General features: G+C 40.0%; 1 long non-coding RNA gene across 1 annotated transcript; it reads right to left on the reverse strand.

The window, feature by feature from the left end:
- Positions 1–27119: 27119 nt before the first annotated feature.
- On the reverse strand, positions 27120–46388 carry LOC143391017 (uncharacterized). The gene is made up of 3 exons (XR_013090264.2): positions 46304–46388; positions 31123–31207; positions 27120–30100 (listed from the first exon to the last, which is right to left on the reverse strand). It is a non-coding gene; the product is annotated as an uncharacterized LOC143391017 (long non-coding RNA).
- Between the last annotated feature and the right edge of the window lie 25701 nt (positions 46389–72089).

Genomic DNA, 72089 nt, shown 5'->3' on the forward strand with positions numbered 1-72089 from the left:
AGCAAGACATGTTTGTCTACAAGAAACCCACATTATATTATATGTACAATGACAAAGATACTAACACAAACAGGATACAAAAAAAAACACCATGTAAAAAAGTAATCTGTATGACATAACCATATTTATGTGGGTTTGTCTCTGTATCCTCTATTCTGTACCATTGGTCTACAAGTCTATTTTGGTGCCAATACAATGCCATTTTTATACTAAAGCTCTGTAGTATAGTTTAAGGTCTGGTATTGTGATGCCTCCTGCTTCATTTTTTTTTTTTTTTTTTTTTTTGCTAACAATTGCTTTAGCTCTTCAATTGCTTTTTTTTATATCTATGAAGAGTGTCATTGGGATTTTAATAGAAATTGCATTAAATCTCTATAACGTTTTTGGTAGCATGGCCATTTTGACAATATTAATTTTGTCTATCCAGGAGCATGGGAGATCTTTCCATCTTCTGAGGTTTTCTTCAATTTCTTTCTTTAGTGATCTGTAGTTTTCATTGTAGAGGTCTTTTACCTCTTTTGTTAGATTGATTCCCAGGTTGTTGTTGTTGTTGTTGTTTGAGACTATTGTGAATTAGTTTTCCTAATTTCTCTTTCAATGGATTCATCATTGATGTATAGGAATGTGTTTGATTTATGATTGTTGATTTTTATATCCTGATACTTTGCTGAATTCATCTATTAGTTCTAGAAGTTTTCTGGTGGAAGTTTTTGGATCTTTTAGATATAGAATTATGTCATCAGCAAATAGTGATAGTCTGAGTTCTTCTTTACCTATTTATATCCCTTTAATTTCTTTCTTTTGTCTAATTGCTCTGGCTAGAGTTTCAAGGATGATGTTGAATAGAAGCAGTGGAAAGGGACATCCTTGTCTTGTTCCAGTTTTTAGTGGGGATGCTTTCAATTTTTCTCCATTTAGAATAATGATATCCTTGGGTTTAGCGTATATAGTTTTTACAGTGTTGAGGTATTTCCCTTCTATCCATGGTTTTTCTAGTGTTTGTGCCAAAAACATTCACTGGAGAAAATATAGCCTATTCAACAAATGGTGCTGGCAAAACTGGAAATCCATATGTAGCAAAATGAAATTAAACCCTGTACAAAAATCAATTCAAAGTGGATCAAAGACTTAGGCAGTAGAACAGAGACCCTGCACCTCATAGAAGAATAAATAGGCCCAAATCTTTACCACATTAGACTAGGATCTGACTTCCTTAACAAGACTCCTAAAGTGAAAGAAGTAAAATCAAGAATTAATAAATGGGATTGATTCAAATTGGAAAGATTTTTCTCAGCAAAGGAAACAATTAATAAAGTGTTGAGAGAGCCTACAGATTGGAAGAAAATCTTCACCACATGCATCTCTGATAAAGCATTAATCTTTAGGATATATAAAGAATTCAAAAAACTTAATACCAAAAAACAAACAAACAAACAAACCAAATAACCCAATCAATAAATGGGCTAAGAAACTGAACAGACACTTCACAGAAGAAGAAATACAATTAATTAACAAATATATGAAAAAGTGTTCAACATGTGTAGCAATTAGAGAAATGCAAACAAAACTACTCTTCTCACTCCTGTCAGAATGGCAATCATCCAGAATACAGGCAACAATAAATATTGGCGAGGATGTGGGGAAAAAAGTACACTCATACATTGCTGGTGGGACTGCAAATTGGTGCGACCACTATGGAAAGCAGTATGAAGATTCCTCAGAAAATTGGGAATGGAACCACCATTTGATCCAGCTATCCACTCCTTGGTTTATACCCAGAGGATTTAAAATCAGCATACTATAGTGACACAGCCACATCAATGTTTATAGAAGCTCAATTCATAATAGCTAGACTATGGAACCAACCTAGGTATCCCTCAATAGATGAATGGATAAAGAAAATGTGGTATATATACTCAATGGAATATTAATCAGGTTTAAACAAGAGTAAAAGTATAGCATTTGCCAATAAATGGTTGGAGTTGGAGAATATTATGCTAAGCAAAATAAACCAATCCCACAAAACCAAAGGCTGAATATTTTCTCTAATATTCAGATACTAATTCACCAATAAGTCAGGAGGCACTAGAGAAGAATAGCATTACCTTAGATTAGGTAGAGGGAGGTTATGGGAGGGAAGTGGAGGAGATGTGGGCATAGTAAAGATAGTAGAATGAAACAGACATGTATGTATATGTGACTACATGACCAATATGATTATGCAACATGTACACTTGGAAAAATGATATATCTATGATATATCAAAGTGCATAAATTCATTTTACTGTCATGTATAACTAATTAAAGCAAATTTTAAAAATTTTTAAAGTAATTTGTAAAAGAAATCTGAAACATCTATGACTGATACCAATATAAACTATATAACAAGAAATATTATCTAGAATAAAGAGAGACATTTCATAATTACAAAGAGGCCAATTCATCATGAGGGCATAAGAATCCTAAAAATACCTATACCTAATAATATCCAACAGCGTCAAAATAAATGAAACAAAAAATAATAAAACCAAAATGAGAAATAGAGAAGTCTAAACTAATAATTAGAAATTTTCATATCTTTTTATCAGTAATTACTTACAAGTGGAGAGCACATTTGAATAAAAGTATCAAACAGCTGACCTAATTAACATTATGGAATATTCCACCCAAAAAAACAGAATACAAATACACACACAATATACATAAAGAAATATTATATTCTGAGTCATGAAACAAGTCTTAATAAACTTACAGGACTTTAAATCATACAAAGTATGTTCTTTGGTCATGACAGAATTAAAAGAGAAATCAATAACAGAAAGATTTCTGGAAAAATCCCTAAGTTAAAATGAGTCCAAACTCAATCACAAGAGAAGTTATATGATAGTTTGAACCAAAGTGAAAATAAAAACATATTAAAATGGATGGGATACAGTGATATCAGTATTTGGAGTCAAATTCATAAGTTAAAATATTTATATTTGAAAGAAAAGGAAAGTCTCAAATAAGTGATCTTTTTCCAATTTGCTAAAAAAGAAATAGCAAATTAAACACACAGCTTATATATAAATTATACCTCAGTAAGTCTAGTTCTAAAATGGTCTTATTCTGTGATCATTTTGGTGTATAGCTTGCTTCAATTCATCCTTTTTTGTTGCTTTTCTTCATGTCATAGATTTCATCAAAAATGATATTCTAAGTTCTCTGTGTGATAGAGCAGACAAGGGTCAAACAAGAATTTTATTCTCCTGATACCTTGAGCCTTGTTTTGGAAGAAGATGGCAATGGACAAGAGAATACATAAAGAATTTCTGAGTCTTGTGATATGAATAATAGCAATGAATGACCCTGTGTTAAGCCCTTGCAAATATGTTGATCTCATGTAATACCAAGACTATGGAAAAATCTTTGGGAGTTTGATGATTTAATTTATGATCACAATAAACTGCCATTTAGACATCCACCTCCTACAGAACTGTTAGATTTGGTTTATATTTCTGTAATATGTGATTATTTTTATCATATAAAAAAAAGTCATGAAAAAGCCTCTCATAATTCATGGTTTTATGAGATCAACTAGCTTTAATGAATTATGAGATCAAGCAGAATCAATTTAGAAAATAGAAATATATTTAGAGAAGTACAAAACAGGTTGAAAATTATGACAATCTATTATTCCCCAAAAAAACTCAAACTCAGACTCTGTGGGCTATCACAAATGGGAAAGTAAAAGGGTGCTGGGAGACTAGAGGTGTGAAAAGGAAAGGCAAGAGATTATTGTTCCCCTGTCCAGGAATCATTACTGCTCATGCCTCTCAAGCTAATGAATATATCTCCCTGCACTCATTTAGGTTCATCTCTGGCAAAAACATTTGTACCATGAAGCCCAGTGGCTCTTTCTTTGCTTTTGTTTTGGGCTCTGCTGCCTGGTTTCAACAGTAATCCCCCGAGAGAACAGGTGAGTGCCCACCCCAGCATTAGTAAATCTGATGAATTAGTAAATGTCATCAGATTAATATAAAGGAATTATTTGTGTACTGATGAACTAATCAGAAAATGTCACCATCAGGGTCCTTTCCCTAAATTAAAGCTAGGTTTAACAATTATTTTTTCAAAGGTCCATTCTAAATTATGGGGCTGTAATTCCATCTTGAAGGCTATTTGTGGGTCATGCTTCACTTCTTGTGGTTTATGACTTCAACCCAGGCCCTCAATGGAATTATAACCCAACAGTCACAGAGACTGCTATTTTTCATCTGTTTATTTTACAACCAAGCAGAAAGTATATTTTGATTTTATGCTCATAGAGAACACAAGGAGATGAAGGAAGAGGAGGAGGTGATGGAATAGTTCAACCAAAACTAAAGCTATGGCCGTCCAACTGTAAGGACTTCAGATAAAAACTCAATATCAAACAATATTCCAGACATGCTATTGCCATGTCAGCAAACATCTGGGAGCATCTTCTACTTGAAATGAAGTGCTCAAATGATCTTCTCTCAGCTGGACGCTACTGCAGTAGAACTCAGATTGTGGAAAGGGAAGAAGGGGAAGCCATCACTCTCTTCCTTCCCTTCTTTTGTCCACTGCATACTGATAACAAGCTCTCTTGTAGGAGTCTGCAAACAGCTGGATCAGAGATCAGGCAGGGTCACTGCATGCACAGGCAGGTCACGTGGTTTCATCTGCGGGTCCCTGCAGTGTGCTGGGCGGGACATTGCTTGATCTCTCCATGCTGTCACCAGGCTCTGCAGTACAGTTGGCGCTGGTCCTTGGCAAACATACTAATTTGATGCATAATTAATATAACAGTGATTCAAGGCACAAAGGCTTCTGGGACTAATTAGTGACCTGAATCTCTATGGTAGCCTGCATTCCATTCTTATCAGTACCGGGAAGAGCTGCAGTCTTAGAAATAATCAGTCTCCCACTTATTATTGTGACACAGCCAAGAGGCAAAGATCATCTTTCCATCCAGTGTGCAAAAATTCCATCAGTGTGTAATCACTTCCCACAGGGACTGAACTTCCCCTGGAAGAGTCTCACTGAATTAGTCCCTCATGAACTTCTTACATTTCCATATGGGCCTGGGGAGATCTCAATGCAGGTGAAGAAATAAAGATAGTCAGCAAGGGCTCACTGAGCATCTACAGAATGGAAAGCATTGTTCCAAGTGTTTGGAGCTGGTTTGAAGGAAAATAAAAGCCTCAACTTTCTTTTCAAAGACCTTGCAATAATGAAACACTTGGTGACGGGAATGAATGACTTGTGTACTGCCATTTCTAATACAATCTCCCTGGGTGTCTGTGGATGCAGAACTCTGAATGCCCCAGGCATCTAACAGAGGACCTGCTTAAAATCCAGATGAGCTTACCCCAGGAACTCACAATGCAGCATTTTATTGGGTGGTACCATCTGACTTCCTGTTTCTTTTCATCCACCTCAGTAACCATCATATTTCCATCTCACTAGGTCATACCTTGTATAATCTAAACAAAGATCAGCAAACTAGGATAGTGGTACCAGTAGTGCTCAATATTTCATTAATTCAGGTATGTCTTATCCATGGATATTTTTACCCTACAATGGCTGAGCTGAATAGTTGTGACAAAAAATGACCTTTTAAGATATTTACTATTCAGCCCTTTGTGCAAAAAGTTTGTTGATCTCTGGTCTATACCATCAAAACCTATCCAATAGGAGGGTAACCTTAGCTCCAGTCTTAGTTTGTTAGAATTCTCTGGAACAATGGGCCATTGGCCAGAACATGATCAAGCCTCTGCTCATGATGGCCTAATGATTAAGTGTCTATGTATTTCTCTCCATATGGGCTCCTTCATAGTTTTCAAACTTTCATTTATTTAATAAACAACTTATATGGTACTTACTCTTATGACAGATCCTATTCTAAACACCATTTGTTCAGATGCACCTCAATTTACAATGAGGCTATGTCCCAATAAACCCGTTGTAAACTGAAACTATCATAAGTATTTAATACACCATAGCTTAGGCAAGCTTCCCTTAAATATGCTCTTGTATTAGCCTATAGCTGTGCAAAATCACCTAACACACAAGCTATTTTATAATTAAATGTTGAAAGTGTTATGCACAAATGCAGGTGGGCATTTTGTAGACATGATAGGATGTGAAAACACAAACACACTCTCCAAAAATGCTGGTGACGTGGCATACTGTAAAGGTTGGCTTGTTTCCCCTCTTGACTGCATGACTGACAGGGAACTGTAGCTTTCTGTCACTGCCCAGCATTGCAAGAGGGTATCACTCTACATATTGCTATCTGGGGGAAAAATCAAAATTCAGTGTTAGAGTCTGTAAACAAGTCAGGATGGCACCTGGCATTTTGCCAGAGAAATGTTAGAGTCTGTAAACAAGTCTTGATGGCGCCTGGCAAAAATGCCAGAGGGAGTGGTTTGTGAAGTAAGGCCATCAAGCCATTAAGTGTGGAGATTCCTTATTGGTTGACTGCTGTATCTAGTTTATGCTAATTAAGATAAGCTGTGTGGAATGTATAAATACTGCTTCTGTCCTACAATAAACAGCTCCCTCTCCTGCTGTACCAACATACACAAGTTGTTCGTCACCCCTCTGGTTATTTTGCCCAGCCAGCCGGGCTGCGGCAGATGGTGGCCCGTTACGGGGAGCCTCGGGACACTCGGGGGTAAGTGACAAAAAAAAGCTGCCCGTCCATAGATAGGACGGGAGCAATCTGCTCGTCCCTAGGCAGATAGGGCGAAAGGAAAAATGGCCATTTAAAGAAAATGGAGAAGATTGATACAGTATGTTTGTGTCTTGTTTTGTCTCAGTGTATTGTATCATCTTTGTGACGAAAATATGGAAGGGGTGTTAAGTAAATTAATAAGGGAAGAAGGCACCCCAGTGGAACCAAGAATAGTTAGGGCATGTGTTGATGGAAGCCCAGGAACTCTAGTCAGAAAGAAGAAAGTTCAGAAGAAGAAGGATTATCAGGAAAAAAGTTGCAACAAAAGGCTATTACTGAATACTTTTCGTTACCAGAGGGTGCGTGAATCGGAATCGGAGCAGCGGCCGCCACATGCGGGAGCCTGTCATGGCACACCAAGGGCTTTCCAAGGGGCGCAGCCGGCTCTTCCCCGCCCCCCTGCCCAGGGAAGCGGGACGCCACTGCGAGAGCCCAAATCTAGACCTGACCTGGAGGCACAGTCTCTTGCAGGCTCTTGCTCCCTGTGCCCGGAAGCAGTTTGAGTCTGGGACTCTCCCCAGGGCCATCTGGGGCTGCCCGGGACACTGCAGGCGGAAGATGGCCCACATCCCTGAAGTTTAATGTTTCCAAGACCAATAACTACAATGGTTCTCCCACACCTGGAAGCTAATGAGTAATGAGCACTATTAAGGCTTATTTCAAATGTAAAAAAAACCTTGAGATAATATACTAAATTCTTAGTGGAATGCTACAGGATTTTCTTTAGCATCATTGCTGGAGTTCCTGCCTTCATCCCAGTGCCGGTGAAAACGAGGGTGGAAGAATTTCCAGTGTTGCTGAAAACTGGTCGAGACTTCGGCTGAGGAACGGAGGAGACTTCGAATCAAGCTAGCTTCCTGCAGAACTTACCTGGACTGTGATTTAAGCTAGCTGCCTGCAGAACTTACCTGGACTGTGATTTACTTGGACTGTGAGTTAATCTATTGAGACACTGCTTTACCTGGACTGAGACAACAAACTGTAATCTACAACAAATTGTAACTTGGTATCTTTGCTAACGGTGTCATTGCTGGTATAATTTTTCCAAGGGCTTCTTGCATGGAGCCATCAACTGGCTTGGTATTGTGGCATTTTGTATCCTCCTTTTCTGTTTGTAGCAGATTATTTATGGTGTTTCTGTAAAAACCACTATGGTTGTTATTTAAATTAAACAAAAGGGGGAAATAAACAAGTCAGGATGGCACCTGGCATTTTGCCAGAGAAATGTTAGAATCTGTAAACAAGTCTGGATGGCACCTGGCAAAATGCCAGAGGGAGTGGTTTGTGAAGTAACACCAGCGAGCCATTAAGTGTGGAGATTCCTTATTGGTTGACTGCTATATCTATTTTATGTTAATTAGATAAGCTGTGTGGAATGAATAAATACTGTTCCTGTCCTACAATAATGGCTCCCTCTCCTGCTGTATCAATCTATATAAGTTGTTCGTCACCCCCGGTTATTTTGCTGCAGCCGGACTGTGGCAATTCAGAATCTGGAGTCCAGTGTGTACCAAATATGTATTGCTTTCATACCATCATAAAGGCAAAAAAAAAGTCATAAATCATCTCATTGTAGCTTTGGAACTTCCTGTAATTAAACTTACTCATTTTGTCCTTACGATCACTCCACTAGGTTCTACTATCACATGTACTTCAAAGAGTAGGAAACTAAGGCATAGATAGGTTAAGTACGTTTCAGGGTTCTTAACTGTTAAGTGAAAGCCAGGATGTGAACCAAGCACCCCAGCCTTCGGTCTTTGTTCTTTCCTAGTTATATTAATGTAAACTTTTCTACACAGTATGCCTGAGAATACAAGGCTGTCACCTTATGAGCTATTGTCACCTGGGAAATTCTCTTACAGTTTCTAATTTAGATACAAGTGAATGTTACATTCAACTCCATAATAAGTATTATTTTATTGCAAAAGAGTTCCAAATTTCTTATTGTAAAGATGCGCTAACTTTTGGCATACACACACACACACACACACATATATACATATATCATATATACATATTTATGAGTATGTATATTGCACACATGGATAAAGGTTATTAGCCCAGAGACTAATGTACAGCATGAAGACTATAGTTAATAATAATATTTTGCATACCTGAAATTTGCCAAAAGAGCCAATCCTAAATATTCTCATCACACACACACACACACACACAAAAGGTAACAGACATGTTAATTGCTTTACTGTTGTAACATTTAACAATGCATACATATATCAAAATATCACATTGTACACCTTGAATATATACAACTTTTGTCAATTATTCCACAATGAAGCTGAGTACAGGGAGAAAATAGGCCGTCAGCCAAGGAAGCCTCAAGTTTCTACATTGGGATAATCAAGGTCCTTTAAAAATTCTGTACTCATCTCTCTGGAGCAGCCCAGGGCAAGCCTGATCCTTGCCTTCATCACAACTCTTCCGCCTTCATCACAACTCTTCCAATGTGCTAGAACAGCACCATCATGTCTCTTCTCACCCCTCTTACCCAGCAGAAAGCCAGTTTTAAGATCATTCCTCCTAGGATGAGCTCTCACATTCTCCTGTACACCTGGGTTCAAAGAGATGCCTGAGCCAGGTGTGGTAACTCACACCTATAATCCCAGCAGCTCAGCTAAGGCGAGAGGATCACAATTCAAAGCCAGCTTCAGCAACTTAACAAGGCTCTAAGCAACTTAGCAAGACCCTGTCTCAAAAGAAAAATAAAAAAGATTGGGATGTGGCTCAGTGGTTAAGCACTCCTGGATTCCATCCCTAGTACAAAACAAAACAAAACAAAAAAACAAAAAAACCCACAAGATACCCAGAAGTACTTACAGCATGTCAGTGTTAGGGAACAGCCAGATGTGAATGGTGGGAACATGAGGTTAAGGAAATAATTCTATAAAATGGGTTCACTGTGCTGACCCCCACAAGCTTTCTTTTCCAAGAAGCAATTTGCCTGCCACCTCTGCCTTGCCTCAGGGGACAGGATATGTCACATTCCTCAGCAAACTACCTGTTCACTGCAGGAAAACTGCAGTCCAAAATAATGTTGATAAAAGGAACCCAAGTTACCCTGAAGGAGGAGACTTTCATGACCAGATCCTGAAACTCTGGAAGGTAAGGATAGCTCCTCCTAACCATAAAATCTGTAAGAAAGCATGGCTAAGAATCCAGTTAGAACCAGTCAGCATGGGCCAAGGTGACTCAGAGTGGCCATGATAGTGGGGACTTGAAAGTCTGATGTCACCCTACTGTCAGTCAAAGGTCAAAAAGTGGACCTGGGTGGGACTCTCTAGAAACTTCACTGGGATCCCCAATAAAACTGGAGTTCAGGAGACACATTGACCTCTCCTGAGAAGAGGACCACTCTCTCCCTCGAGGGTGTCCCATTTCCCTTTTTCCTATCCCTTCAATAAACTCATTCCTGTTATTCTGAGCAACATGTCTAAAATCTTCCTGAGCTGACCGCAAGAATCAGGGTTTGCCTCAGTTTCTCTGAGGACCCTAGCTCTGTGACATCAGTCTGGGAATGTCCACAGGGATTTTAGTGAGAAGCATTCCTTTCTCAATCTGGGTGACTGTATATTCCTAAGATGAATGAAACAATAGTACTCACCTAGTGGCCCTTTGAGAATCTTACCAGGTTCCTGTTAAATGGTGGCATCTAACCCTCCTTTCCTTGAAACTAGGTGTCCAGTGCCTCAGCTATAACTAGCAGAACATTGAGGAAAAGGCATGGTATGGCTTCAAAGGTTAGGCCCCAAAGGAATGCTACTTCCACCTTGAGAGTTGAGACCCTGTGCTACCATGAAGAGAGTCTGACTGCCATGGGGTCCCCATAAGTGTGAGGAAGCACAAACCAGCCCATGCAGAAAGATGGCACTGAGGGGACTCCAGGCTACATGCAACGCAAAGAAGTGCTTGGGCAGTCCCCACCTGCTCCAGCCACTCCTATGTTCCAGTGTCAACCACCATCTGATTACAGGCGTAACAGGACCCCATGCAAAAATCACCAAGTCTTTCCCTAATCTCTGACCTGCAAAACCCACAACAGATAGTCAGATGGTTGTTCCTGTTTTTAGCCACTAAATATTGGGATAATTTGTTATATAGCAATAGTTAACCATGACGGGTCTTAGCACTGATCCTTAATCTGAAGAGGTGATCTCTGACCCCATGAGATCTGGGGGGATTTCTAACCCCAGAGATCTGAAGGAAAGGTCAGAGAAAGATTCTTTCTTGAGATCAAAGTTTGAGACTGAAAACAAAGTCAATATGATAGCTTTATACTTAAAAATATATACTTTAGTGTTTTTCAATATTATCCCAATAATATTTTTTTTATTAGAGATACATACTGTTATGGATTGATTTGTTAACCCCAGAGGTGACTGTATCAGAGGATAAGGTCTTTAGAGGAGACCAAGGGTAAATGAGGTCATAAGAGTGGGGCTCTAATTTAGTAGAACTATGGCCTTATAAAATGAGGAGGATTCTCTGTCTTCATGCTCTCTCTCCTCCCTGCTTCTCCCCCCCACACACCTCTTTCCACCGTGTTACAGAGCCAGGAGGTGGAGAGTTCTCAAATAATAAAAGGTAGACATCAATTTAGGATATGGTGAGAGGTTGTCATCCACAAGCCAAGAGTCTTCACCAAAACTGATTTGGGACTTCAGCCTCCAAAACTGTAAGAAATAAATTTGGTTGTTTAAGCCACCCAGGTTATGATATTTTCTTATAGCAAACCAAGCTAATGTCTATTTATTGACATATATTAAATATATACATATACACATATGTAACAATAAAAATAGTTTGTATCTTAATGAATTAATTGTAAGCATGCCCATTTTCTTTTCCAAAAATCATGAAAGACAAAAGATTATACCAATATGTGTCAAATGAACAATTTAGGTTTTTCCTATATATTTGCAGTAATACTTTGAGGAAAGCAATTGCTTTATCCTATCAATCATGGTATCATAATTAAAGTCAATGTAAATGTAATCACAGAAGATCAGATAGGAACTTAGGTTTCATCCAGTTTAATCTAAAGATCAAGGCCTCTTTTATATCCTTCTCCAAGTTGGCATGGGAATATATCCAGCCTGCATCTTTATGTACTACATCAAATTGAAATGTCCAGCATATTACTTTCTTTTGGTATCAGTATGGGTGCACAGAAATGGACATTCTCATGCTTCTTTTTTATAAATTGATACAACCTTTTCAGAAGGGGATTTTATTATGATGCTCAATAGTATTTAAAAAGTTTGTGCTCCTAAATCTCTGCTTAAGCAATAACCTAAAACACAGAGAAAATTTTCTATGTTACCATATTGCCAGTGACAATATTTGTCATATGGAAAAACTGGAAAAACCAAAAATGTTCAAGGGTAGGAAAATGGTCCAATGAATTATTATTATTCATGAATTATTGTTCTATTGCATCTTTTGCATGGTATAGATGTATAAATAAAGATTTAAAGAAAACATATAAATACATACATTTGTGAAATGAACAAAATACTAACAAACTCTAGAACATTCAGTTAACTCTGGGTACATGTTTTTACTTGACAAAGAAACAACCCAAACTCAGTTGGGAAAATTCAGTCACTAGAGAGTCATGTGGTCATGAAGTCATAAAATCTGGAAGCTTCTATCAGTCACCTATTTAATTATTACATGACTCAAATGGTTAAAGAAATCTGCCTTCTTATAACCTCCCTCCACTCTCACCAGGTCTGGCAAATGAGGTGACCAGAACAAAAACGTCAAAAACTATATTGCAATGTGTAAGATATTATGATGTTAGCAGTTCTCAAATAATAAAAGGCAGACATCATGTCCCAATCACTGATGTATTACAGATAAACCAGATTATTTTTGAGTTATGTTTTCATTTTGGCATTTCAGGAGGGAGTTCTGTTTGTTTTTCTCTGAACCTGCCTTCTTCATCTGGAATATACTTCTGTGGTTTAGCATTGGAAACACTGTCCAGTATTTCTCACTACTTGAATCTAAAATATCCTTACTCATAATTGATGTCAAATGATTGTTTTCTCCCTTCTCATGGTGTGTTTCTGGATTTTGTTTTCCACTGCTGACTGATATTTTTCCTTGAGTTATGACAGGTGGAAACCAAACACATATTGCCAAGTGAAGTGTGTTCAGCATCAGCCAGGGGTGGGGGTGGGAAAGGCTTGTTCTTTGGGATGCCGACTATGTCATGGGATTATTATCAGAGTGATTCACATATATTTATGTGGAAGCTGGAGCTGAAGAGAATCAGAAGGGATGGGATGTGAGGCTGCTTGTTCATTGCCTTGCTTCCTGGGGACTGTGGGCTTGGTCTGTTTTGCTGTCCGGGGTGTTTTGGGGGCATGACTCAATGTGGGTGTACACTTTGGATACTGGAGCTCAGGCTATTATTCTGCATCGACTTTTAAAGCTATATGTTAAAAATTTCCTGGTCATTAATTTTTGTGAGTATAAATAGGGTGCAACATAAAGGAATCCATTTAGGGTAGGATAATTACTTGATACAATATAAGGCTTGGTTTAGTGACAGTTCATGTCAAAAACGTTTGAAAGTTTTAGTTGACTAAACTTTAAGGAAAAATTTGAAGGTAATGGTTTTCTTCTTTATCTTGATAAGAGGATGGATTACACAGGTATATGAATTCTCAAAATTGAGAATTAAGACTGAAATTTCATTTTATCTCAAATAATGAAATCTAGTTAATATACATGTTGAAGCAGACAGAATTATGCTTATATATTTAATTACATTGAAATTTGTCAAAAATAAGACAGATTGATCATGGGTGGAGATCTGAATACACATATCTGGATCAAGAACATGTACACTAAAATATTAGCAGTATAATAAAATTGATAGTTTCCTGCAGTGATGTGTCCCAGTTTGCTCACATGGGCTTTGGAAGCTGATTCTGCACAGATATTTTCAAAATCACATTGACAGCTTGAAATTGTTGATGGTGGAAACATCCACAGCAAAGAAATTAGCAAATGATACAAATCAGAATTTGTATTCTTTCTCCCCGAGCCCCTGGAACATCAAATTACCAACACACCACTGGGTCTGTGGGCTGTTCTTTGTAAACTTCTTTCAACTTTCCTGTGTGTTTGCAAATTTTGCATAACAAAATCCTGGCAAAGGAGAATGACTTAGTATGCTTTCATTGATGAAAACATAAATCAATAGTCAATGTTTAGACTTGGCTTCCAGCTTGGATTTAGTAGATATCCTCAAAGATTTCCTCCCACTACAATTGGTGGAGAACAATGTATCACAAAATTGTGCTTTTAAAAAGTATGTGGAGAGTTCTAGTGAGGAAAAGGACTAGAAGAATAGAATGCATATTCCCTAGAGAAAGAGCACACACAAAGCAAATAAGGGTGCAGGGTGTTTTTGTCCCTAGGGGCATTTGCTGAGGCCCTCCCTGTCTGAGGAGTAGGCTTCCCTTCCCATAAGTAGAAAAGAAAGGAAACCTGAGGTTTGCACATTCTTGCATGCTAGTATCCCAGAGCGGTCCCTGATGCATGGCTGGCTCTCTTCATGGGACAGTTTTTGCATTTGGGGTTACACAGGACACTGGGAGGCTGAATTGACATGAAAGAGTAACATCTCCCATAGCCTCAGAGTTCCTAGAAGCCAAAGTCCACCCTAGAGGGAAGGACTTACCACCAACTCAACAGGGTCCCCAGCAGAACACTTGGCAGATTTTATTTAGATCAAGTGATACAGAGGCTAAAGAATTCAATTTCCAGAGCAGAGATGACAGACACAATAGGACCTTGGTCCAAAGCCCAGAGGCTGGGCCGAAAAGGAGCTGGTCCAAGAGGGCAGAGTCAATCTACCTCTACTATAGTTGAATATTGAATATTCCCCTCAAAGGCTCATGTGCTGAAGGCCAGCCTGTGGCACTGCTGGGAGATGGTGGGACCTTTAGAAAGAGGGGTCTAGTGGAAGGAATTAGGTTATTGGGGACATGAACTTGAAAGGGAAACTAGAATCTGGGCCCTTCTCTTCTTCTCTCTCTCTGTCTTTCTCATTTTTGTTTTTATTTTTTCTTCCTGGTCTCTTTGGGGTGAACAGGCCTTCTCTTTCACATCTCTTGCCCTGATGTACTATGCTGCCACAGGCCCAAAACAACAGAGTCAAGCAACCCTGGAAACTGAAACTGTGAGCCAAAATAACCTTTCTTCCTTTTCATTATCTCAGTTATTTTGTCACAGCAACAGAAATCCAGATAACATACCCGGATCTTCCATTCTTTAGGAGCCAAAGTCCAAGTCCTATTATAGAAGGTCAATAAGAACCAGGTCTCACCCCAGAGACAGTTGAAAACCAAGTGAATTAAGTCCAACTGCAACTCCAGCTGTGGCCTTGTTTACTTTCTCATGGCATCTTAGTGACCAACTTCTAGTACCATCAGCCTATCTGGGGAAAGGACAAACTCTTTCTGGGGATAAGAACACCAACCTCAGTCTGTGTGGTTCTTTTACACATAAAGTTTGGCAAGCCACTGTAAGTAAGGAGATGTAATAGGGATAGGGAAATGTGGCAAATAAGTGAGAGGAATAAAACATGATAAGGCAGAGCCACAAAATGTCCAGGAGTTAGAATAAGCAATGAAAGACTTTGAAAATAACTACTAAAAAGATTTGAGAGAAAACAGGAAAAAAAAGATGGAAAGGTGAAAATTTTCAACAGATGATTGAAAATCAGTGAAAGAAAAAAAATAGAAATTCTAGAACTGTCATATCTCAAAGCAAGAACTTGCTGGATATGAGAGTAGGTTAGATATAACAGAGCAAGTTACTGAGTTTGAAGGTGTGTGTGTGTGTGTGTGTGTGTGTGCGCGCGCGCGTGCACAAACAGAAGACAGATGATCAGAGTAGAGAAGACACACACAACACAGGTATAGAGTCTAACAAATGTAACTGGTATCTTAAGGAGGCAAGGAAATAGAGAATGAAAAGGAGTCATGAAAGTCCTTGAAGGTACCAGAGAGAGAAGCATTATACTTGGAGATGCTCCTATGGGCTTCGTGTTCATTCCATTATTGATTATGATCTTGAGAAAAAAAATCTTTTATCTCCTATGATCTTTCTCTTTTTTTGGCTATAAAACTGAACTAGCAATACTAATTTCTCAGAACTGTCATAGACATTCATCTATATCTGATGAAACCATATAAGTTGAAAATTTTCAAATTATCATTCTTATCTTCATTATTGTCTGTTCATCATGTTACTCTAATAGGCCAGTTAACAATTTTCACCACTAGCACCCACCAGGCTGAAATTATCAATTGGTAAAGATGAAAATTAAATTTCCATTTAGGTTGTATCTCCTCTTTATTCTAAAAGTTTTCTGTATTTTTTTTTTTTTTTTTTGCTTAAGTCCTTGTATTTTCCCCATTTCTGTAATAGTGCCTATTCCAGAGATCACTGAAATAGTCAAGTTAAAGGCAGGACAAAGTCTTTCTCTTCTAAGATTATTAAAGTTCTAGGGAGGAGAAAAAACACAAGAGACAGAGTGGGAAGTATGCCTCTAAATTGCGTTAGGGAGGGTTAATGCCTTTAAATTCTTGAATTATTTCATCTCCAGTCTCATAAGAACTGAGTGAAAATACAGAATTAGATCAGGAAGGGTGGACCCATAAGACTGACCAAATAACATGTAATTGTGAGCATATACGTATATTTATAGGCATACATATTTTAAGAGTGCTAATGGAACACAAGTCTGGGAAGCATGATTTCTAATGGAAGATTTGTTACCATAGAAACCAAACCTTCCAGTTTGCTGATTCTGAGCTATCCTATAGAATTCTACACAAGTCTCCAAGTCAGCTTTTACTGTTTTGTCATATTTGTTATTGCTTTTACCAAAAAAAAAAAAAAAAAGAAGAAGAAGAAGAAGAAGAGAGTAAGACATGAATGAAGGGTAGAAATTGAGTAAGTGGGAATCAGAAAAGAAAAGGATGGGGGTGGGAATGAAAGCAGCAGTATATTAGTCTGCTTGGGTTCCTGTAACAAAATATCACAGACTGGGTGGCTTGAACAATAGAAATTTATTCCTTCAGAGTTCTGGAAGCTGGAAGTCTGAGATGAGGATACCATCAGGTCTGGTTTTTCCTGAAGCCTCCTTTAGAGGCTTGCTGTCCTCACATGGCCTTCCTCTGTGCAGGGGCATTCCTGATGCTTCTTCCTCTTCTAAATACCCTGTCATGTTGGATTAGGGTCCTACTATTATGATTTTATTTAACATTATTTAACCTCTTTATTACAAAGCCTATTTAAAGATCCTGTCTCTGAATACTGTCACATTGGGAGTTAGAGCTTCAACATATAATTTTTGAGAGGGTACAATTCAGTCTGAAATAAGCAAAGAGAAATAGTCTTGAATATTAGTTAAGGCAAATGCTTTCCCATGTCTTTCCCAGTACCACATTGCCCAACTCTGAAAAATAGAAAACTACAGACCTTTCTTCCATTTATTGCGCATCGAGGGGACTATCTTTGTTAGCTTTGCCAGGTTAGGTGCACGGGCTTGGGGTCCTGAGTCTTTCTTTTCATCACCTTTCTCGTGATTTGCTCTCTGTCCTTCCCTAATATCCTATCATCACAAAAATTGAGGCTTATGGTTATTCTGGAGATGTCTCCAAAGTCAAACTATGCAACTTTGGGTGACCCAATTGCTGGAAGGGAGCCACCAGACACCTCTTGGGACATCAAGTTCCTGCAGGGGTGGGATGCTTAGTGTCTCTGGCTGGATTCCCTCTCCAGAACAAACCTCACCCATTCCTCCTGGTGTACTTGAAATAGTACCTTCACCCAAGTGAATCCAGCAAGTGCTTATCACAGATGAGGCTGTGGATACTGGAATGAAAACATCTTAGATACTGTTCTCAGGGAACTCACAGTCCAGTAAGGAAGATAAACGCAAGATGGAAACAAGGAGTAGCACTAGTGAAAACTCAGAGGTAATAGAATCAGAGAACACCTCACGGAGAATCAACCTTTGTGCAAGACATTGAATAACAAACAGGAAATTGGAGAAAAGATAAAGTGTGGAGTGGAGGGGAGGAGGTGTCAAGGAGGCAAGTTATTTCACTCAAACGAAACACATGAGCAAAGTCATGGAAGCATAGATATAATTGCAATTTTCAAAGATAAATGAGAGCTCTGCCACCATTAAAGCAGAGGTTCTCAAGCTTTTCTACATTGAGATTAACAGGAAGGCTGGTTAACATACAGGTGGTTGGGCTCCACCCTAGATTTCCCAATTCCAGAGGTCTGGAGTGGGACCCAAGAAGTTGCACCAAGCTCCCGGGTGACGCTGATGTTGTCGATCTAAGGACCACACTTTGATTAAAAATAGTGAGGGGTGTAGTGACAGATCAAGCCAGAGCAATGAAGGGTGATGTCATTGTGCCCTGACAGTTTGAAGGGTAATTATAAGGTGGAGGGAAAGTTTGACAGCTGCAGATGTGACCGGGGGCAAGTTCTGAGGCTGTTCTAATTGTGCAGCTGAGAAGAATGAGGACCTCTCATAAATAGGAAATTAAAGACGGAAGTGACATTCCAGCCGCAGACTAAGTTCTCTCGATGAGAAGTCGAACATGAAAGAAGGTGAAGATCACTTTATGGTTTCTTCTTAGGAAACTGAGTGTATTTTGAAACAGTCCAGAAAAAAGATGCCGAGGAAAACTATCAGGAGAGAAACTGCGGTTCTGGTCCTTGAGATGGGCTTCGGTTACCCAGGGAACAAGTGTGTGGTAATGAGCAGTTGGTCACTGGACAAGTTGGGTTGGAGTTCCTCAGAGACGTGAGGCTAAAGATAAAGTTGTGTATGAAAAGAAACTAAAGCTGAAAACAGAACCTGATGACAACCAAGAAAGGTAAGGAGGTCCATTGACGTATCCTGGATGAAGAGAGAGGTGAGATGGGGTCGAGAAAGAAGGCTTTCTATGAAGCCCAGAAGATACTTGGGAGAGGAGAAGGTTACCCAAGAAGAGGTCTCAAAACAGTTTTGTTTGATAACTGATGATTTGGATTTTTCTGTTTATTTATTCTTCCAAAAACATTTGTTGAGTGCCAAAAATATACCCTGTCTTAGTCCACTCTGTGTTAATATAACAAAATATCTGAGGTTGAATACTTATAAAGAGGTGTGGTTGTTTCTAGTTCCAGAGGCTGAAAAGTCTAAGAACATGGCCCTGGCATAAAGCGAGGACCTTCTTGTTGCATCCTAACACGGTAGCAGGTGTTATATGATAACACAGAGCAAGGGTAACAGCTTGGGTCTTTCTTCCTCTTCCCATAAAACCACTGTTTTAATCAGCCCTTTTGCTGCTGCGACCAAAACACCTGACAAGAACAATTAGAGGAGCAAATGTTTATTTTGGACCTCTTGGTTTCAAATGTCTCCAGACAGTCAGACACTCAGTCCATAGATAGCCAAATTCATTCTTCAGGGCTTGAGGTGAGGCGGAACATCATGGCAGAAGAATGTAGTGGAGGGAAGTGGCTCAAGACATCACACCAGGAGGCAGAGAGCAAGAGTGCTCCATTCATCAAGGACAAAATATATACCCCAAATAATGCCCTCAGGGACCCTCCTCCTCCAGCTACACCCTACCTGCCTTCAGTTACCATTTAGTCCATCCCTATCAGGGGATTAAATTGCTGATCGGGTTAAAGCTCTCAGAACCCAGTCATTTCTCCTATAAACCTTACACTGTCTCACACATGAGCTTTTTGGAGACACCACACATCCAAACCTTAATAACTACTAATGTCAATATGGGAGGCCCATATTGATGACCTCATCCAATCCTAATGACTTTCCAAAGATCCTACCTCCAAATAGCATTAATATATGAACTTGGGGATTAATTTTTCAAACTATGAACATTCAGGGGACACATTCAAACCATAGTATTCACTAGGCCAGACACTGAAGGCAGAGCAGTGATCAAAGCTGAAATGGCCTCTACTTCCACAGAGTTTGCAGGGTGGTCTTAGAGCTGAGGACTGGACTAGTAAAGAGTCATTATAGCTGGGAATGAAATGAACAAGGTGTCATGGGGGAGGAATAATAGGAGAGGAGGTTATGTTGCAGAAATGGCATGTAACTGAAGCTTGACAGAGGAGGTAGACAAAAGGAGGCAGAGTCAGGTAATCATGCACATATCCTACCAGGGGACAGGAACAGGGACAGGGAAAGCAGTTTGAGTCGAGGCTGGTAAGACAGGCAGTAAAGGCAGGGGCCTTGACTTAAAACATTGTTAGAACTCCTCTAATGTAGAAATGTGTGCCACGGGCTACTCAAGACCGTCCACCTTGCTGCTTTACACAAACTTGTTTTTGAACAAAACTGAAATTTGAAATGGAAAATTCACCTCTTTCACTAAATTTGGCTCTGAATTACTATTGGATTTCTATAGCATTCCAAACTATCCCTGAAGGACTAAGGCTTGCTATGATTGAAGAGAGAGAGAGAGAGAGAGAGAGAGAGAGAGAGAGCGAGCACTTGTGTGTGTATGTGTACGTATGTGTATACATATATGTATGTGTGTGTATGAGGTGTATATATCTCCATTCCTGCCTGGGGCTCAGAAAGTAATTTCCAAGGAGAATTTCTAAAGCTGTTTTGAGCATTATATAGCCCCTTGAGATGATGGATTTGTTCCAAACACATAACAGAATTCTATACATCCTAATGAAAGTTCACAGCAGTAACACCACTCTTTGTCCACCGCCTACATGCCTTGCACTTCTGGGGTCTACAGGGCACATCAAGGAGTAGAAGGCCTGAGCTTTTGCTCTCATTATGCTCACAGTCTCACTGCAAAATTGGTCCTGCCAGAGGGAAAAAATTGGCAGTCCCTCCATTCTATGATTAAAATCTTTCCGCATATGGGTTCACAATCTTACCTGGAAGGGTGAGTAATAGTAAGATTCTTGGGAGCTCAACAGACCAGGGTTCAAGTCTCATCCTTCCCTTGCCAGTAGTATGACCTTGGGCTAATGGCTTAAAGGCTGCGTCTCTTTTCTGTGATGAGGATAATAATACCTACTTCATAAGGCTGCTATGAAGATTGAACGTATATGAGGCACTTAGTATTTTACCCAGAACAAAGGTTGAGTTTTCATTACTATCCCAACAGAGCGAACTGAGACTGTATAAAGTGCACCAGATGGGCTGCAGACTCTGGGGAAGTTGGTTAGGCTCCTCCAGCTCCCTGCCAGCCGGAGGAAGAATGGGGCTGCTACACCTTCCAAACCACCCGCTGCCTCCACTCTACAGGGCTCTGCCAGATGTGGGATGACTCCCATCTCCCCAGTGATCTGCTACCTCATAGACACTGCATTTCTATACCATTTTACAAGGCAATTATGCAGCTGCAGGCTGCTCAAGGCCAGTAAATTGCTAGAATTGTAGAATTTGACTCTTGCTACTTTCCTGACAAGCCACAGGTTTTTACTGCTTCACCTCAACTTGGCTGTCCCCTCAGACCTTTTCACACCCCAGGAGTGTCAGGATTTAAGGTCAGCTCCTAGGGCTTCAAGAGCCACCTTTGTTTTCCTTCCATCCCACCTGGCAGCTTTGCAGGACCGGAATGGGTAATGTTTCAGGAAACCCCTGAGGAGGCAGCCTCCAGGTTCCCATGGATACATTAAAAGAGGTAAAAGAAAGTGCCAAGTTGGTTCGGTCACTGCAGCCCAGTCAGGGGTGGAAAGAAGCTATGCCTTGCTGTACAAGTGTTTCCATTCAGCATGAGTCACCAGCTCACAAGTTGGCAACTTGGACCCTGGAACAACTTGGCAAATGGAAAACTAAAGGGATTGTTCATGCTGTGTATTTGTATCCCCACTACCATGCCTTAAATACCACCTCCCTCCACCACCCAGCCCAGCTTACTCAGGAATCTAACTGCAGGGCAGGTATGGGACTCCTAGTGGGCATCCATAAAGGATATGCTTCTCTGCTGAGCTAGGTCTGATGGCTGGAGCCCAAGCACCAAAGCTCTCATACCTCCTGAGCCCCAGGATAGGGGTGGGTACCTGGGTGAGGGTGGAAAACTACCTAATTTCAGAGGAAGAGATGGTACAATGTCCATGCTCAAAGAAGTCCAATCATGACTGTCACACAAATAATACAGTCCCAGGTGGCTTATCAACAGGATATATTCTGAGAAATGCATTGTTAGGTAATTTCATTGTTGCACAAATATCACATAGAGTGTACTTGTACCAACCCAGCTGGTATAGCCTGCTATCTACCTAGATTTTAAGGCACATACCATTGTGTTTGGTCCATCATTGACATTGTTATGCAGTGCATGACTGTATAAAGTTAGCACTGAGAAAGAACACCCAGGCATCTCTTGCCCACAGCCAAGTTTTGAGTAATTTCTTTCCAGCATGCTCCAAAGTGTTCTTGGTTCAAGGCTTCTCTTGTCCCTTTGCCCAGTCCAGATCTCTGCTCCACCCAGACCATTTGAGGTAGCCCTTTTTTTTCTTCTGTATATTCAAACTGGGCAAGTAGCTAATTCAGCAACTCCTTTTGGCCCCGTCTCTTTCATTCCATGGAGTGGCCATGTGGCGAGAACCTCAAGATGCTCCAGTGTCAGCTTGTGGATCACAATGTTGTATTACTGATAAGTGGCAGAAGGGCTCTCCACCAGGAGCTTATTTCATTTGCTTGGATTGTAAGTCCCACCTATCAAGGCTTTCGAGGTCATGGCTGAGTGTGGGGCATGGGCAGGGAGAGAAAGCCTGAATCATAAAAGTGGCCATCAAAAACCACAATGAAACTCATCCAACTGAACACTTGAGATAGATATATTTTCATTTTAGGCTATTTATTGTGCATTAATCTAAACTATTTAAAATTAATCTAGGAAAGGAAAGAATCACGTGGATGTTCACTCCTCTAACATGTGCAGCCCCTGTGCATATATTGTGAGCTTCAACTCATAAGTAGTGTACAGTGTTGTGTACAATAGGCATGGTCCCTGCTTTTCTGAAGCTTATGCTGAGTGACTGTAGAATAATACTCATATATTTATGTTTCATACTTTTCAAAGGGTTTCCATGTAAGAAGCCCTTGGTCCCCCAAACCCTTTTGGCTGTATGTGCAACCTGTTCCTAACCCATTCTCTCCACCCCCATCCTGCCTTGCTGGCCCCAGCTCTTGTCATGTCTTGCCTGCATAAATAGCCCCTAAATGCTGTTTCTGCCCAGGTTCTCAGTTCACTCTTCTCACCCATACAAACAGGTGCTTTTAGAAATGTGAATCAAATAAAATCTTCCTATGGTTTAAAACTCCTTTCCATCACCTGCCTGTCCCTCTATAATCCAGCCCTTGCTTTCTTCTCTACCCTCAACCCTCCTGGGTTCCTGGGATAAGACTAAATGCACTTCTGACTCAGGGCCTTTGCACATGCTGTTTCCTGTCCCACTTCTCTCAAGAGGCTCCTGTTATGCTTCACATCTCACATCAGAGTGTGATGCCTTCACTTACCACTCCCAAAGCACTGGAACTTTGAAAACACAGAAATAGAATTGAATGAGTTTAGAATTTGATAGTAAATTCTATAACATTTAGCTCCCATCTCTCCGGTTAGAGGAGACCTGGCACATAATTGGCACTGAATATTTTTAGACTAAATCATACCACATGCAAATTAGGAGTTGATACATTTTGGGGTGTAAGAGCCCAGAGTTTCCTGCTCAGGCAGGGTGGGGCTGACAAAGAAGCCTGGGGAAGTCAAGGAATTTCATAGCCCCTGCCTGATGTACACACTAGCCTTACAGGGATCTCTTGAAAAACTGAAGGTCATTTCTTCCCAGTTATTGGCTGGGTTTGGTGGGAATGATTTGTTTCTAGTCCATTGCTCTCTTCCCAAGCTTCTCCCCATAAAGCTCCCTGAATGTAGATTCAGGAATTTATCATCGTAACATTTTTTTTGTCTGTTTCTAACCTATAATTCCTCATTTATAAAAAAAAAATGTGGGGGCTCTGGAATAGATCTCTAAATTCCCTTTAGAGCCAATATTTCATGGTTTCAAGTGAAAATATGTTCCACCTGGAATCACGGTGCATTCAGGTCAAGCTTTTAAAAAATACAATTCAGACTTCACTGGAACATCTAGAGGAGGTTACAGAGGCTCCTTCACAGTGGGTGTCCCAGGTAATGAGGCGCTCACTCACCTGGCCTGGCGGGTATGAAACAGCATGAGAAGATTACGAGCCCATATCCTGGTCTCTCCAGGGCTTGGCCGGCAGGTTCCTCGTGTTTTGATTTTTCTCTCCCTGGAACATCTCCACTCTGAGCAGAGATACTATTAAAGAAAGTTTTAAGTTGAACAATGAGAAACATTCTCCACATGAGTTTTTAAAGTCCACGTGTACAACTGGTGGTTCTAACATGTGGAGTCACCGGGGGTGCCTGTTAAAAGTGTGATCACTGGCTTCCTTCCAGAGCTTTGACTTGGTGGATCTGGAGGCACCTTCGACTCTGTATTGACAAAGCTCTCAGGTGATTCAGGTTCAGATTTTTTTAGCAGAAAATTACACACATCTGAGGTGAAGGGGGCTCACACTCTTCAGGGACCTGGGTTTAGACAAGCTCGGGGGCTCCCTGCTGCCCCAGGCTTCTCACGGCTGGGAGATACAAGGAGCATCTGAGCAGCCTCTTCACAATGTCTGCCTTCATCTACCAAGACTAAAGATCCTGTCTGCACCATGCCAAACAATTGTGCCGTTAGAGAGGACAAGGCCACTCCAATCCAGCCACACATAGTATACCTAATTTCTGTTACAACTAATTCTTTATTTTTAAATCAGTGAACACACAAGTAGATTTTCTTAAGGCTATCAAAGTTCCAGAAAATTAAAGGTGAGTTTTTTTCTGCTCCTTTTACCCTTGTTGGATTAACTGAAGGAACTTAAACTTGATAAAAGGATGTTTTCCTGGTGTTCTACTCCTACTGTCTAGAGGAGATGGCAGAAATTTCAAGCCACTTTTAATAAGTCTTTTACCCACTTCTACATACAATCCTACAAAACCAAAACTCCAAGTGCATTTGTTTTCAAAGTTGGAGAACTTGACACATATGTGAAGAATCACTAGAGTCGCATCTCCCAACAGCAGCCCCTCTCCTTCTCACCATCCAAGTAACCATCAACCTGCAGAAAACCCTCTTCCCCCAAGGGAAGGGGGCAGAGGGTGTAACAGAATTCACACAGCCTCATTCACAATAGAGCCAAGAAATTAAACCACCTGCAACCACAGCTGGGGGCACTCTCATCCCTCTACCATGAGAACACACCCCAACCCCAACCCAGCCATTTTCCAGAGCTCACTCTCCTGACGGGACCCATCGGAGCTCTCACAGAATATCAGGAAGGTGGGCATCTACAGAAGAGACTGTGGAGGAGAGAATCAAAGGCTCAGGACATGCTTCAGCATGGCTCTTAATTCAAGGAGCAAAGTTCTTAGACACTTGGCCCAGACAGCTTGGGAGACTCAAAAAAGCAAAGTTCAACAAGAGTGATGATGTTTATAAATCACCCAGATGTCAGCACTGTGGCAAAAGAAGCACCTACCCAAACTGCAGGACCAAGATCATGAGCATCTTCCACTTCCGGGAGAAAGCAAGCTGCTGAGATGGTCAGTGGTTAGTGATAGATGAGGGAGAATTTCCAAAGCCAGCAAGCTCTGGTCCCCAGGGGTATTACTAGAGCAATAAAGGCAACTGCTTTGTTAGATCTCAAAGAAGAGGCTACCAAATTTCTTTAATTTTAGCAGAAGCACTATTAGCAATGTGATTTTTAAATTTACTTTCAGAGTTCCAGAAGTCCTTGCTATACATCAGTGGGCCAAAATAACTAGATTCCTAGGGTCAGAAGGGACCCTATAGATGTGGGAACACAGGAGGAGGTGACACAAAGAGAAATATGTGATGGCAAACAGGAGGTGTAAACCCCATGGAAAGTTGACACTCCTACTCAGCCCCGCTGCTGACTTTTGACCATGAAAAAAATCAGTTCAATTTTGCCAAAGCTAATGATTTTTCAATATAAGCCCTCAATTCAGACTTTTATGTGAAATTTCCCAACTTTAAGATGTTGGCAACACTTCACTGTTACTTAAACACTAAACAGGCCAAACAAAATCCGTGGGGGTCAGGGGTTGCTGATTTGGCCTTGAGATTCTAGTTCATGATTTCTGATATGTATCAATCATTGTTATTGTTCAGATATGGAATGTATCCCCAAAAGCTCAGGTGTTAGGCAATGCAGCATTGTTCAGAGGTGAAATGATTGCATTGTGAATGTTATAGTCTTATCAGTGAATTAATCCATAAATGGATTAATGATTAATTATTTGACAGGCATATTGGATGGTAACTGTAGGCAGGTGGAGCACGGCTGGAGAAGGTGAGTGGGTCACTGAGGTCATGGCCTTAGAGGCTCATCTGTCTCTGGCCCCTCCCTCTCTCTCTCTCTCTCTCTCTCTCTCTCTCTCTCTCTCTCTCTCTCACTGCTTCCCCACTACCATGAGTTAAGCAGCTTTTCTTCTCTATGCCCTCTGCCATGATGTTTCTGCCTTGGAGCCAACCAAACCATGCATCAAAATAGATCTTTCCTAACTGGGAATGGAACCACCATTTGACCCAGCTATCCCTCTCCTCAGTCTATACCCAAAGGACTTAAAAACAGCATACTACAGGGACCCAGCCACATCAGAGTTTATAGATGTTTGTAGCAGCACAATTCACAATAACTATACTGTGGAAACAAACTAGATGCCCTTCAGTAGATGAATGGATTTTTAAAAATGTGGCATATATACACAATGGAATATTACTCAGCAATAAAAGGGAATAAAATCATGGCATTCGCAGGTAAATGGATAGAGTTGGAGAAGATAATGCTAAGTGAAGTTAGCCAATCCCAAAAAACCAAATGCCAAATGTTTTCTCTGATATAAGGTGACTTCCTCATAGTGGGGTAGGGAGGGGAGCATGGGAGGAATAGACGAACTCTAGATAGGGCAGAGGGATGAGAAGGGAAGAGAGGGGGCAGGGGGTTAGCAAGGATGGTGGAATGTGGTGGACATCATTGTCCAAAGTACATGTATGAAGAAGACACGAATTGGTGTGAACATACTTTATATACAGAGATGAAAAACTGTTCTCTATATGTGTAATATGAATTGTAATGCATTCCACTGTCGTTTATTTTTTAAAAATCAATTTTAAAAGAAAAATAAAAAACCTTTTCTTCTCTAAGTTAAGCAGCTTTTTGTTTTTGTCAGGTATTTTGGTCACAGTGACTCAAATCTGAATAGCAAAATTATCATAACTTAATAGCAATAGCTGATATTAATGGAGTGCTTCACATGTGTTACTTTTATTCTATACAGTTGAGGAAATTAGGTTTATAGGGGACAGGTAACTGCTGTAAGTTTGCATAGCTATGTAAGTGGGCAAGCCAGTATTCAAATCCAGGTTTCACTGATGCAAGTGCTCTTATTCGTTGATGATACTGAAATTTTAAACAATTGTTGCCCTTAAACACATTTATTTGGAGAGTTATCACAATGGCATTGATAACCAGTATTTGAATTACTTAGTATTTAAGGGAGGACAAGATCAGACTTCCAAAAGAGGAGCTACCACTTTACCCAAGGAGAACAGCAAGGAGATAATAATGAGAATATTCTTCCATTCTCCACAGTGCAAAACTCCCTTACTACCCAAAGGGTGGTCAGTGGATCAGCAGCATTGGCACTGTCTGGGAGTTCCTTAGAAAGGCAGAACCTCACTAACCCCTGAACCTCCTGAACTTGAGAAGCCTTCAGATGCCCTCACTGACTTGTTCTCCAGTCTGACACTTCCAGCTCCTACCATCTTCCCCATCACCCGGCCAACTGTCTAAATACTAAGGATTCCTCTTCAATTTCTTTTTGGCCTCTTTCTGGGCATTGTATAGTCAATTGGGTTCCATCAACCCAACCCACAGGAAGGGATCCTTCCCTATAACCACAGCTATGCACATTAGCCCCAGCTACTAGACCCATGGTGGGCCCTTGAAAATGTAAGAAACATCAGAACCACACTTGCCAAGTTTCCCAAGTCTTCTTGTGCTATAGGGATAAAGGTGGCACTTGCCCCCCAAAAGTGTATTCTACAGGCAGAATACATCGGTTGTAGGCTCATTGATTCTAAAAATTGGTTGCCAACTGGTAAAAGAAGACAGGGATTCCTGGTAGTGTGGGGGCCTCAGTGCCTATCATGGTGGGATCACTCACAAAGTGCTGTGGGCACAGGCATAAGTCCAGATCTGGGGGTGCTCATCCACCTTGCTCTGATGGCTGCTGGAATATCACCCTGGATTTCTAATCTCTTGCTCTTACATCTCCCTGCAGCTCTGTTCCATGGCACAGGGGTCTTTTTCAGAAAAATGAGACAAACTCCTGTCCTAGGCTCTTCCACCACCTTTGCTAAATTTCTCCCCTTCCCTAGGTGCTGGGACATTGTGGGAAGAGAAGTATCGTGGCAGTGCATGGTCAGTGGGTTCACATGCCTGCTATGTCAATGTCCCTGTCCCTCACAGGTAAACTCTCCCTGCCCCCCAGGCAACCCAAATTCTTTAAGCATGTATGTCATCTCTAAGTCCCTTCCACAGCCCTCACCTGCCTCTCAGAGACCATAATCACTCAAGGAAAAATCAAGTCAAAGTTCCCAGCGCCCTCCTCCTCCCCACAGACCCTGGCCAGGCGTGCACACGTGCAGTCGGAAAGCCTCTCCTGGCTCTGACCCACCACAGCGGCTTTCCATTCCAGTGAAACTGTGATGTTGCCATGGAAACAACCAGTGAGGTGTTTCTCTGGCTGAGTCCCAGGCTGAGGACCCGCGGCCCACACTGCACACATATTCACTGCTCGTGTGCCAGGAGCCCCCTGCCACCCTCACCAGCCCACAGCAGCCCCTGTTCCTCAGGGGGGTTGTTCACAGCAGGGTGAGTGTTGGTGTGCGTGTGTCTGTGCATGTTTGATTGTTTTCTCTTCACTTTTGCCCAGCCCCTCCCAGCACACAAAAGGCACATTCTTGAAAAAAGAAAAAAATGTATTTTTTTCTGCATTCCAGCTGCCTGAGCTAAGCGGAGGAATGAATGGTTTGGGAAAAATCTCACACAGGAATAAATTTACAAGGGACAGCTGAGCGGATAAATTCAGTCCCCAAAGAGGGGCATTACGAGGCCTTTTGGCAGGAGGCTTGGCCCTTGTGCAAAGCTGTCTAAAAAGAAAAACAGAGCAAGAGAGGGAAGCTTTCAAACCCACCCAAAAATAAACCTTTCAGAGATCCTTTTAACTCCCTCTAGTTACCAGCATTTTAAGACAGGAGGAGGCCCATTAACAAAAGCAAATAAATCCTTGCTAGGTAGACAGGCTGGGCCTCAGAGTCTACCTGGGATGCTCTTCTCTTGCTAAGGTGGATGGCTCAAACTTATCTAAGTTTTCTGATTTGGCCAACTGTCCACACACTACATGACAAAAATGGTGCTCATCCTTGTTGAAATTTGGCAAACAACTAGCGATGTGTTCTTCGGAAACCCTCCTCAGTTAAGAGTGGACTCAACAGAATAGTGAGTCTAGCAGAAAGAGGCCAGGAGCTGGATCCACCTCTGCTGGCAGGTATTAGGAAGGTAGTGCAAAAAGAAGAGACAAGTGTGCCTGGGAGGTGGGTGTGACTGCCACCATTGCATGAGGCTGCTGGCTCTAGACATGCAGTGTTGGTTACTTTGATTTCCCATGGTTGCTTTCTACAAAGAATAAGGTTAGGCCTGAGTAATTTTTTGGACACTCCCTCTTCAAAGGGGTATTGAACACTTGTTTCCTCTCTCCTGCTTCTTTACCACTTCCTTGACTCACAACCATTAGTGGTTGGTTGCTACAATTAGGAAAATCCCTTTGGTTACTTTGAGGTCTGAAAACTCAATCAACCCATATCCTCTCTCTTCCCTCTGTAAATCAAGTCTTAGAATTTTTATGGCTGGAAATGACCCTTCTGGTCCTCATGGTAGCTTTTCCCAGGCTCTTTCACCTCCAGAAGAGCCTGAGACTCTCAGCCCAGCCAGGCAGGCTCCTTTGGGAAAGCCAAGCTGTCCATGGTCGGTCACCAAACATGTTCACATCTCAGGCCACGAGCTGTTCTGAGCTTATCAAGTTGACTGTTGCTCTTACTTCTGAAGTCATGATGGGTCAAAGAGCATTCAGCATACAGCTCAGTCCTAAACTAGAGACATAGAAAGATACATATGAGATGATAGTCTCTGCCCACAGCAAGCTTAGATTCTGTTGATTAGATAAAAATGACCAGTTACTGAGTACTTGCTTAGTTCCAGTCCCCAAACTTTTCACCAATTCATTAAGATGAGTACTTAAATACATGGACAGAATCTGACAAATGTGCCAAGAGGCTCCTGGATCTACTAATACTCAGTAGAGCTCCTCGGGTATTAACTTCTTGGAGCCTCTGTTTTTTCATCTGTAAAGTAGATAATATCTACCTTGCAAAAATGCTGTGAAAATCCAATGAAACCATGAAAAACTCTTAACTCAACGATTGAGCACAGTCTGCAGATCCTGCTGCATTCAGGACTATGTGTCTGAAGGGAGTATCTCTCTCTCCAGCTCCTTCTAGCCAGCAACCCTCAGAAACAACTGCCCTCCTAACCACATTCAGAGAGGGCTCTGAGACAAAGCAGGAGAATGAGCAGCTGGGCTGATTGATCCTGGAAAACCTTCCTGCAAGGTCCATTCAGCTATATTTCCTTCCAGGTAGCATTTTATGATCCATATCAGCCTTCTTTTTTTTCTTACTTAGTTTCCCCAAAAGTCAAAAAAATTATTTGAATCAGAAAATTTCAGATGAGTCTCAAGTTTGGATCTTTTGAAAGTTGTTTCCTTTGAGTTTGTGCCTTGGGGATGCCACTTTTTCAGCCTCAATTTACTCACCTGTAAAATTGGCATATATAGCATCAATAATGCTAGGTGGTAACATGCAAAGATAATGTACACAAAATATTTAGTGTATATATCCAATAAATGGTTGGTATTATCCTTGATATTTTTCTTCACAGAAAATGGAAAATGCTTCATGATTACAAAACTACATACCATTAGGTATCCATTAATTTTATCAGAAGTCATACACACTACTTCTGGTACTGTGAAAGGAAACAAACAGAGTTTGGGCCCTGCAAAAACACTCCACAGGTAGGATCAACGGTCTGCAAGTACATGTTCAGCAGGTACCTGAATTGTCCATGTGTCCTCCTTATATCTTAGAAGTTCATCCTTGGGATGGACTCAGGCACTCAGTCTCAGTCACACTCCCTCCCTATAATAAATAGCAGTTAATATAATCCATTAATACAATACGATATAAACATTGACTGTCGGGTAGTATGTGGAGGAGAAAGTGGGAGTGGAGGTTGGAGCTGGTCTTGGTGTTCTCTGTACCACAGGACTCAAACAGGTTTTTCATAAGCAGTTATTAGTAAATGGACAATACTGTCTTTATTAAGCCTAAATTAAATGCATATTTGAAAGAACTAAGCAATATTGCAAAGGGAATTCACTGATATTTCCTAGTTGTACATTATTTCTTTAAAAAACATTAGGGCTCCTTTCTGTCCAGGAAATTTTGGCTTTTAGAAGAACTCAAAATTCAAACAAGAGATTAAGGAGAAAGAGATGGCCTTTCTAAAGGGTGTGGGTAATGGTCATAAGAAAGATGATAGCTGGAAATATCATTTCCAGTTGGGCCAAAGGAAAAGAACATCCTCAGGGAGGTTCTGCATCCAAAACTAACATAGCAATCCTTAACATTGATCATGAACTTAAGACTACGTGCAGGAAGGGTACTAAACCATTTATAAACATCACCTTATTTGATTCTGTTTACAATTCTCAAAAGTAATTATTGTTATTCTTATTAACAGAAGAGAAAACTCATGTTCAGAGAGGTTAAGCGATTTGTTTAGCCTTGCACAGCTAGCATCTAAAATTCCAAGCAGGTCTGGCTGCCTGGATCCAGAGCCTAAGCTGTTTTTTTATGACATCACTCTGCAGTGTCCAATCTTGTTTTCAAGGTATAGCAGAAATAATGGATTGTCCTTCAATACCTGTTATCACCTTCTTCCTCAATAACACATTTCCATAAAATTTAGCTAGACATGCAACCTTTTGGAATAAAAACACATTTTCAAGTCTCTGCAGCTAGATGCAGCCACATGTCCAAGTATTAGTCGTCCATGTAATATATGTTGAAGGAATGTGTTCAATTTCTGGAAGTGTCCTTAAAGAGAAGGTCCATGCCCTTCCCGTCCTTCTTTCTCTATTTCTTTTCTCGGCTGGCTAGAATTCAGATGGGATAACAAAACTTGGAGCCACTGTCATGGACCACAGGAGGGAAACATGGATGATGGCAGAGGTGTGCTACAGAAGTGTAGTCACTGACAATGGCCATGCTACCATCACAACCCTGGTCTGCCTCCCTCAAATTCATAGGAGAGACGAAGAAACCTTGATCTTGCTTAAGCCCACTGTTAGCTGGGACCTTAACTCCACTGGACAGGATATTATCTATTGTGCAAGACAGATCCATTCATTGTCCCATTGTCCTTTCCTGCATTCTCTTCATTTGCTCCCACACCCAAATGGATTCAGTTTACACATGCATCAGATTAATGACAGATCCCCAATAGCACGAGGACAGCCAGAGACCTCAAGAGAAGGCAAGCGTGGGCTGAGGCCAGAGGCCATGCTCTTATCGATGTTCTTGGGCCTGACCAGCCAGTTCTTCTCACTCAGTTAGCCTCCCTGTCCACTTATGAGGCAAGGCACAAGTCTCGCCAACAAAACTGCCTCTCCAAGAAAATAACCTCAAGTCCTTCTGCTTCTCTGGATCCTCTCCTGCCATCATTCTCAGAAAGTCTGATGTACGTGACGGGCCTGTCATGAAACATCTGTCTCCAGCCCCACCCAAAAGTACCAGGTTCCAGGAAAGACTGAACTGGACTTTCCCCTCCTCTGTGTGTCACTTTTGCTTATCTTCCAGAATGAAGCCAATTGAGGATGGCCAAAAAGAGCATGGAAATGTCTTGAAGAGGTCCAGAGTAGAAGGAACCTGAAAGTCCCCCTGATCATTGAATCGTAGAGCTGGAGAAAATACAGAGGCCAGTTTGTCCAAAAAAAAAAAAAAAAAAGATGATGATCTTAGAGCTGAAGGAAGCAACCAAGCCAAGGCCAAACAGTTTGTTATTAAAGAACCAGGACTACTGGTAATAACAACAGCAACAGTTAGGCAGCTCTTTGCTTGTGCCAGACAATGTGGCGTGTTTAACATGGATTATGCCATTTCATCCTCTCAACCCTATGCAACAGGCTCAGAGAGAGTAAATAGCTTGTCTGATTTCATAGGCTAATAAGTTGTTGAGCCAGGATTCAAACCCAGGTTTATTTGTGGCTTGAGCCTGGACTCCTCTTTTGACAGTCTTATGTTATGAATTCAGGTCTTGTCAAAGCAAGAACATGTCAGAATTCCCCCTCCTTACAAGCGAGCCAGTCTGGAAGTCCGGAATCTAAGTTGCTTTCACCTTGCTGAGTTGCTGTCACATGGTACTGTCCTCGGCCACTCTAAGACCTTGACACAGATGGTCCCTCTATGGAAGTCTAAAATCTGCATGTAGAGGAAAGCTTGCTTCTGCTTCTATCCCCAGGCACCAACCTGAGTGACCACTTTTGGGTTCAGGCTAAAGCTCAATGTCAGCATCTTCCCAGCCTCTTTGGTTTAGAATCTAATGTATGAAATATGATATGTCAAGAGCTTTGTAATATTTTGAACAACCAATAAAAATAAATAAATAAATAAAAAATATTAAGGAGAATCAAACTGCATCCAGTTTTAGGAATAAAGAATTGGGTAAAACATGATGACTGACTTTAAGGAGACTTTCAGTAGAAAGATGAACAATAAAAAATAATTTCACAATAATTATTTGGCAATTGTGTCAAGCGCCACAAAGGCAAATACTGTGGTACCATAGGAGTGTGTTAAAAGAGGCACAACTGGATAGGGGTTGGGACATGAGAAGGCTCTGAAATGGATGGAAACTTAGCAAAATGAAGAAACTGAAAGAAAGAGTGCTGAAGAAGTGACTAAGAGTTAGATCATTCAAAGTTAGATTAATAATTTTGAACTTGGCCCCAAGAATAATGATACGCCACTGAGTTTTACACAGGTGAATGACAGAATGTGATTTGTACCGATAAATAATCATTTTAGAAACTTAGTGCAGAAGGCATCAGAGTGGAGGCAGAGAGGCCTCTTAGAGGTCATCACAGTTGTGCAGGTAACAATGAGTCTGGATAAAGAATAGGACTGAGAAGAAAGGAGGTGGAACAGGAATAGTAGACACAATGGGCAGGAGCTGCTTGCGGGAGTGTAGAGTTCAGAAGTACTCTTGACTTGTCCAGAGCTTGACTTATCTAGACTCATCTAGAAACATCAGTCTTGGAGTTGTCACCCCGAAATGGTATTGGAAGGCATAGGCATAGGTGAGCTCTCCCATAGGGAAATAAATAAAGAAGAAAAGGTGGTATAGGATCAAAACCCAAGGAATTTTTAAATTAAAAATTGAGCAGAAGGGAAAGATCCATCAAAGGAAACTGGGGAAAGCAAGCCAGGAGCATGTGGTGTCACAGAAAGTAAGAACAATTCAATAACAAGGAGACAGTCAGTGGTGTTAAGAACTCCCTGGCAGACAAGGAAGAAGAATGGAGAATGGTGTACGGCTTGCAGGTTGGTAAGTGCACTGAGGTACAGGGAGGTGTGGCAGAAGAGGGAATGGGACACCCCACCCCACCCCTATTCCCTCATTCCTTGCTCTATTACTATCTTCTCTTTCACTTCGATGTTCCTGATTGTATTCTTTATAACAAACCAACAAGCCAGGCATTGACCTGGAGATTTCTACTCAAAGCAGAATAACGTTAAAAGCAGAATAAATGTAAAAAATGTTAATAATGTCAAAGGACATTATTAACATCATCCAGAAATATGTCTATTATAGATGCCTTTGAACCTAAAAGATAGCGATCCTTCCAAGATTTTGCTACCAAGATTTATCCAGAGGTAAAGAAAATGTGTAATATATAGTCAATGGACTATTACTCAGCTTTAAAGAAGAATGAAATTATGGCATTTGCCAATAAATGAATGGAGTTCGAGAATATCATGCTAAGTGAAATAAGCCAATCCCCAAAATCCAAAGGCCGAATGTTTTCTCTAATATGCAGATGCTAATTCACAATAAAGGGGAATCTTTAGGGAAGAATAGTTACCTTAGATTAGGTAGAGGGAATTGAAGGAGGTGGAAGGGAGAAGTGGGGATACAAGGATAGGAAGGATAGTAGAATGAAGCAAACATTATTACTATATAATGTAATATATATATATTACATTATATAATATGATATATATATATATATATATATATATATATATATATATATATATATATCTGCATGACCACAAGATAATGTATCAGTCACTGACTTTGAATAATAAGATAAACCTTCTACTTTGAGTACTTATGTTTTTTTTTTTTTTTAAATAGAACAGTAAAAATATATGAATGAGGTCCAGTGACTGGGTAGAGCAACAGATTGTTGACTTTAGCAAAAGCTATTTCAATAACATGGTGAGGATGGAAGCCAAACTGGAGTGCACACAGTGAACTGGGGTTCTTAGCTTTTTTATTTCAGACTTATCCTGGCATAGCTTTGGCTCAGGATCCATTCAGGTCACCCCAATTCTCACCTCAATTTCATAGGAGCAAAGTGTCAGAAAATCAAAGCCAAATAACCCTGGCTCTAATCAAGTTCTAAGACTAAACTAATGAATGAAGAAGTAAAAGCATTAAGTCTAAGCTTGTAGGAATTCAGTCAGTATGTTTTAAAACCCTCACAACATTAAGTTATCTTGTGCATGTTCTATGTAAGCTTGGGGAATGATAATTTTCTAATAAGCTAGAAGTTGACTACAGGGTCATAAAAATAGACATCATTTGATGCCAAGAGAGCTGAGGCAAGCCAAAAGGGAGCAAGGATGGTGAATTAAAGAACCTGCCCAAAGATATGAAGTGTTGAAGGATGAGTGAAACAGGTCAGATGGGAGGCTAAGGAACAGGAGAGCTGATGACATTTGACCAAACAAAGGCATTTAAGGTGAACTGGCTGTGGAACTGAGTGTGAGAAACTCACACCAATGTCAGGTGGTTACAGTGAGAGAATTCTGGGCTTCTAATCATACACATTCAGCCTCCTCTACATCCATTCTATGAGGTATCCTAAGTCTCATTTTATATACGAAGATTTCCTTGGGTCACTGTCAGCCCCAGGCCACCTTGACCCAGAGCTCATGATGTTATTCTGCAATATGTGAGCCCAGCCAATCTCACTCCCTTCCTGGTGCAATGAATTATCACTTAGAGGTAGGGATTTGACTCTCCCATCCCTGGAAGTCACACAGTGTTCCATTCTTCTCATCATATCGTCTTTCACAGTTGTGGGTATGGGCAAAGCAATCCTCACAGGGTCACTGAATCACTCAGCCCTACCCCAACTCATAATCTAGCAGAAAATGCTTCAGCATAACACCCTTCTGAGAACTCCATTACCTTACAATCACCCTCTCCAAGAACTAAGCACATGAAGGCTCTCTAGATGCAGGCCAGGCCCACCAGTGGCTGCAGTTAAATATGAGTTCCTTAAGGCCCGACCTTACCTCCCCATTTGGTGTGACTGACAGCTGCATCTTTTCCTTTTGGATGTTGAAACTTCACAACAATGATAAAGTTTGTGCAATGGAAGACTAGGAAGGAGAGCAGGCATCCATTATATTCGTTGCATAACATCTCTGACTGCAGCAACTTTTGTCCTCTTTCACTGGTCTAAACACTCAGAATGGCTGATGGGATTTGACATGCAAACAGCCATTCTGGCTTGCCCAGAATGACAGAACAGGAAGTCGACTCAAAGTGCATGTGCGTGTGCATCTGAATCTGTACATCGCTGTGCCTCTGTGTGAATCTTTGTGCATCTTCTGAGAGGGAGTATGGATTTCCCAGTTCTTGTTGCTTACTCCCTCTCCTCTGACCCTTCTAGGTACATGCTGGTGCTTGAGAGAGTAGATAGGCAGGATGCAAATAAGATAATTCCCTTGAGTGTTGGGTAACAAGAAGCGTGATGTTTGGGGACCAATTCAGTTTGTTTGTATCTTTATTTCAACTGAAACTCTTCCGTTCCCACACGCCCCAGGGATGAGGTTCTCCAGCCCCCTGTGGGGCCTGCTGGGCTATTTTCATGGTTGCTAAGCAATGTCAATCCTGCTTCACGCCTGGTGAGCTCATGGCTGTGCTGTGGCGGTGTCTGTGGGTGATCTGGATTAGGTTTATAACAACCAGAGAGAGGGGAGTGGGAAAAAAAAAAAAAAGGTGTGTGCACAAACAGCACACATGAGAAGTGACAATGTGATGAAGGGTGACTTTGATGGGGACCTAGAGCCACGAGAAGTAACAACAGGAACCATTTTTAGCATCTACTAGGTATTAAGCCAGGCACTTTGACACACATGAGTTCACTTAAATAGGGCTGACCAAACCAAGGAGAGGTGGCCACAGGAGAGCAGATGCCTGTCATCTTGTTAACTGTTGAAGTTACCTCACATAGTGCCGGGCACATGGTAAGAACTGAGAAATTATTGTTGAAATACATGAATCATTCTGTTTAAGAGCAGAAAAGAGCTGTAGCTATCATCTGGACCAACTCTATCATCTACTACATGTGAGGGTCATTGGGAAAAATTCTCACAAATAAACACCCACTTTCTATCCCTCATACACGTTTGACTCACATTATTAAAGGAGCCTGCTGGACCCAGAGAGAAAAGTCGCCAATAGAGGAGGGTGAGGTTATTCCAACTCTCCCCTCCTCATTACTAAGAACCCAAATATCTACTGGTGACCAAGAGGGAAGTTGGAAATAGTGTCTGACCACAGAGGTCTGCCAGAGCCTCTCATCCCCACCACTCCTCTGCCCTCAGATCTTGGTCTGGGTTGCTTCAGCAGAATCCCAGCTATTCTCCCTGCCTCCTTCCTCCTGTGGTTTCTTGCCCAGATCATTGTGAAAACATAGCAGCAATGGTCTCTCTTCCTAGCATGCAATCTCTTCCCAACAGCTGGCCAGGGACCTTTCCCACCGTCACCAACCGGCCTTCCTTCTCTTGCAGGCTCACCACCACCATCCAGTAGTTTACCCAGCCTTAATTCCACAGCCCCAACTCTTCCTAAAGCTCCATCCAGATCAAGAGTCTTTGTACCCTCTAAAAGCCAAACTAGACCCAACTATGACATGTGACAAGCCCTTCAGTCTTCTCTCTGATAATCTGCAGATTAACTCTGAAATATCTGCAGATAACTCAGAAAACTGAGTGTAGAAAAAAAAAGAACAAAAGAAAGAAAAAAACATTTTTATCATACCCTCTTGAAATACAGCCATGGGAGAAACTGCTCAGATCACAAAAGATCGTTCCAAGAACTGCTAGGACACACCAAGAAAATGGCCCACTACAATTTTTAAGAAAACTGTCTTTACCCAGTAACTAACTGGCCCTGAAACTGCCCACTATGAAATTCACATTAACTATTCTCAGTAGCTGCCTCCACTTGTCAATCAGGACTTACCAGCTGCTGCAAAGCATCACAAGTGTGGGTAATCTTTCTTTCAAAAGGGCTTGTGTAGGTTTTCTCCTTCCCAATAAATACCTCAACTTTTATTTTTTTCTGCAGATACACCAGAGGTTATGCTGGTCTCCACATGTATTACAGCCTTCAATACCAATTTTTGTATTTTACCCAAATGAAACCTTTTGCTTAGAGATTCATCTCTACTTTATCAACCTGCAACAGCAGTCATAACTTCTAAGAAAACTCTGCTTCTCCAAGAAAGTTGAGTTCTAAGAGTACTTTTCATATTATGTATATAGTGTATATTATATTCTTTACATATTCTGGATATTGACCCTTTATCAGATATATGATTTGCTGGTATTTTCTCCCATGTCATTAGATGCATTTTCTCTGCTGATAGTGTCCTTGGATGCACAAAAGGTTTTGTTGTGGTGGTTTTGCTGTCCCAGAGATAAAACACAGGGCTTTTTTACACGCTAGGAAAGCATTCTAGCACTGAGCTACATCCCTAGCCCTACACAAAAGTTTTAAATTCCAATAATGTCCAAATTATTTTTTCTGTTGCTGCTTATGCTTTTGATGTGGTGTCCTAATAATCCATTGCCAAACCTAATGTCATGAGGCTTTTTCCCCTCTGTTTTCCTCTAAGAGTTCTATAAGATTTAGGTCTTAATCCATTTCAAGTTTTGTTTTGTCTTGTTTTTGTATGTAGTGTAAGGTAAAGGTACAACTTCATTTTTTCACATGTGGACATTCAGTTTTCCCAGCTTCATTTGTCGAAAAGACTGTTCTTTCCCCAACAAGTGATCTTGGCACCCTTGTTTAAAATCATTTGACCATATCAAATGATTTTTTTCTTGGCTCTTTTCTGTTTTTCTTTATGTCTATAATGCCAATAGCACATTGTTTTGATTAATATAGCTTTGTAGTAAGATTTTAAATCAGGAAGTGTGAGTCTTCCAACTTTATTCTTTTTCAAGATTATTTTGGCTATTCAGGATCCCTTGAGATTCCATATGAAGTTGAGGATGGATTTTTTTTTATTTCTGCAGAAAATATCATTGGTATTCTGATAGGAATTCCACTGAGCATGTAGATCACTTTAGGTAATAACTGGGAAGTTTTGAGGACCTTGTCCTGAGGATACTTAATGAATTATTCTTTTTTTATTTTTTATTTTTTTAAATGTATGAGTACTTTCTTTAGCCAACTAAATTCTAAATTTTGAACAAAGGAACTTCATTTTCTGTTTTTTCTCTCATTAAACAATACTGAAGTCATTGAGCCATAAAGATTGGATTAATATTCCTCTAACTAGAATTTTTAAGTGGAAAAAGGAGGAAGCACTGCCCCCAAATCTTCTAGAATTGGGGTTTCTATTGCATTTTCAAAAACTGAAAAGAAAGAAAGAAAAGAAACAAGATGGGGGGCATCAATCCCTATGATATCTGAAAAGTAGACTCCCTTCCTGGAGCACTATTTAAACCTGACACCATGACTGCGAGCCACACCAGAGCAGCCAACACCTCTTCCTTCCCTGACAACTCCAGTCAGTGCCACAACGTGGACATGACTATTCCTAAGAAACTCAGCAGAAGGTGATTTCAGACTGAGGAAGCCTAGACTGATACAGTAATTGGCACATTGTAGGAGTGATTGCCATTGTCTCTACCCACCATTTATTCAGAGCCTTCTATATGTCAAGTGCCAGCAGTAAATGTGCTTTACCTGTATTGTCTCAATGCTAAGGGAAGATTCAAGGCATTGTGAAAAGGAAATGGGTTTGGTAACCAATTCTAAAGTGAAGGGAAGACCGTACCAAATGACGCCCAGGTGGAAAGAGCCCAGTGTATTTCAACATACAGTGAGTAGCATTCTAGTTACATGTCAAATCAACTCACTTATTATACATTAGAAGGATTTGTCAATTTGCATTTGCTTTGAGTTTGGGTTTCCTTATATAATAGGCCATAAGTACTGGAACAACAATGGAATTCTTCTCAGCAGAATTCTGCAGAGGCGAAAACACATAGACAGGTAGAGGTCAAAGTCTTCGTTTCAGCAAACTCACCCACCAGAAAAGGCAGGCTTGGTTCCAGGAGCCAGGAGCCAGGAACCCTTCCTGTACTGTGTGGCTCACACCCTGATTTAAGCCCTCCAAGGCGGGTGGAAATTTCTCATGGGGAGTGTTGACAAGTTAATTATGAGTCTACATAGTCTGTGGTGACTGCGGGGTTGCCCACAAGAGTTGCGTGGTGCCAGATGTTGCTGTTGCATTGAATGACATGCCAGATGTGTCAGCCACTAGGACTGTGCTGATTTGCTGTCTCAGAAACCAACCACTGAGATTAAACAGTAGTTTCCTTTGAAATCAGTTGGCATCACATAGACCAAACCATTGATTGGTTGAGTAAACTTCTACTTTTCTGTGAAGTTTGGTTCTTATATGACCTATGTGTTGAGATCCTACTACAGCAAGCATGAACACTCTCTCGGCAGTGAGCTATGCCAACCCATGTGAAACCTGAGCTTCTTGAGACTATAATTTGTTTTCTATCATGTCTCCATTTAGTGGGCCACCTGTTCTTCTCTGAGCTCCCCATGCTTAGCTCACACTTCCTGACGCACACAACCTGCCAGATCTTTGCTGTGGATCCCTTCAGCCCTGAGGACATTGTGTTTTCTATTTATTTGGTCTTACGTTATTATACACTATACCCCTAAGTCCAACTAGCCAAAAGGCCAAGCATGTGCAAAGAACACTAGCATGGATAGAGAACGAGTCTACTCAATCTGATTTACTACTGTAAAGCAATTTATGGTAAATACACTAGTAATAGGGGTCTCTAGTGTCACTTTCAATAACTGGAGCAAATATTTACATACTTCAGGTCTTACTTGAACTGCTTATTTGCCTCAGCAGTATGCGTCATAATCCTTCAATGGCTTCTTCCTGCCAAGAGTATGAAGTGCACACTCCTTCCTTCAGCTGTCAAGGGCCTCCAAAGTACTTCCTGCCCATCCTCCAGCCCAGCATGGCCAGTGTCCTTACTGACCTTCAACATGCCTCCATATCTTTCCTCATCACATTCCCACTGCTGTAAGTCCCCCTGGACCTCACTATCACCAAGTTCCTGCCAACTGCCAAGTGCTGGGTCAAGTCTAGTAGAATCTAAGAAGATTTCCATTGATCAACCCAATGTCCTGTATTTTTTCTAGAGTTTTATACCATAGTGGTAACTCTTAGGTGTTGACTTGTGGTTCCCAAGATTCACATGTTGAATTCCTAACAGCTAGTACCTCTAAATATAACTTTATTTGGAAATAGGGTTGTTGCAGATGTGACTAGGAAAGATGAGGTCATAAAGGAGTTGAGTAGGCTCCTAATCCCATATAGCCAGTGCCCCTTAAGTAACCCTCAGAAGGAAGCAACCCTACTAACACCTGGATGTCAGAATTTTGGCCTCCAGAACTGTGAGACAATTAGTTCTATGGTCTAAGCCATCCCATTTATAGAACTTTGAAATGGCAGCCCTAGAAAATGAATGCCACTTGTTATTTAGTAAATTTAGATTTAATGACCATTGCTATAGTTTGGATATCGAATGTCCCCTAAAGGACCATATATTTAAAGGCTACATCCCCAGATTGGTGCAATTGGTAATGGTAGAGTCTTTAGGAGGTGGGGCCTAGCAGGGGGTCCTTAGGTCACTGAAGGCCTGCCCTTTAAGGGGATCATGAGACTTTGGCCCGCTCTTCTTCTTTTGCTTCCTACCATGAGGTGATCACTTTGCTAAGTCATACGCTCCCACCATTGCCAATTACCATCCCCACTGGAGACCTAAAAGCAATCAATGGGTGCATCTAATCTTAGACCGAAAGCTTTAAAACCACGAGGCAAATAAACCCTTTTTTGTAAGTTTATTATCTCAAGTATTTTGTATAGTGATAGGAGCCAACTAACACAACCAACAAGGTCTTAATATGTGCCTAACATGGACATTGGTGCTTCACATGTCCTCTTGTTTCTTTTCACACTTTACCTTCTCAAAGTTCTAGCTGAATGATCTAAGATTAGCAGTATAGCCTGTGGTTACACACATAGGTTTTGGAGCCCATCAGCCTGAGTTTGGATCCTGACTCCACTGCTTTTTCAGCTGAGTGACCTTGGCCAAGTCATTTAGATTCTTTGTGACTACTTCTTTTGTTATCCAGATCAATTCTAGATGCATATAGTCTCTGACTCTGTATCCTTGTTAAAGCCTGTTCATATGTCACCAAATATAGACAGTACATTTGGAATAGACTCCTGATACATAAAAAAATAATAATTTGGAGGGAGAAGACAAAACCCTTGAGGGTATTTCATAAAAATCAGCATTCATCCTCCTCAGTGGCTGAGATAGAGACTCAGCCACTGAGTGTTCTTTGTGCCGTGTCATGCATTTTAAGAGACTGAAGTCAGAGAAAACAATGGATTCAAATTTGGGCTCCCAAATGACAGTCAAGAGGACAGATGCTCTGAGTGTAGATATGATTTTCAGTTGCACTGCCCCTTTACGAAGGCAATTCTATGTTTTTAGTCTGGGGTGAGCAGCAGCAGGGGTTTGTCTGTGCGGTTCTTAACTATTTAAGCACACTAACGGGAACCAGTAAAAATACAAGGGAAAGTGCTTTGCAAGCTAAATATCCAAATGCAAATATGATTTATAATGGTTAACCTCGGAAGAAAAATGACTTCTTGAGAAACCAAACCAGAATGGTTAGGAGAAAATGGAGTAGCCTGACATCTTCATCCCTATCATGTTAAGAAGAGTTGTCCTGGGGGTTCAGCTTCTGTTCAAAGCACAGAAAGCCACAAACAGCTTCCATTCTAAAGACAAAAAAAGCTGGATCTACAAAATAATAACTTTTTCAAGCACATCAGAGAGCTGAGGTAACCAGGTAGACTGAAGTCCAAGGGACCCTGTGAGTAGAGACATGAACTGTTTAATCTTTTACAAAGCATAGGAGGAAGGGGCAGTTGCCATAAAAGCAGCAGGAAAGAGAAGAACTAAAATTTTAATAAATTCTTAAGAGTTGATTCTGGGCTGTTAGAATAATCCCAGGAGAGCCCTAGTCCCAGGGGATTCCACAAGCTCTGTGTCATGCCCTTTCCTGGGTGCCAACAAGAGAGCAGAGCAGGGCAGCGTCCTTGAGAAGTTCCCTTCTGTGGTGCACAGTCACAAAACTGCTGGAATGCTTTCTTGTGTGAAGCAAAAGCCATCAGTTACTGGAAAAAAAAAAAGGTAGGAGACACTCCTACTCCCAGATCCTAGGAAAAAAAAAAAAAAACTGGAAGCTGCTGCTAAGGGGAGCAAAGAAGCAAAGGGAGGGGAAGAAATTCCCCTGCCTCTACTAAGATCCAGGCATCAAGTAACAAGCAGTAGTATTCTACCATAGGAGGAAGGTCAGGAAGAATTTCCATATACAGCCACAAAGTAACCCTGCCACTGAGGGAGAGGCAGAAGCAAAAACGGTCCCTGGAGGGTTCTAAACTGGTAACAAAGTGAAGGTCTGGGGTCACTAGGAGGTCTGGGATCACTGGGTTCTAGGAAACTAGAAATGTCCAAGACTCTCACAGCGTGTGGCAGTTTGCTGTCACAAGAAGGGGAAAAGTATTGAGAAAGCCCAGGAGAATGAGTCTACTCAAGACTGAGACTGGACCAGGAAAACTGAGGACCAACCCCCTCATCCCACACATGAGCTCACACCCAGCACAAACAATAAGCAGGCTACAGCTGGAGGGTGGGGAAGAAACACAAAGAGACCAGCACCAGGGTGCAAGAAGACTGCAGAGAAAAACCCCTGGGACTCTAGACCCCAGACAAAGTACAAGGTAGCAGAAGCCCATGCTAAAGACTGAATTCTGTGGAGTACTAACGGTAAATATAGCAAGAACAAAACATAAATTCAGCTCAACTTTTGAATAAATTGACTCTGTCCTCCAATATGAGTGTCCTGACAGAAGTCTAATCACTTCCAAGGACAAAAATCCATTTACTCTTAATTTCTATGCTTCTTCTGACAGGATATCCATCATTCAATTAAAAAGAGAGAGAGAGAGAGAGAGAGAGAGAGAGAGAGAGAGAGAGAGAGAGAGAGACAAACACACAATTCATTGACAAGACAAAGCAGTCATTAGAACCAGACCCAGAGAGGACCCACCTATTGGACAGTGACTTTAATAAAACTATGATTAATATATTAAAGGATCTAGTAGAAAAAGTGGATAACACATATGAACAGATGAAGAATTTCAGCAGAAAAAAATGTGTACTAGTAATAAAGAGTCCATTTGTTAGAAATAAAAGGCATAAAATCAGAAATGAGAAAAATAACAGAATTATCAACTTGTGAAAAACAGATAAGGAAAGGCTCTATGAACTTGAAAAATAGGCCAATAAAAATTATGCAAACTAAAGCAAAATTAGCAAATAAGAAAACAAAAAATGTGAAAACACAAAACCAAGTTTCTGAGAACTGAAAGACAATAGTAAATGGTCTAACATTTGCATAACTGGAGTTCCAGAAGGAAGAGGGCAAGAATGGGGGGAAAGAAATTGAAGAGTTGATAATCTAAGAATTTTCCAAAATTAATAAAATATAAACCACATGTACAAGAAGCCAAGACAATCACAAATAGGATTAACATACACTGGGAATGTAGCTCAATAGTAAAGTGCCCCTGGGTTAAATCCCCAGTACACTCCCCACCAAATATTTCCCTTATTTTTAATCTTCTAAAGAGTAAATGCTAAGGTTTTAGGCTCTCTGAGTTTAAAATCTAGCTATAATATCATTAACTGTATTTGTGGGAAATTTATATAATCTTTTAATGCTTCGGTCTTCTTACCATAAAAATCAAGATAAAAATACCAACATTATTTGATTATTGGGAGAATTAAGTAGAACAATACATATAATATTCTGAGAACACAGTGACTAGCTATTACTTTGGCTCTGCTTCTAAATCCTTAAGTTAACACAAGTGTCATATTCTGGGCCAAAGGTGATTAGAATGATTTAACCCTGGATCCTTTCAAAATTCCCAGGAAATTTCATATTATTTCAAATTAAAGCCCAACTCCTCTCCTTGATCCACTATAAAAGTTGCTCTTCCCCACTTTTTCTCTATATTAAGACAAGAGTACTTCTACAAGTAAATCTCCTGCCATATAAAGAGTTTCTTTCACGGGAAAGCAGGTCATTCTAGAATCTCCGAATTGCTATTATCCAATTTATTCATAAAATTGTCTAATACGTGTCAAATATAGCTGATCTGAAAGAATTTAGGATCTTATAGAGAAGATTCATATTGTTATGCTAAATATTCAAGTGCTCAAATAAATATAAGATAAAACTGGAGAAACACATTCACTGAAATTCTTCTCTAAGGAAAGAACTTGCCATATTGTCAAGGGATATCTTCTTATTTGGACAGAAGCAAAGAATGTTCTGCTGGAAGTAAACTGGAACCAAAATGTCAAATAAAAAGACACAAGTGCATAACAAAAAAAAAAAAATGAGGATCTCCCATAGACAATCAGAAAAGATTTAAGAAGCAGAAATGAGAAGGAAGCAAGAAAGACAAAGAAACCCAGGAAGTGATAGAAGGTCACACACTCCACAACTCCATGTACCTCCAAATCCTCCAGATGTTGAGTAAATTCTACTGGCCTCCATTCTGTAGTGGATTTCCTCTGGAAACCTGTAAAGCAGACAAGCTCTGTGCCAGGGTGATATGAAGCAAGACAGGCAGAACACGCCACAGATCTGAGGCAACAGCTGATATTGAAGTAGCACTGTTTAAATCATTAAAAAAAAAAAAAAAGCGCTATTCTTTTTAAAAAGGAAAGTCAGGAAAAGAAAAGAAATAGGAAATAGGAGAACGTATACCAGAGGACTGAGCCTAGTATGTGGAGTAAAGGAAGACCTGTCAGGAGAAGTAAATATAAAACTGAGAACTTCCATTTGTCAGAATCCCATTGATCTGTCTGTAGACTCTACTCCCCCAACACACAAGAAAGTCAGAATGGTCATGGGACAAGTTTTAGCATTTTCACTTAATTAAAGATGACTTTGACATTTCATAAATATCTATCTACTTAATTCACATAACTTTAAAACCTCAAGTTATTGAAAGAGATTCTTAGAATGATGACAAGCTCACATACAAATTTTCTTATTTCTGTTCACTCAGTTTATTCATTCTTAAAAATTATGCCTTAATTGCTTAATAAACAAAGTTAACCATTGTGAGAATTCAAGGAGGATCACTCCAAAAAATACTGCTTTATTAAATGGATGACTTTAAATTTAAGGCACTTGAAAAGCTTAAAGTATAGGGCTTTGAGTTCCCTTATTTCCTTAAATACAGATCTTCCAAAGGGACTTAACTGTTATCACAGGAGAAAAGATTTCCCCTCACCTAGACAGACCCTGTTACCAAAATCAACTGTTCTTCTAAGGCTTCATTCATCTTTTTCAAAAACCATTCATTCTGAGGACTTTTTTTCCCCCACCCCCTGACTCTTAACTCATTTCTGAAAGGAGACTGAGCCAAGGGACACCTTCCCCTTTCTTGATGACTCTCCCAATTATTGCTGTCAGAATCAAGCCTAAATACTATTACCTGCCAAAATATAGAAAAGTATGAGTCAAATACAGGACCCACTTAGAGTTAGAAATTTTCAACAATGCCCTCAATTTTTTTCCCCTTAATCCCCAGCCACTTCTCACTAACCTGTTTGTTGACTATTTTCTCCACAGAAGCTTCTTACAGGCAACAATCTCATGCTGAGAATGGAAGCTAAACCCCCCACCAAAGCCCTGGTACCAAAAGGCAGGCAAGGAAACTTGGAGAACCAGAATTGTGACATATCTTAGGCTGACACAACCTGGCTGAATGGATATTTGTATATTCTCTGGCTTTTGTTCCTATAAATTATAATGTTTCTTAGGATGGGCTCAATTTCTATAAGCAACTCTTTTTTTTTCTTCTCCTTCAGTCTTTGAAAAGACTTTGTGTACTAATTTTAAAAATGCATTCCAGGGGTTGGGGTTGTGCTCAGAGGAAGAGCACTCACCTAGCATGCGTGAGGCACTGGGTTCTATTCTCAGCACCACATAACAATAAAATAAAGGTATTGTGTCCACCTGCAACTAAAAAAGTAAATGTTTTAAAAAATGCATTTCATTGTTTTTATGGTATCTGATCCTCCCTTATCCTACAAATAAACAATTTTATCCAAACCATAAAACTCAGTTTGGCCACTAATTCCAAATTATTTCTGGTAAGGAGCACCCATTTCTCTTAATTTTTTTTTTTCAAAGTAGTTTCTAGGTTCCAAATGGAAGAATTCTAGACCCTAGGCCTAGTTCTGTTCCTGTCTGACCCAGTCAACCACCTCAAACTCACCCTTGGTACTGTTAGGAGACAAACAGATGTCAATGGTGAGAATATGAAGTTAAGAGAATAATTCTATAAAATGGGCCCACTGTGCTGACCCCCACATGCTTTCCTTTCCAAGAAGCAATTTGCCTGCACCTCTGCCTGGCCTCAGGGGACAGGATATGTCACATTCCTCAACAAACTACCTGTTCACTACAGGAGACATGCAGTCCAAAATAATGTTGAAAAGAGTAATTCAAGTTACCTTGAAGGAGGAGACTTTTGTGACCAGATCCTGAAACTCTGGGAGGTAAGGATAGTTCCTCCTAACCATACAATCTGTAAGAAGGTATGGCTAAGAATCCAACTAGAACCAGTCGGCATGGGTCAAGGTGACTCAGAGTGCTAAGACAGTGGGTATTTTAGTCAACTTTTTCACTGCTGTGACTAAAAGATCTGCCTAGAACAATTTTAAAGGAGGAAAAATTCGTTTGAGGACTCATTTTCAGAGGTCTTAGTTCACAGAAGCCTGACTCCATCTCTAGGGTCTCAAGATGAAGCAGAACATCATGGTAGAAGAGTGTGGCAGAGGGAAGCAGCTCACATGGTGATCAGAAAGCAGGGGGCGGGGGGGGGTGTGAAGAGAGAGAGAGAGACTCCATTCTCCAAAAACAAAATATATATCCCATAGCCACACCCCCAGTGGGCCACTTTCTCCAGCCATACCCCACCTGCTTCCAGTTACCACTGAGTTAATTCCATCAGGGATTAATTCACTGATTAGGTTAAGGCTATACCCCAATCATTCCGCCTCTGAACCTTCTTGCATTGTTTCACACATGAACTTTTGGGGGACACCTCACATCCCAACAATGACAGTGGAGACTTGAAAATCTGATGTCACCCTGCTGTCAGTCAAAAGTAAAAAAGTGAACCTGGGCAGGACTCTCTGAAAACGTCTCTGAGATCCCCAATAAAACTGGAGTTCAGGAGAGGCACATTTTCCCTCACCTGTCTGGGAGGAGCCACTTTCTCCTTTGAGAGTGTCCCCTTTCAGTTTTCCCTATCCCTTGAATAAACTCATTCCCGTTACTCTTAAGTGACATGTCTGAAATATTTGTGACTTGATTAGAAGAATCAGGTTTAGAAGAGGGGTTCTAAACACTGCCTCAATTTCTCAGAAGGAACTAGCTCTGTAATAGAACACCCCTCTCCCATTATACTCTTTCCCACAACATAAACTAAGTCTGAAAGGAATTCTGAAAGATGGAGTTCTAGACCCTCTGGATCCAGATAAGCCCATTATTCCCTGTCTTCTAGTTCCTTCCTCATCTAGTGAACCCAGTTCAGTTTCTGTCTGACCCAGTCCGATGCCAGAGACTTCTATGCATGTTGTGGTTTGGATCTGAAAGTTTCCTTCAAAGGCTCATGTGCTGAGGGGTTTGTCCCCAATGCAGCAGTGTTCAGAAGTGAAGCCTTTGGGAAGGTAATTGAATCATGTGCTCTCCCATTGATAGATTCATAATGTAATGGCATTATTGAGAGGTGGTATAAACTGTCAGAATAAGGCCCAGTTGGAGGAATTAGGTCACTGGTGGTATGCCCTGGCAGGAAGTAATTTGTGCCTAGCCCCTTTCTCTCTCTCTGCCTCCTGGCCACCATAACATAAACAGTTTTCTCCACCACACCCTTCCCCATGATTTTCTACTCACCTCAGGTCTGAAGCAATGGAGTTGGCTGACCTTAGACTGAAATCTCTGGAAACAAGACCCAAAATAAATCTTTCCTCCTTTAAGTTGTTTTTCTCAGGTATCTTGTCACAGAGATGAAAAACTGACTAAACCACACTAAAGGATCAATTCCTATCTTTCATAATTTCTAAACCAAATCTGGATAGAAAACATTTGCTCATGTTCAGCTCAAAACACAAATCCATGGAGCATTAGAATGCTAGAGAGAACTTATCCATGATTCCCTAGTTGCCACAAGGAAATAACATGCACAATGGGCTTACCGGTATCTCTGCTTGGTTACTCAATGGCCCAAGGGATGGGGTTGCAGGAGCTCTGTTTTGGATCATGTTGACTATGCCAAAATGTAAAAGGGAAAATTCCAATTATGTCAAATAGAATTTATTTGAGCAAAGAACAAAACAAAACATGATTTGAGAATCAGACAGCTGCCAGAACCAGAGCTGGTTCTGAGAGCTCCAGCCAACAACGTGATCTGACAACATTTATAGAAAAATGGAAGTGAGGCGTAGAGAGCAACTTAATTGACTACTGCTTAGTCCATCAGCGAGTCAGTTGGTTACAGCTTGGATAGTGAGACGGACACAAGGTCTCCTGCAACCAACCAAAGCTCAGTTGTTGTGATTAAAGACCATATTGCCTTGGTTTATTGGACCCAGTATAAGTGCCCAGCCAAATCCATGACCTCCCACAAATTTTATTTAATGTTGGAGCAGAAGAAACACCTGCCCATAAACGATGCACCACTTGATAAAGATGACTTAAAGCTTTTTCCATCTGAAGCATGAAGGTCTATCTGTATCATGTATTACTGGTCTTTTTGTGTCTGACTTATTTCACTCACTAAACAGGACAATCTCCAGTTCCATTCATTTTTTTTTTTTTGCAAATGATAGGATTTGTTCTTATTTATGGCTAAATAATACTCAATTGTGTATATATAGCATATGTTCTTTATCCATTCATCTGTTGGTAGGTACCTCGGGTGGTTCCATAGCCTGGCTATTGGAATAGTGTCACCACAAATATGGGCATGCAGATATCTCTTTTGTATATATCCAAAAGTGAGAGAGCTGGATTAAATAGTAGTTCTATTTTTAGTATTTGAGGAACCTCCATACAGTCTCCACAGTGGTTGTATTAATTCACATTCCTAACAACAGGGTGTAAGGGTTTCTTTTTATCCACATCTTCTCCAGCTGTGTTATTTGTTAATGTGGTGTGTGTGTGTGTGTGTGTGTGTGTGTGTGTGTGTGTGTGTTTATAATTGTCATTCTAACTGGAATGAGATGGAAGCTCATTGTAGTTTTTAATTTACTTGTCTATTTGTTTCTTTTAGATACTGGAGATTGAACCCAGGGGCACTATACCACTGAGCCACATCCTCAGTCTTATTTCTTTCTTTCTTTCTTTTTATTTTGAGATGGGTTTTCATTAAGTTGCTGAGGGTCTCACTAAGTTGTTGAGGTTGTCTTTGAACTTGCAATCCTTTTGTTTCAGCCTCTGAGTCACTGAGATTATAAATGTGTGCCACTATATCCAGCTTAATTATAGTTTTGATTTGCATTTCCCTGATGGCTAAAAATATTGGTCATTTTTAATGTATTTCTTGATCATCTAGTCACTTTGATAAAGAAAATTCCTAGGTGTACTGAATTTTACTCTAAAATTAAAAATTTTCTCCACAGTGAATTCATTTGAAAGGAAAATTTTCCCAAACAGGGGCTTGGACACCCCATATTTTTCATACCTTTGTCCTTTATTCATTCCTACTACCTATAAATCCTTCTTCTCTGCCTCCACTATCTTTCATTTGACCAAGGAGTTTCATTATTAAGGTTGCCTAGGTGTCATTTACCTCCAAGAAACCTACTGAACCCTCCTCACTCTTCTCCCTATCCTAAGTGAGCTGTACTCTACCTCAATGCTCTCATAGCATATGTGCACAGTCCAGTGGATGACACTTAACCCACGGAAACAGTCACCCATTGACCATCCATCTCCCCAACAGAACTCCAAGTTTCTGCAGTTCAAAGTCTATTATATCTTCTCTATCCCTAGCAGCTCATGCCAGCACCAAGTAGACTAGCCCAGAAAGCACAACCGCAGGTGATAGTAAACTAAAATCTGAATAAGTGTTTTCCCCTAAATACAGAACAAACCTGAGAAGGGGCCATTTTGGAGGCAAATGACTCAGCATGTGGAGACCTGGCTAGATTTAAGCTCTCGTTTTCCCCTGTGCTGGGTGCTTTCATATGGGGCATAGACTACATATTATACAGAATCTTTGCTTTCTAGTTGTGTGACCTTGGTTGGGTCAGTTTAATACTCTCAATCTCAGCTTTCTCATCAGTGAAAAGTGGAAATGCAGAAATGATAACTGACATCTGTAGGATTGTTTGACAAATTATCAAAAGTAGCATATGAAAAGCACCTTACGAGGTGCCTGGCACAGAGTAAGTATTCCAGAAACAGTAGAAGTTATTGTGATTATTGTTCATAAGAGGTTCAGGAGAAGACTTGAAGCTTTGAAGCCATGACTTTTTTTCATTTGCATTTGCATTTGACAAAGATTGCTCTGGCAGCAGCTTGGAGAATGAATTAAGTGGAGGCAGAGAACAAAGTTGGGAGGCTATTTATTACCAACCGCTAGATAAGAGAAACAAGAGCCCAAAGTAGAGCAGAAGCAAGAGATAAGCAGCAGAAACCTGTTTTCTGCACATCCTTTGGCTTGTATCTCTTGCTCTGTAAACCTGTATCCTGCAGAGAGGCTCTGCAGGAATCATCAGGAACCTGTGCAGAGTCCTGCTCCAAGGAATGGTGCCAAAGCAATTAAGCATGTAACAATGCGTTAAAATAGAAAGGCAGGTGGGAGGGGAGGAAAAACACCATGGCTTTTCCCGTGGGACCCAGAAATACCTAACATGCATCCATAATACCCTGGAAATTTCTGCAACTCAAATATCCAAATGAGAATGAGAATGAAACCCCGGATAAGCACATGTGCTCACAGACACACATATGTTTCTGAGATGGGTGCCAGACTGAGAGAGCCCAGGCCAGCTGAAGAATGTTTTCCAGACCCACAGTATGAGAGCTCCCAAGAGCAGGGGTGCAGGCAAAATGGGAGGCAGGGTGGGAGAGGAAGGTCCTTTGCTCCATAGGCCTCTCTCTAGGTACTAAGCTCATGTGCTCATTCCCGATTAGAAACACATGCACTGTGGGGCAAGGCAGGGACCAGAAATCAACAACATATAAAAATATTGCCTTGCACAAACACTTTCCCTCCACAATCTCATCCTCATCCCCAGTCTCCTTCATTTCTTTATTGGCAATGGGGCTTGCTCAGGAGGGACAGGCTCTTGTGTCCCATAAATAATAATACGAGGGGAGACTGTGCATATGGTTTGTGTCTCTATTTCTGAGTCATTCCGAATGCACCTGAAGTTGTAACAGCCAGGGGAGAGATTTCCAATGGTATACAAAACCTACTTTGAGAAATGTGGAAGGAGGGCTTCTCCTTCTTTGAGGGGGAGTGAAACATTTCAGTGTTTTGTTTTGCACCAGTGCCATATGGCAATGGTGCCATCTCAACACCTGTAGTCATAACTCAGAGGGACCTTCACCCACAAAAGCATGTACCTGAACATAAACTCTCAGAACAAAAGTGTCTTTTGAGCAAGAGCTTTTTTTCTTTCAACCTGGACTGGAGCCCTAGACAGTATAAAGAGTTTCATGAGCATTCCCCCAATTCTGCATTGTGGTTGATCTCCTATGTGTACATATGTGTTTTTTCAGGGAGAAAGCCCACTGACTGTTGTCAAATTCTTGACAAGATCCATTACAAAAAAATGTTTAGAATTACTGACTTAGCTGTTAACAAGCTCTATGACCTTTCTTCTCATCTGAAGTTTGGGTTTTCTCTTTATTACTTCATCATGCAACAATCCAATTGCTGCTTAGCACCTCCACCCATGAAAACCCTGACAGAATAACCCAAAAATTGAGGACAGAAGATTTGGAGCAGGTGCACCCAAACCCTGGTACTGCTGCTAACACTATGATTTTAAGCCAATATGTTATCCTAGCTCATCCTCAGTTTTATCACCTCTATATATGGATTATAAAACTCCTTAGGCATTTTTTAGAAGATTAAATGAAATAATGTATGTGAACCTTGTAGCATAAGGGAAGTAGTATCTACAATAAAATAGTTGTTGCTATTTTTTCTCATCTTCATCTTTTACCATTTTATTATTAGGGGAAATTTATTATATTCTGAAAAGAATATTGTTTCTGTTCTTCCTTCAGTACAAAAGTCTCCCTCCCAATATTAAACCAAAATGTGTTTCCCTGAAGTTTCTAACCATTTATCCTCACTGACACTTAACAATAAAGAGCAAGAGGTAGAGTTCAAATGCAGTCTTTCCATCATTCAATAACTGCATGCCAGGAAACCTTTCAATCTAAAATAATGTATTATAGTAACAATCATTTAACAGGAAAGGGACAGTTAAAGCTAGTGAGCTTTAGATTCAAGATAAAGTGATTTTTTTCACATGTCTGTTCCATGAAGACATTTTGACAATAAAGATATTCTTCGTGGCATTGAGTGGATCATTTTAAAACTTAAACATCACTAAGCAAATTTAGAATCTGGATATATTTAGCTTTTACCCCAAATATTTCTTGCCTGTGGTTCCTATTACTATCAGCACTCTTATTAACCCAGTGTTTCTTACAAATTCTTCCAACCCTTAATCTCCTCTGTTATAATAAATGAAGACATTAAGGCATAGTAAGCCTGATAGTTCTTGTCCTTCCAGAGCAGTGCTAGTTTCTGTTCCTGATGGGCTCTAAGCTCCATGAGAACCGGCACAATGGCTGTCTTGTTCTCCTTTGAATTTCCAGCACCAACCACAGGGTCTTATGCATGTAGGAACTTAATGATTACTTGTTAAACAAATGAGAATGAATAATAAATGAAGGAAGGAATGAACGAATGAACGAACAAACTTACAGGCAATCATAACTTGTGCAAAGTAAACCATGTTCCTTTATGTATCCATAATTTATATGCAATTGAAGCTATAAAAAATCCTGTTCTAGAAGGGAGAAATGGGGATATAAAAAGGAAGAATGAGACCAAAAACCAAAATACAGAAAACATTAAGTCCTATACCCCATATCCAGTATCCAGGGAATGAGGGCGTAAGATGTGTGCTCCAAGGGACTTGGGTGCCCCACCCCATGACCCTTGCCAGCTGCAGCTCCCTCTATTAGGCTGGCTTTGCTCATTGCCTGTGGCTTTCCTTGATAGATGGTCTACAATTCCCGCATCTCTAACTTCCTGAGGTCTCCATTGTAACTTTGGCCTCACTCTCACAGCTTCATGTGTTTGCCCTTTCAGGATCTGCCCACAGGCATTCTGACTCTTCCACACATTGTGTGACCTCCCAAGCCTTCCTTTGAAATCTCAGTGAAAACCTCCAAGACTCCGTAATCTTACATTTGTTATGCCTGCAAAACCAGCATCACATGGATGATGCCAAGAGCTGCTGCCTCTAGGAGCCATAGCTTTGCTCCCTTGCACCATGGCCAGTGGCCTCTGAGTGCCTGAACAGCTAAACATGGTGACAGGAATTTGGGAAAACATCATCCTAGGTAGTACTGTGGGAGCAGGGAACCCAGGGGCTCTCAGCAAATTCTTTCAAATGAATTTATATTTTTACAACCTTGATCCTTTGATGGATTGGATCCGGTCAATTCCTGAAATGCCCTCAAGGCATCTTTCCTATTATCCTGATGCAAGGAACTTGATTTCTTTTTAATGATGCTAGTCTCTTCAACAGTTACACTTTATGTGAGCCTAACCCCAACTTTAGACTATTTTCTGATCAAACTAAAAGTCTTTAAATCTTTCAGGTCTGCTTTCTCCTTCTAATTCTCACTATAAGTTTGGCTAAAAACAAACAACAATACCATGTCACCACCTGAATGTTGTCTTGCCTTGAAATTTCATCCACGAGATTAAATAGTCCATCATCTTTAAACTCAGACTCACACAAAGTCTCACAGAATTAATAAAATGTAGACAAGTTTTTTGTTGTTGTTGTTGCTGCTGTTTTTGTTGTTTGCTAGGATATAATATGAATGTCTCTACTCCAACTCCCAACAGTCTTCATTCCCATTTAAAACCTCATCAGCACAGTCTTTAGAGTCCACATTCCTATCAGTATTCTAGTCATCCGAGTTTATACCAGAATTGTTCATTAAGCTCCACTTACAGCATTCTAGGGCTTCTCTAGGCTGCACTCCCAAACATTTTCAAACTTCTTCTGCAAACTAGTTCCAAAAACTTCTGAACCACATAGTCACTTACAGTCATAGCAAAAACCCTATCTTTCAGTACCAATTTTCTGTGATAGCTTTTTGTCACTATGGCAAAATACCTGAGAAAGTAAATTAAAAGGAGGAAAATTTATTTTGGCTCACAGTTTCAGAGACTTCAGTTCATAATTGCTTGACACCATCACTGAGGGCCTGTGACAAGGCAGAACACCATGACAAGCAGTGGATGCTGGAGCAGAGCTGTTTGCCTCATGTTATTCAAGAAACAGAGAAAGAAAGAGAGTAAGGGGCTAGGGACAAGATATCCCCTTCCATAGAATGCTCACAATGGCCTACCTTTTCCAACTAGGTTTTACTTCCTAAAGCTTCCACCACTTACCGACAGCACCACCAACTGTGGGCCAATCCTTCAACGTACAGGCCTTTGGGGGATACTCCACAACCAGAACATAATAGTCTTTTTTGGAGCCTATTGTCAAAGGAGAAACCACTAAGGTTTGGGAGGTGATGTTGTTTGACTTGACTAGAATAGATCACTGATGGCTTTGTAGATAATCAACTGCAGATGAGCGGGTGTGAGAATATCAGGGTCAGTTCTTAGTCTATTTCTATCATCTGGGGGAAAAATGAGAATCTGAAATAAAACTGTGGCTGTAGGGATGAAAAAGAAAGGATTACTCAAAAACTCCTAGAAAAAAGAAAAAGCAGAATGAAATGACAACTAAGTCAGGGAGAGAAAGAATCAAAGAGAACACCAGATTTCTATCTTAGTTGGCCATAGGGATGGTTAGTCTATAAAAGGAGATGGAGAATTTCAGGTATTTTTAGAGGAGAAAGAAGAGATCCACTGGGGGCATGTTGAGCTAGAAGCTCAGAAGACAGTGTGGACTGGAAATTTAAAGTTGAGAGTTATCCACATATACATGAAGCTTAAAACCTTTTAGGTGGATAAAATTACCCAAGGAGAATGTTCAACTGAGAACAGAAGCTGGTTAAGGATAAGAATCTATGAAATGCCAACATCAAATAGGTGAAAGAGGAAAAGGAAGCTATAATCAAAGGCATGAAACAAAAGACAAAAAATGGAAATTCTGAAAAAGAAAGAGTGGTAAAGATGAGCAAATACATTGGAATTCCAGGAATATTGGCATTATAAAAAAGTGAGCTATGACAGACAGGAACAATTTCAGTAGAATGTACATAGAAACCAAGCAGTGAAGGCTCAACGAATAAATGAGTTGTGCAGAGTGTAAGAACAGACCACTTTTAAAGTTTAAGTTGGCAAAAAAAAAAAAAAAAAAAAAAGATTTGTGAGTATCTGGGACTGGGAGAGAACAGAGTAAAAAGGAAATTCTCATGTCAAAGTGAGAAGGATAAGCTTGAAAATAAAGGAAAGAGAAATAAAAATGATTTTTAAAAAAAGACCCAAGGAATTAGGAGAGAATTGAGCAAGGACACATCTATGAGTTAGCCCGTGTTGAAGGAGCAAGTCCACAGTTCCTCATCTCTGCCCTACACACCAGTGTGTAAGACTGATTGATTGGTAATTGCCAGTGTCTGCCAGGTATTATGCTGAATGGAAAGGTTTAGAAAGGTAGGTTTTTTTCTTCATCAAGAGGTCTAACATCCTGTAAACAGGAAGTAAAAGACCAGCCTTAGTGTCCATCCAGTGCAAAAGAAAATCATGTATCCCTCAAAACATGCTAGAGCTTTCAAAGAATATATTGCAAATGGAGCAGTAAACACTTCAGCAGTAACATGGTGATAAAGGAAAGTAAGGAATACAAGTAGTATGATAATTGGTCTATTGGTCCATTTTTATTACTGTAATAAAACACCTGAGGTGGAATAATTTATTAAGTTTTGAAGGCTGAAAGTCAAAGATAAGGTAGCCCCTTTGATCAGGCCATAGATGAGGGCCTAAAAGCAGAGGGCATCATGGTGGGAACATATGCAGAGGCAAGAGATCACATTTCCAGGCAGGAAGTGAGAGATGGGGGAAGAGGCCAGACCTGCTCATTTTATAACAACCCTCTCCTGAGTACTAAACTAAGTGGTTTCATGAGAACTACCTTAATACCATCTAAAAGCAGTGCTTTCAAAGACCTAAGGACCTCCCCCTAGGTCTTACCTCTTAAAGATCCACCTCATCTCACAACATCACCACACTAAGGATTCAGCCTTTAACACATGAACCATAACAATTAAAAATACCTTTATAGACACCGAAGGTTCATTTTCCTGATGCAGTCATTTTCCTACAATTGTTTGCTGGCACTAAATTTATTTTTTGAGTGTCATAATTTAAAGGCATGTGCAGAACATAAAAGGGTAGAGAAAGCATTGCCTTGTCCTCCAAAGCTGGAAAAAATGAAGGCAGTTATGGGTGCAGGTGAAGTCGAGAACCATGAATAATCTCTGATAGCAAATGTGGACTAATTCAGCCTTGACTTATCTGATTTTTCCATGTAAATCCCATAAATAGAAAGGTGAATTCAGTTATAATGGAGGTCATGGACCTCTTTATATTCATTCAGGAATCTCACCACAATCTTTAATCCAAGTCCAATCCAACCCTGCTGTAGCAGATTTCCTTATATTCCTTTAATTCCTAGAATGCATGTCTTCAATACAAAACATTTCTTACATGTATGCTGTCTTCAACAGACATTTATCAAAACTTCCTGTTCAGCATCTGACTTTGGAAATTAGCATAAAAATTTATGATCTTTAAAACAGATATATTGGTTCTAGAAAAAGTTTGTCTCACCTATTAATATGTCAAATCTTAATTAAAGCTAAGATGTAGGCTTAATTACAATACTTTGGTGTAGACTCTCATGTTTCTTAGCTCCATGACTATACTCACACATCACCTGCCTCCTTTATTATTTAGGCATAATATCTAAACCAATGTATTTTTTTTTGTTCTTCTTAAGTTGTGGTACATTTAGGTTTCTTGTTTATGAAACCAATTATAATCATTATTTTTGGGGAGAGAGGTGTCTGTTAGAACAAAGATGCTGATACTCAGCAATGAGTATTGAAGATAACTTTCTTGGATTCTCTCAGTTGGACAATAGACTTTGTTGAAAGAGGAAAGAAAATCTCTAAATTCTGAAAGTTACACATATGGTTAGCTCAGATCACAAAGAATCACAAAAAGCTTAGTGGGCAGACCACAGGAGCCTAAGAACAACTGACTCCATGGGCTCATTCCCTTCAAAATCCAGTACCTACCCAAGTCTTGGCCTGGGGTTGGGGTGGGCAGAGGGCAGGAGAACCCAAGTTCTAAATGCACAGAGGAGAAAGCCAAAAACAAAGGAGCGTGGACCCATATGGTCCTCTAGATGTGAGCACACCACTGTCTCAAGACGCAGTGTGCTTCCACAGAATAGGAATGGCAGCATGCAGTGTTTGTCTAGAGAAGCAAGCTGGGCAGAGACAGCCTCCATTCTTCCCTTGATTCTCCACCTATGCCTGCTGGTATGGCAGATACTCAGAATGTCCAGAGAGGCCCATGGGGAATATGTAGCTCAGCTAGCCTCATGAATTCTCCATCCAGGTCCTTCTCCCCCTACCTCAGGTTTCCTGAATTACTCCTCATCATCACAGTTTCTCAATACTAACTCTCCTACTTCCTTTAGCCATAATCCTCTGACTAGCAATGTCCCTATTTGTATATAATTGATATGATTTTCAGGCAAGGTATGCCTAGCACCATGTACAATGGTCTGTCATTTCCCCTTCTCTGAATACCATACTGCTTGTGATACAACCTAAGAATTCAAGTTCTGTTTTATTCATCATTTCTCACTGTGGGCTGATCTGAAATGCACAGTCAACCAAATTGCAAGTCCTTTTAAACCAGGTCTCTACACCCTTGTGCTTATGTAAACTGATTTTTTTTCTTTACTTCAAGCCAGGACTTGACTTGTTGAATTTCATTTTATTGATTTTGGCCCCTAGTTCCAGTCTTTTAGGACTATTTTGAAACACCACCCAATTCTGGCCATCTCTTCTTCAACATTTTTGTCAGCCAATTTTATAAGACATAAGAGAAATATATATCAAGCTTGTGGGTAACACAGGAAGTCCTATATCCCTGGAGGGCCCCCTTTGGAATGACTCTAAAGCCTTAATCAGCACATAAAAGAACAAGAGAACACCTCCCTTGCTAAAACACAACACAAAACTTGGCAAGCTTTTTGGAGAGGAGAAAAGCTCCAGAAATATGCCTGCCTTGGGTCTCAGGTTGCCCTAACTCTTCAATTCAGAGTACAAAGGTCAAGTTAGACAGACCTGTATTGGGGTCCCAGCTATGGAAGTCATAAAAGTAAATATTGAATAGTTTTCCTATGACTACCTAATAATCATGGCCTTATCCGAGATGTGCTAGTATTCCTACACCCAAAACACAGCGAGATTCACTCCATCTGGAGAGACCTACCTTTCACATACAGAGCCGGAGCCGCTCACCTATAGCAGGCCTCAAGTCCAACAGTGCTTTCATCATATGGCAATCAAAATACAGCTGTAATGAATCTGACTTAACTTTCCTATATGCATATATAAATGCGCCATAGTAAATCCCTACATCATGTATAACCACAAAACTAGGATCCTAATTAGAATAAGATGTAGTCCGTGTGTGTATGACTATGTTAAATTATACTCTACTGTCATATATAACTAAAAAGAACAAATAAAGAATAAATTTTAAAAAAAGAATTAGCCAACTCACAGCAACAGGAACTTCCTTTTTCTTTTACTCCTTGATTGTGGTATTCAACCATGGTAAATTAATAAACCATACTCTACATATTTTATCATATTGCCAAAGATACAATAAGGCACTCAGATTGAGTCCTTGCTAAATTCTACACGTAATATCTCTATCGCATTCCCACTGAACTCCCATATGGTTGGTGCTATGGTTTGAATATTGTCCCCCAAACTCCTATCGTAGTTTAATTTCCTAAATCACATTACATGACGTTAAGAGAATAGAAGTTTAATTTTACTATGATGTTTAGGGAAATGATTAGATTTAAAGAAGGTCATTGAGGCAGAGCCCACATGATTGTATCCTGGTAGACTTACAAGAAAAGAGAAAAAGACAAGAATAGACACACAAGATAGACACACATGCTCCCTGGATCTTGCAATGTGATGCCCTGAACCACCTCAGGACTCTGCCAGCAAGAAGGCCATCATTACCAGATGTGGCCCCTCAACCTGTACTTGAAGAACTGTGAGCCAAAATAAACCTCTTTTTTTAAATAAAGTTAATCTGCTTCAGGTATTTCATTAAAGTAGTAAAAAAGAAACCGACCCAATTTGTGTTCACTCATCTCCATATTCCCAGTCAGTATCTAGACTATCAGGATCTTGAAGTCAGTATCTTAGACTGTCAGTGAATAGTCAGCACCTCCTACATAATCCCAGTAACCACTCCCTGGTAATTTTAATCATTCAGTAAGCATGTATTTCCTTTCTTTACTTTTTAAAACTCTCTATATATCTCTATTTCTCTCTGTCTTTCTTTATCATAGGACCTCTCTTCTACCAAGAGCAGGTTCCACACAAAATACTGGCTCAAATTATAGCTAACTATACCACTTAACTAGTTGTGCAACCTTGTAGAGATGATTTATTCTGTGTCTGATTTTCTTCACTGCAAAGTGGGTCAATAATAATACTCAACTGACAGGCTTGTTAGAAGGGCTGTGGGTGAGCATGTATGATCTTAGGATGCTGACAATTATTTCTTGATATTTGTCTCTACCTCATCTATTTTCTGCTTAAAAGATAAATTTTCCACTTTTCTTCTGATTTACCTTGCCACGTTTTAGTCAGACCCAGAAGATAGCACCAAGCAGTCTTTCTTACCTAGGTTTTCTTAATTAATTCCCTTCTCTCTTTTAGTCCTTGATGTTCTTCACATATGACTCATAGTATAGGGTCACTACTAGATTTCTTGTACTAACATACATTGATTATAAGCTATATCATCAATTAAAGTAGTTTTCAAAGGGAAAATAAAAGAATCATTGCCACACTGAATATATGCATTGTTTATCCACATTGCAACTTGCAAAACTTAAGTGCATAGATATGTTTTCAAGTGAATATTAACATGTTAGACCCATATATATGGCAACTAGAGTATGGAGAGAATTACAAAATTATTCTACAAATGGACCACAAAGCTCACTTGGCCATCTTGCAAAGATAATAGTACCACTTATCACAGAGGAAGGCCAGACAAAAGGTTGAGTGGTTTATATGATCCATTATTTTTTGGAAAATACAAACTAAAATATATGCCTACTCACAATATAAAATTATATCTGTATTTTAAGTGATAATTAATCTTGTTTGAGTTTTTTATTTTGGAAAAGTAAACAGTATAAAATTTAACATTTTAATCATTTTAAGTATATAATTAAGTGGTATTAAATGCAGTACATCTAAAAGCAAGCAACCATCATCACTATCCATTTACAAAAATTTTTCATCACCCCAAACAGAAAATCACTAAACTTCCCATTTATGCTTTCCCTATACTCTAGTAACCTCTATTGTATTTTCTTTCCCTATGCATTTTCTTATTCTGGATACTCATATAAATGAAGTTATACAGTATTTGTCCTTTTGTATCTGACTTAGTTTACTTGACATAATGTTTTCAAGATTCATCCATGTTATAGCAGGTATCAGAATCTTGTTGCTTTTTAAGGCTGAATAATATTTCAGTGTGTGTGTGTGTGTGTGTGTGAGAGAGAGAGAGAGAGAGAGAGAGAGAGAGAGAGAGAGAGAGAGACATTTTGTTTATTCATTTATCGATTAACAGACATTTGGATTGTTTTCATCTTTTGGCTACTGTGAGTAAAACTATATTTAAAACATTTATTTGAGTTTCTGGTTTCAATAATTTTGTGTATATATCTGCTATAGTTTAAATATTGAATGTTCCCCAAAGGCCCATGTGTTGAAGACATGGTCCCCAACCCATAGCGCTATTGGAAGCTAATGGATTCCAGTAGAAACAAGTTAGGTCATTAGGGGCATACCCACATGGGGAATATTGGAATCCCAGCCCCTCTCTTTCTCACCTTTTCCTTCCTGGCTGTCATGAAGTTAGCAGCTTCCTCCACAATATTCTTCTGCTGTGATATGCTGCCTCACCACAGGCCCAAAAGCAATGGGGGCACACGACCATGAACTGAAACCTCCAAAATTATAATCCAAAATAGAGTTTTCCTCTTTTAAAACTTATTATCTTAGATATTTTGTTACAGTTACAGAAAGCTAACTAACACAATATATAAGAATAGAATTGCTGGATTATGTGGTATTTTATGTATGCTTATTTATCTTATGTGACATTCCCATCAGCTATACATGATGGTTCCAATTTCTCTACATCTTCAACAATACTTTTTCTTTACCATTTTTTAAAAATAATCATCACCCACTGTGCATAAAGTCAAATTTAATTGTGGTTAATTTGTATTTACCTAATGTGTAGCTGAGCATCATTTCATGTGCTTATCAGCTATTTGTATATTTTCTTTGGATACATACATATTCAGTCAAATAAAGGTGCCCATTTCCGAAATGGGCTGTTGTAGGAATTCATTATATAGACCAGATATTAATCTGTTTTCAGATATAAAATTTGCAAACATTTTCTCCCATTCTGTGGGTTGCTGTTTTTTTTCTCCTGATCTTGTTTTTTAACTTACAAAATTTAATAATTTAGATGAAGTATAATTTAATTTTTATTTTGTTGTCTGTACTTTGGCTGCCATAGCCAAGTAAGCATTACTAAATCCAATGTCCTGAAGCTTTTTCTTGTGTATTCTTCTAAAAGCTTTATGGATTTAATTCTTACATCCAAGTATTCATCCCATTTTGAGTTAATTTTTATATATGATGTTAAGGATGGGCTCAACTTCATTCTTTTGTATGTGGATATTCAGAGTCCCAAGTACCATTTGTCTTTCCCCTGTTAAATGTTCTTAGTACCCCTGTTGAAAATCATTTGACTGTGTATGTGAAGGATTATTTCTGGGTCCTGTATGCTGTCCCATTTGTCTATATGTCTTTCCTATTGCCAATACCATAACTACTTTTATCAGTGTAGCTTTGTAGTAAGTTTTGAAATCAGGAATGGTGAGTCCTCCAACTTTGTTCTTTTTCAAGTCTACTTGGCTACTCTGGGTCTTTTGAGATTAAACTTGAATTTTAGTTCAATTTTTATATTTCTGTTCACTGTGACCAAAACACCTGACAAGAACAACTAGAAGAGGAAAGGTTTGGGGGGTGCTCATGTATTCAGAGGTTCAGACCAAGGCCAGCCAACTCCATAACTCTGAGCCTGAGGTAAGGCTCATGGCAGAGGGGTGTGACAGAGGAACACAGTTCAGGACATGGCAACAGGAAACAGAAAGAGATCTCTGCTCACCGGGGAAAAAATATAAACCCCAAAGTAATGCCCCAAGTGACCCACCTCCACCAGTCACACCCCATCTGCCCAGTTACCACCGAGTTAATCCATATGAGTGGATTAATCCATTTATTAGGTTAAAGCTCTCATAACCTAATCATTTCACTTTTAAACCTTCTTTTGTCATCTTGCACATGAGCTTTGAGGGATTACTATTCAAACCATAACAATGTTTACCATAATCTGGAGGAATTTTCCTTTTTTCTTATTCTATTGTTTTTCTATTCTCTATTGTATTTATCTTCACTCAAAGCTTAATAATTTCCTTCTTTCTGCTAACTTTGAATTTAGTTTAATTTTCTTTTTCTAAGTTCTCAAGGTGTAAAGTTAGGTTATTGATTTGTTTCTTCTTTTATAAAATCAGCTAAAAATTTTCCTCTTAGCCCTGCTATGCACTACCCCATACATTTTTTTTGGTATGTTGTGTTTTCATTGTTATTTGTTTCAAAATATTTCTGAAATTCCCTTGTGATTTCTTCTTTGAACTATTTGTTAAGAGTGTGTTGTTTCATTTCTACATATTAGTGGATTTTCTAGTTTTCTGTTATTCATTTCCAGTTTCTATTATAATCAAAAAGATACTTTATATGATTTAAATCTTTTAAAATTTATTAAGACTTGCTTGGTTGCCTAACGTATGATCTATCCTATGTTAGGACTAAGTACATAAATATAGAACATGACAATGTTTCACATACACTTGAGAAAAAAAAATGTGTGTTTTGCTGTTGTTGGGTGGTAAGCTTCATACATGTCTCTTACATCTAAATTGTTTAGAGCAATGCTGAAGTCCTTTGCTTCCTCAATGATCTTTTGCCTGGTTGTTCTATCCCTTATTGAAAGCAGAATATTGGAGTCTCTACCTATTGTTGTAGACTATCCATCTCTATCTTCAGTTTTATTAATGTTTGCTTCAAATATTTTGGAGCTCTGATGTTTGGTGCATAACTTTTTACAATTGCTATGTTTTGACAAATTAATACTTTTTTCAATATATAATGTTTTTCTCTGTATCTTGGTACATTTTTTTTTCCTTAAAGTCATTTTTTTCTGATATTGATATAGCTATCCCAACTCCCTTTTGGTGACTTTTGACATGAAATATCTTTTTCACATCATTTCACTTTTGACCTATGTGTATCCTTAAATCTAAAGTGAGTCTCCAGTAGGTAGCATATAATTGGCACTTTTTATCCATTCTACTAATTTATATTTTAATCCATTTACATTTTATCTACTAAATTAATGTTTTAATAAATTTACATTTAAAGTAATTGCTGAAAAAAAGAACTTACTTTTGTAATTTTGCTATTGGTTTTCTGTTCTTAATTTTTTTCCATTACTGCTGTCTATGGGATTTAGTTGATTTTTTTGTAGGTGATATTTTATAACATACTGATATACTGCTGTGTCTTTTGGGGGAAGAAAATAAGACATAATATTAGTTATAACAAGGCATTCACATTAGATGTGATTTACAGGTTTTAACTACTTATATTTGTTCATACATGGTTTTGTACCGTATCTCATGATCAATTTGGCCAACTGCAGTGATAGGAAAGAAAACAGCTGGGGAATGGGCATAATACTTCTCTTTTTCCTGGTCTCTGTGTTGAATCAACTGAGAAGGGAAGATTAAAATTCCAACTTTATTATGGGTATAGCTGTTGGAAATAAGGCTTAGGTGTGGGAACAACATTAGTCTTCCTGACAGTAAACTTTGAAATTCAACAGACTTAATCACATCACTATGGCAATCCTATACTAGATAAGCCTCATCAGCAGGGACAGAAGTACCCTCTAAAATGCTACAGAAGCAAAGCAGAACATGAGTTCTGCAAGGCAGATGGCAAGATCATGAGTAGACGGGAAGGACTGAGCTGCACTTACCCAGTTCCTGATCCCAAGTTTACTGATCAGAATAATCACTTTTCATTATAAGTATGCATTGATTTAGAAATCTTCTGGAGACTAAGTTTTTTTGAAACTGGGACTCCCTCCTACACTAGCTGGATAGAGGCTGTCATAAGAGACAGGAAGATGTAGCCTAATTTCAAAAGTTAAGAAAGGAAGGAGGTGCCTGTCCTGCTCTGATACAACAGGGAGAAAAATCACAGCCTGGCACATATCACCATGCTTTGCATTCCATTGCTGCCCCTAGTAACAGTTTCTGACAACAAAATGTGCCTGGAATGCACACTTGTGTTAAATGATTGCTCTTGTCTAGGATAAGATAAAAAGACATTTCTCCTGAGTGGCTTACTGAATAGAAAATGGGTCTTGATGGACCAGCAGTCAGGTATTTCCTGACTGGGTGTCCTTATACCAATTACTTAACCTCTTGGTACTTTGGTTTCTTCATCTGTTAATAAAGTGAATTATAATAGTACCTACCTCGTAGAGTTACTCTGAGCTTTAAATAAGTTGATGTATGTGAACTATACCTTTGAGTGTCCTATAATTGTTGAATATTATTACCTAATACGCTGTCATTTTCAAATCTCTTTATATTAAAAAGAAGGCGAGGAAGATAGACATTTCATAAATAGGCTTATATGCAGAAACAGAGTCTGTGAAGTTTATATTGCTCATTTTACAACACTAACTTTCTCTTCTGGCTCGGAGAACTTGGGGGTTGAATGGGGATCCAGTACTCCCATATATCAGGAAAAATTCACAAGAACACGGTTGAGATTTGATGATGGAAGGAGAGACATGAAGTCAGAACACTGCTATATGTGCACATGTCTTTCTGATTCCCATTTCCTTTCCTTCCTAACTAACTTCCTTGATACTATCCCAAGTCACAGTCTTCGTACCCCATCCATAAAGGAAGGGTGAGTAGTGTTGACAAGCCCTTAAAGTCAAGGGATTTTCTCCCCCCTGTAAATTCTGTTATTTCAGAATGGCTGAGATGTGGTGAAGTGGGGATGACTGCACTTTGTGCTCCAAAGGCTTTTGCTGGAGTGTTGGCAGGAATTGCATCATTGGCAGCTCAAGGGAGGCCAGGGAGGACATCAGGACTAAGCAAGACAGAGCAAAGCCATGATCCCCACATGAACATTTAAGGAACCAAATGATAGGCCAGAGCCAAAATCCCTATGGCTGCAGCTCAGAAGCCAGAAAAGCACAAAAAAAGCCAGTGAGCCATTGGGAAAATCCCAGCTGTTCGACACAGGAGACTGGCAGAAGGCCACCAGCAGGACCACACTGTGGGCCTTCAGGAGTGCTCCCAGCTAAGAAACCAGAGGTAGCATTTCTATGGGTGCATAAGCTGTCAGAGGAGTTCAGAGCAAGGATTCTTCTTGAAAGTTTAAAGGTAAGTTAGGGCAGGACTTTGGGCACTAAAATGATTGTCAGAGCCTTCCCGGAGACCATATATCCAGATTACTGGTTGGAAATGGACAAGGGCATGCTATCCCGGCAGTTGGTCTTCTTCTAAGAGCCTGTGACATTTGGAGCTTATAGTATTAATTATAATTGCTGATTCCATCTATTAAATATCTACTCTGCCAGGAAATGTGCTGACATTCACGCTTATCATCTCATGTAAAATATTCAACATCACTAGCAATTAGAGAAATGCAAATCAGAACTACACAGAGACTTTTATCTCACTCCAGTCAGAATGGCAGTTATCAAGAATACAAGCAACAATAAGTGTTGGTGAGGACGTGGGGGAAAAGTACACTTATACATTACTGGTGGGACTACAAATTGATGTAACCAATCTAGAAAGCAGTATGGAGATTCCTCAGAAAACTTGGAATGGGACAAGCATTTGACCTAGTTATTTTACTCCTTGGTGTATACCCAAAGAATCTAAAATCACCATATTACAGTGATACAGCCACCTCAATGTTCATAGCAGCTCAATTCACAATAACTAAGCTATGGAACCAACCTCGGCACCTTCAACAGATGAATTTGGATAAAGAAAATGTGGTACATATACATAGTGGAATATCGCTCAACCTTGAAGAAAATGAAATGATGGCATTTGCCAGTAAATGGATGGAACTGGAGACTGTTATGCCAAATGAAATAAGCCAATCCCCCAAAATTCAAAGGCCGAATGTTCTCTCACAATGCTAACTCACAATAGGTGGGGGGTGGCGGAGGAGTAGAGGTTTATTGGATTGGACAGGGGAGGGGGAGGAATAAGGGGGTAAATGAATGGGAAAGACAGTAGAATGAATCAGACATAACTTCCCTATGTTCATACACATGACCATTATAACTACATTTTGTATAACCACAAAATGGGAAGTTATATTTCATGTATGTATGATATATCAAAATATATTCTACTGTCAAGTAACTAAAAAGAACAAATAAAAAATATTTAAATAAATAAAAAACACAATATCAAAAAATATTGAAAATTCTAAAAGAAATCCTTGCATTGAACTTAACACACATTTGGATGTAAATTCCATGTCTTGAGCCAAGGGAGTTGGCTTGTCTCATTCCCAATTGTGTACCAAGACCAAAAACAGCATGTGCCAGTCCATCAATATCTGATGACTATTTATCTGTTTTCTAATGTGAAAATTTAAGTTAAGAAAGATTAAGTAATTTCTCAATGTTACATAGGAGGAGAACAAGAAGTCAGAATTGAAAACCAGGTCTGATTATCTCTTAAATTCTTGTTTTTTCCATTTTTAAAAATCTTGGGTATATAATAGAAAGAATGTTGGCCTTGCAGGCAGGATAACCCAGTTTCTAATTCCAGTTCTATTTGTAACTATGTGACCTTGGGCAAGTGCCCTTCCTTGGATGGACTTCAATTTTCTCCTCTGAAAATTAGAAGAAATCAGACCAGTTAATGTCCAGGATTCCTTCCAGCCTTTTGGTCTGTGATGCCCATGACTAAGAGAGCCTTGTGGGCTTGGTGTGAGCCATAGGGGAAGACTCACAGGAAATGGAAACATGGAAGGGTCAGCCAATGGGTGGCCTGGAAAATGCGGGGCCAGATACTGCTGTAACAAAAGAATAGCCAATGGGATTCTAGCTGTCTCTCCCATCAGGAAGTCACTTCATTTCCTCACTCCAGTAAGCAAGAAGTTGCTACCACTCTTACTCCAGGGAAATGGATACTCTGCAGCTCTGGGAGGTGAGCAGCTGATTACTTTCAGAGCCTTGTGATCATTCCAGATAGATGAGGGGGCTGATGATCTCTGATGATTACAGCTAATTGACATTTAGAACTTTAAGATTCTCAATGTACAAGACCAGTTTCAGTCATAGTCAAACAAAACTTTGAAGTTTCATTTTCCACTTAGGGTTTAAACTCTTGTTCAGTAAGATTCATCTGTTTAAAACAGTGACCCAAAAGAATGAATTTTAAAACAACCAAGCAGTTGCTTTGAATTATGTGCTATGTTAAAGATGGCTAGTATCCGATTTAACAAGGGTTTACTGCCTTGGCTTTCATACCATGATTAAGAATAATTTGCGTGTGTTTGTACAGGCCTATTCCCAAAGGATCATAACATTTTCTTCCCAGGAAATCCAAAGCCACTCACACGTAGTCTTTGATATCCTTTATTCCTCTTCTGAGAGGTAAGAAAGATGGTTTTGTTACAATAGAATTGTGACACTTGACCTTCTTGGGAGACAGGGTCCCTTCCATAATCTGGTGAAAACTTGTGGGTCGTCTCCTGTTCCATTCCCAAGTCACAAGTGCAAATACATACAAAAGTTTACACGTACTCCAAGTGATTCTGAATCCTCCTATAGCAAATCCATAAAGGTTTTTAATGCTAGTCCAAGTCTGCGTTATTTCAATATATGGTGCTAGAATAATTGACTATTCCTATGCAAAAAAAAAAAAAAAAAAAAAGGAAAATTGAATCTTGATCCTTACCTCACACCTTACAAAAACTTTAAGTAATTCAGAGGCTGAAAACTAAATGCTACTTCCAGGAGAAAATATAAGAGTAAATCTGTGACCATGGATTAGACAACAATTCCTTAGATATGATTTAAAAAGCATAACCTATAGTACAGGCAACTAAGAGTGTGCTACACTACGAGATTTTAGAAGAAAGCTTTTAGGTCTTCTCAGGGGTCTGCTCCTGTCTACAGTGATGCAGTCAGGGCAGAACACAGTCTATGTCCCAGAGCTCCACCTATGCCCAGGATAAATCTAACAAACAGGAAGCTAAGAGAGAAGACTCACGTGCCAATCTGCAATGTGCAGAGTACAGAGAAAAGTGCTAAACAAAGGAAGAAGAGAGACCACAGAGGGCAAAACTGTCTGCAAGGCTTTCAGAAGAGATGGTCCTGAACTTTACAGCAAGTAATTTCAGAAGCAGGAGGAAGAGGAAAAAGCCTTGAACTCAAGATATGGAAGCAGAAAGTTGTATGCTACCCTCAAGGACTAGAAAGTTGCTATGCAGAGTTGCATAGAAAGGGTGTATTGAGAAGTCAGATCTTAAGTTAATCTGATCCAGGTTCAAGTACATCCAAAAACAAGCCAGACAGAGAACTTGAAGCTTGAAGCTGGAGGTGTAGCTCCATAACATAGCATTCCTCTAGCTTCTAGCTTGCCCAAGCACTGGATTCAATTTCCAGGAGGGAGTGGGGAGCTTTAGGCTTGATGACAACAATGAGGTCCTCCTTCTAAACACAAGGTGACATGATGAAAGTTCACTCATTCAGATGCACTGTTCCTCCAAACAGGGCTACTGCTGAATTAAATGTTGGTATCGGTAATTAATTGTCCACCCACAGTCTGTATTAGCGACCCAAAGTACAGCCTCAAATGCTTTCTTGGCACCAGGTGATCACAGTCAACATTCAGGACACACCCTGCTGTATGGCGAGGCTGATAAACAAATCCCACCTGTGTCCCTGCAACCCATCCCTGCCTCCAGGACCTCCCCTCAGCCTTTCACATCCACCACCATCTCTACCATCTTTGGCTACACATTTCTTCAGACAGCAGCTGTTTGTTCTTTCTGTCCCTGCTCCTTATTCATTTAAACTTGCTTCCACCCAGGAGCAAGAAAAAGGCTGGAAGTGATCCAGAATCTAGTGTGACATGGCCATGACCAGATTCCTCAAGAACAACTCTGGAAACATTAGTCTATCTCAATGAGGAGGGTGGAGAGAAGAAACCTTAGGGATTCTGTCTCTATGACCCCAGTGTGAGATGGCAGCTGAACTAAGGTAGGAATACACAGGTAGGACCAGCATCTGAAACTCACAAAGGAAAAACAGAGTTTATTAATCCCATGTGGACAGCCCAGATCGTCTGTTGATGCACTTCCCCACCTAACAACTGGCAAACCATTTTAAGGGTGGGTTTTGGGGTATGAGTCTGGGCTCATCCTAGAGTGTCTTTGTCAGATCTTCTGTAGCTTTAGTTCGCTGTGGCTAGTAGAGCAAAAGCAAAGGTAGAACAATACTAT

Source organism: Callospermophilus lateralis, chromosome 2 (assembly GCF_048772815.1).
Source record: "Callospermophilus lateralis isolate mCalLat2 chromosome 2, mCalLat2.hap1, whole genome shotgun sequence".
In the NCBI taxonomy this organism is placed as follows: Eukaryota; Metazoa; Chordata; class Mammalia; order Rodentia; family Sciuridae; genus Callospermophilus; species Callospermophilus lateralis.